At 43.0% G+C, this 72,089-nt stretch overlaps 1 protein-coding gene and 1 long non-coding RNA gene across 2 annotated transcripts; both read left to right on the top strand.

Annotated features, from left to right (window-relative positions):
• The first annotated feature begins 23,260 nt into the window (after positions 1 to 23,260).
• On the top strand, positions 23,261 to 44,307 carry LOC128462419 (uncharacterized). Its single transcript, XR_008346350.1, has 3 exons — positions 23,261 to 23,361; positions 38,468 to 38,628; positions 44,188 to 44,307. It is a non-coding gene; the product is annotated as an uncharacterized LOC128462419 (long non-coding RNA).
• Positions 44,308 to 44,556: 249 nt separating this feature from the next.
• On the top strand, positions 44,557 to 62,205 carry LOC128491905 (vomeronasal type-2 receptor 26-like). The gene is made up of 5 exons (XM_053464680.1): positions 44,557 to 44,706; positions 58,459 to 58,686; positions 59,076 to 59,252; positions 59,580 to 59,703; positions 61,225 to 62,205. The coding sequence occupies exons 1-5, from the start codon at positions 44,557 to 44,559 to the stop codon at positions 62,130 to 62,132; spliced, it is 1,587 nt and encodes a 528-aa protein (XP_053320655.1). The 3' UTR covers positions 62,133 to 62,205.
• The last annotated feature ends 9,884 nt before the right edge of the window (positions 62,206 to 72,089 follow it).

The following is a 72,089-nucleotide window of genomic DNA, read 5'->3' as shown; positions in this document are numbered from 1 at the left end:
TGGTTTGGGCCCACGGGTACTTGGATTTGTTGTCACTGAGTAGAAAGTACATGATGTAAGGACATCACTCCTATATCTAGCACCTCTATAATGTAAGCTCTACCATAACTTGTAGAGAACCTTGCTCACCCATCTCTTCTTGCCTAATCCTCCACAATACTACATTGCCACACACCCCAGCAAGATCATTGCGTGGGCTATGCCCTCAACAACGAGAGGGTCCAGATGGAGGATGTTCTATTAAGTACACCCATAAGTGCACTCCCTTCGCTGATCCCATAGAGCACATTCTTTTATTTCAGCAACCACAATCTTACAACTTTTCCATCCTCAATGATCACAATCCCCTGTTCACGTGGGGCCTGCACGGCTTCTTTGGACAAATGTGAGAGGTCTTCTCCCCTGTACTCATCCCCAGAGTCCCTTTGTCCCTCATTCACTAAGCCGTACCGCTCCTTTATTTAATCCCTGCAGTTCAGTTATAGATCAAATAAACACATGTCAACAGCATGTGCATGTATAGATCAACTGAATAAGACCAACAAGCCCTGTATTTGCAGGTATACATAAATAATGTATGGAAACATAGCATAGCAGATATAGATCAACAGAATAACACAAAAAACTGCTTTGCAGGTATAGATCAATTGGAATTCACACAAAATCTCCGCATTAAAGGTATAGATAAAACTCCCTAAATTTTAGGCATAGATCACAGGTCGCACAACCCCAAAGCCAGCCCTGGTGTCTATACTGCCTACATAGAACCTGACCAGCACGTAGATAACACACATAGGATTTGCAAGCGTTGTCCCCAAACAGCCCACCCTGTGCCATCTTTTTCCCATAAACACGCTACCTCTGCCATCCCATAAATACTGTGCGATCTTAGCCTTTCCAAAAATGATTATTACATCTATAATACACACAGACGCTTTTACAGTCACTCACTAATTCACACAATCATTAATTCTTTCACTCTTTCACACAATTTAGTAACACATATTTACTAATGCATACCGCCTCTCCCTCTCCTTCTTACTATCTTCCCCCTCTCCCCCTCCTTCTTACTATCTATCCCCCATCCTTTTTACTATATACCCCCTCCTCCTTCTCTACCCTCTCCCTATCCCCACTTTGTAGTTCACTTACCTTCAGACGTCCTGTGGTGGGAGCGCGAGGCTTCTGTCTTCAGTGTCTTCGTCGCGGTGCATGCAGCTTCACTGCTCAGGTTGAAACACTGGCACCGCGATGAAGACAATGAAGACAGAAACCTTGCGGAGGAGAGTGAGAGGCGCCGAGCGGTTGCTGAAAACGTGAGCGACTTCTTGGCGCCCCTCTCTCTACCCCGCCTCTAGCGCTTCCTCGGGGCTGCAAAAAAAAAACCAACAAACCGGTGTTTCAATTGCACATGGGGGGGGCACAGCATGATGTAGGGGGGATCATGGCCCCCCTCTGGCCCCCCCACCAACGCCACTGACCAGACTCCCATGAACTAGCGGCTAGGGGGTTCTCCATGGCAGGAAATGCTTCATACGCCTGACCGGAACCTAACCGCAAATTTATGGATCTGTACGGCGGCAAGGAACCGCAGCGATACTCGTTAAGAGTGTGTCGCTACGGATATTCATTGTCTCACCACGTTGCTCTTTTGGGGTTATACTGTGCTCGTGATGGGCAACACTAGGAGGTGGTTAGGGAGGGGGAGCTTACTTGGGAACCCTGGTTTTATAACCATTATTTAGGACCAGGGTTTACCCAGCTGCGGCTATGGAACTCTGGCTCAGCTACCGCGCTGACTATTCCTGGGGAAGTTTCTGACACTGTCACTCTGGGTCCCGAAGACGGATCACATCGCTTCTTGGAACATAACATCCTCGGACCCTGAGCTTTCCATTGGTACACCGGTGTTGACGCCGCTCCATCAAGGTCACCCCAAAGTAGTGACTCTTGGTAGGGTGGGTATTGCTGGCCATAGAACTATATGAAGGTGCCGGACTGTCTGGGCAGGGTATTGTATGGTTGATGTGATTATGCTCCTTATCTGATAGAGTTTTATATAAAAGCCTGGGTGGTTTCTCAATAAAGGAGTCCTGTTTTCACCTCAACATGAGTGTTGTCTGATGCTTGGGGTGGGCTGCTATGATCCTTTATTGTGGTTTTTAGGACAATAGCCACGCTGTGTAGCTAAGCTACGACTAGCCACAGCACCAACGCTGATCCTGTGAAACAACGTCTCCTCTTCTATCTACAATGCTGGTTCTGTCTGGCACTGAAGGTTTTAATCGCTGGTCCCGGCAGGAGGACGCAACCTTTGGTGGGAGTACCCAGTCGGGGCACAGGGCGTTCCTTCATAGACTCATAATATTTTTATAGTAGTAATTGAGAAACCACTGATATCTCTACTGCAACTCAACTCAAAGACACTGAAAAGTTGGGGAATCTATGAAGAAGGGGAACCTTTAGTTCGCCAGAGAACTTTCTCTCTATTGACCAGACCCCAAAGGCAGGGGTGGATAAAGAAAAACTCTGGCATTAGCAAGCCATAATTTCCTTCTACAATCCTGGATTTTTTTTTTCACCTATAGGCAGTCAGAGCACAATTTAGCCTCGTATAATAGATAATATCAGCTGCTAGGAAATATATTTAGGGGGCACAAAGGAAATCACAGATAAAAGCTCAGGGGGCTTATGGGCAAAGTAAGTTTTACTGGCTGATACTGTCACATAACAGGAGGTAGAAAACTCACTCTTAGTAAGGGAGGGAAAGTGGTCCGGAGCTTTTTTTCAAGATTTGGACCCCTTGGATACTTCCAGGGAAGTATAATGTAAAGGCTACAGTATACAAACACATTTTAGACAGTTGTATGCTTCCAACTTTGTGGGATGAGTTTGGGGAAGACCCTTTCCTGTTCCAGCATGACTGCCCCCCAAGACATGGTTTAACAAGTCTGATGAGTCTCGATTGGCCGCAGAGAGCTCTGACCTTAACCCCATCTAACATCGTTGGGATAACCTGAGATGCAGCTTCTCATCTAACATCAGTGTCTGACCTCACGTATGCTCTTTTAGCTGAATTGGCAGAAATTCCCACAGAAACACCCCAAAATCTGGAATGGGATATCCCGCAAGCTCATATAGGTGTGATGGACAAATAGCCTTAACTCTTATAGGTATGGTTGACATATAGCCTAAACTCTTTATTTTTGCAATACAAGCATTGGAGACAATAATCATTAAACCAAAATTAAAAAAAAAAAAAACTAATTCAAAATGATTATTGTTATTCTAACTTCTCAATGCTGTATTTAAAGAACATGATGAAACTGCTATCCCAAACCACAGATGTGTCGAGCTAAATTCAGGTTCCATTGAAGTGCATTAAACTGCGATGTATAAAAGCAGGAGCGTTCGCTAAGATTCAATCCACTGATCTAAATATGCAGCAGCTGTCTGTGCCGTATGTCATACCGTATCCTTCTGGAACCCATGGAGACCATTTGATTTACTGCATAAGGACGGCACTCCATCCCATTAAAGCAATATGGTGTGTTTTAATCCTGTGTCTGACACCAGTGACGCCTCAAATCCAGACTTCTTCTCCGGCCTGTGATCTGAGAATTAGAAAATGCACTGAGGATTACGAATATTTTCAAGATGGAGATGTTATAATCGGAGGGGTGCTTTCTGTCAATCACGCTTTGAATGAGTATGTAGAAGAATATGGAATTAAGCATCTGATGATGTGTATGCAGTAAGTTTCTCTCCCGTTGTCTTATTCTTTCCCTTTAGTCCTTCATGTATTTTTTGACACTTTCTTCAGGATTCTATCCAAATCAAACCCTCTGTTGCTCTCTGGAAGCGCCAGGTAAATCATTCCTGATATATTTCTCTTATGCGTCTCTTTTTTTTACCCTCCACTTGATCCTTGCACAAAAATTGCTCAGCAATCCTTCTCGCCATCTCCTATGTCCCGAACACTTTAACGCGCTATATGACTCTGTGAATACAATCTAACATTTGGTTTTTTTATTAAATAAATTGTTCCCATTGTTGTCAAAGCAGCAAACCTGTACTTTAGTAGTTTAGTGTCAGTACTAAACCTGATACCAGAATTGGCCAGATTTCAAAAAGTAATAGACACGCAATGTTCCTGCACTGGTTTTAAGTAGACTTGGGCACCGAGTGAATGAGTGAGCGAATAAATGATGGTGTGAATGAAAGTGTGAATTAGTAAGTGACTGTAAAAGTGTGTGTATCATAGATGTATAATTCATTTGTGGAAAGGTAAAGATGGCACAAGCAGGGTGGTTATGGTTTATGTGTCAAAGATGGCACAGGCGGCATGTTTATGGGACAAAGCTGGGCTGTTTAACCCCTTCGTGACAAAAGCTGATTTTACTTTTTGTACCCTTCGTGACAATGGCCTTTTTAACATTTCTGCGCTGCTCGTGTTTAGCTGTAATTTTCTTCTTTCCCGTTTACTGTACCCATACAAGTTATATATTGGTTTTTTTTCACGACAAGAAGGGCTTTCTTTAGATGACATTGTTTTGATTGTATCATATTATTTACTATTAAAAAAAAGTATAAAATATGGTGAAAAATTTAGAAAAAAATGACTTTTTCTAACTTTTAGTTGAAAAATCTTTTACTCATCTATAAAAGGTAATGAAAAAACCTGCTACATAGATTCTACTATTCGTCCTGAGTTTGGAAATACCCAATGTTTTTATGTTTTTTTGCTTTTTTCTGCATGTTATGGGGCAATAAGTACAGGTAGCGTTTTCCTATTTCAAAACCATTTTTTCCAAATCTGGTAATTCTTCCCCCCCATGTGCCACTTCGGGTATCTTTGGAGCCGGCCAATGCAATTTACCCCATCAAATCATATATTTTTTAAAAACTAGACACCTCAAGGTATTTCAAATGCTGGTATTTTAACTCTTTGCCTGCTCTAATTCTACCACCAGTCTTTGTCAAACCTTGTGGTAGTCATTTTTTTGCATTTTTTTTCACACACATTTTACTTCAGGTATGAATTAACAGGTTCTGGTATATGTCACTATCATAAAACACCCCAGTATGTACAGCGATACCCCACATGAATTGGTTTTGCCTGGCTGTTTGGGGGATAAAGGGCCACATTTGGGGCATGCACATTTTTCAATGTTGAACTTTGGTATTTGGTACATCTTTGAGCCGGGCCATTTCAGTGTGCCCAATAAAACCATATATTTTTGAAAACTAGACAACCCAGAATATTTCAAATGCTGGTATTTTAACTCTTTGCATGCACACATTTTACCACCAGCATTTTTTCAAAGTTTACAGTAGTATTTTTTGTGTATATTTTTCCCCACACACCTGCTTTACATATGAAATTACAGCTCCTGGTATATGTCGCTGCCACGCGACACCCCAATATGTGTTCAGCAACATCTCCTGAGTACAGTGATACCCCACATGCATGGGTTTGTCAGTTTTTTGGGGAACTAAAAGGCCACATTTGGGACGTTAATCGGGACATTGTTAAACCCGGCCAATTCAATTTACCCCATCAAATCATACATTTTTTGAAAGTAGACACCCCATGGGCACTTAATATGCCAGAATTTTAACTCTTTCCATGCGAGAATTGTTTTAAGCTAATGTGCTAATTTTAGGACTTGCTCACAATTTTTTTTACTATATCCATATATATATATATATATATATATATATTTTAATATTTTTTGCCTTTTTTTAATTTTTTTTACGTTTTTTGGAACTTGAAGGCTCCCCTGATGGGGACATCAGTGGGAAATTATTGTTACATTTTACTGTTTTTTTTTAAAATGATTATTATTTATTTTTTTTTTTTATTACTAATCATACTGTGATTAGAAAGCTAGGCTCCATTGACTTGTATAGTTGAATGTAGTACCTGTATTCAACCTGCAAGTGGAGCCAGAGTTCTCTAGAGGGTCTGGAGACCCTCTAGCAAACTTTTCCAACTTCATTGTTTTTTTTTGCAGGACGGCCGCCATCTTGCGGTTGGCGAAATCACTCGCAGTGGGGTGAGTGTTTGGTGTTGCTGAATGCCTCCTGATCGAGGCATGTCAGCAACACCACTTTTAAAATGGGCGTCCGCCGCCTTACAGTGTATGGCGAACATTGACGCCCCGGGGAGGGGCCAGACATGGCCCCTGATGCCGATCACGGTGTTGCTGAATGCCTCGATGTCGAGGCATTACAGCAACACCGTTTGGGTGCAGAAAGCGAACGTAGATCGCTTTCTGCACCCGTTTAAAGTCATGACCGTCCTGGCACGTCAATTGTTGTTAACCCTTCGTTTTCAGGTGACGTGCCCGGACCGTCAATTGTCATTAAAGGGTTAAGGACAAAGATGGCAAGTTCTATGTGTCTAATTTGGGGGCTGTCAGATTCTATGTGGGCAGTGTGGACGTCAGGACTGGCCTTTGGGGTGTGCAACCTGTGATCTATGCCTGTACTTAAGGGTGTTTTATCTATACCTTTAATGGTGAGTTTTCATGTGACTTCCAGTTGATCTATACCTGCAAAGCTGGGTTTGTGTGTTATTCTCAGAGCCGGCCCTACAATGGAGCCGAGTGGGGCAATTGCTCAAGGTGGCACTTTTGAAGGGGCGGGACTTTAGGGCCCCCGGCGTTGGCAGGGGGGGGGGCATAATTTTAAACTTCGCCCCAGACGGCATTAAGTCTTGGGCCAGCCCTGGTTATTCTGTTGATCCATACCTGCTATGCTATGTTTTCATACATTATTTATGTATACCTGCAAATACAGGGTTTGTATGTCTGATTTAGTTGGTCAATACCTGCAGTGCTGTTTCCATGTGTTGTTTGTTTGCTCTATACCCTCAGTGCTGAGTTTACAGCCCATGGCCATTTCGCATGCCAATATTATAACTTCTTCCATTCTTCCATGTGAGAATTGTTTGAAGATAAAGGGCTACGATTAGGACCTGCTCATTTTCTATTATTATTTTTTTGTTTTAATTTATTTTACTAATCACGTTGTGATTAGAAAGCTGGACTCCATTGACTTGCATGGTACCTGTATTCAACCTGCAAGTGGAGCCAGAATTCTCAGGGTGGTCTGGAGAGACCCTCTTGGAAACTTTAGCAACATCTTTATTATGATGCACCGCCATCTTGCGGAAAAATCCCTCACAGTGGCCTTTGGCGTTAGGAGTCTGTAAAAGCGACTCTATTGGCTGCCACCAGGGAGCTTGTCTGACATCAACCAATGAAGAGCAGCATTGGTTGATACAAGAGGAGGTTCCTGCTGATGACCAATAGATAGAGTTGCTTTAAAATCCTGGCACCAATGCTTCTACATACCGTATTTGCTCGATTATAAGACGAGGTTTTTTTCAGAGCAAATGCTCTGAAAAATACCCCTCGTCTTCTAATCGGGGTCGTCTTCTAATCAGACCTCAAATAGAGGTCTGATTAGGAGACTAAGATCCAGATCCCCCGCATCGCTGCAGGGGACCTGGATCCTCCTGTCTCACCCCCCCCATCATACACACACTTACCGGTGCTTCCTGCTGTATTGCCGGGGCAGCGGGGTGACGTCTACGCGATCCGCGTAGACAACGTCCGCTGCAGCTGGAAGGAGGTGTGGCTAGCAGCGGGGGTTGTCTGCGTCCTTCGCGTAGACCTTCCCCGACTGTCAGAGACCAGAGTTCCCCGCACCGGTGCGGGGAACTCTGATCTCTGACCTCTGACAGCCGGGGAATATATACACGACGGACGCATACAAACCCCCGCTGCCAACTCCACCTCCTTGCGGCTGCAGCGGAAGGCGACGTCAACCCGCTGCCCCGGCTGGACGCACCGGTAAGAGAGGGCTGAGAGGGGGGAGAGGGGGGTGAGAGAGGGGTGAGAGGGGGGTGAGAGAGCGGGAAGGGGGGGAGAGAGAGAGAGAGTGTGTGTGTGTGTGTGTTAGTTAAATGGGGGTATAGTGTGTGTGTGTGTGTGTGTTAAATGGGGGCATGGGGCATTTCTGGAGTGGCGTTAAGGGGGCATTTAATAGAGCACTCTGCCTCCTGAAATGCCTTATACCTCCCTATATGCCATTCTGTCCCATAATATGCCTCTTAACCCCCTAAATGCCAGAGTGGCATATAGGGGTATAAGGCATTTCTGGAGGCAGAGTGCTCTATACAATGCCTTTTAACTCCCTTAATGCCACTCTGCCTCCTGAAATGCCTTATACCTCCCTATATGCCACTCTGCCCCATAATATGCATTTTAACCCCCTAAATGCCAGAATGGGATATAGGGGTATAAGGCATTTCTGGAGGCAGAGTGGCACATAGGGGGTCAAAAGGCATACCATGGGGCACAGTGGCATATTGGGGTGGCAAGCCTGGGGGCAGATTGCGTAACTGGGGGACAGGTTGGAAAACACAAGAAATAAAAACAAAACAAATATTTTTCTCAATCATAGCTTTTATTAAAAAAAATAGTTTACATGAATTAACATTTACTGGTAAAACTTTTTTCCTTTGGGGTCGTCTTATATTCAGGCTTTTTCTTTTTTTCCTAAGTTAATATTCAGATTTTGGGGGGTCGTCTTATAATCAGGGTCGTCTTATAATCGTGCAAATACGGTATTTTTAACACGTTAACCCCGTATTAAAAATACATACACGAATAATCGCCCGAAACGAGAAAAGGAAACGGGCATATTTAAGGGATATGAAGGGTTTTTTTTACACGAAGACAAACATGAAAACTTGGCTGGTGTCCAAGTCTAATAATAATAGTAATACATAGACTGTCCTGGCTCACGTACACTTGTATATAGACATCCAAACTCACATACACATGTACATAGACGTCCAGGCTCACATACACTTATACCTAGAAATTCATGCTCACATACATACAAACATACATACCCCAGTCATAGCGCTAAAACATACCACTAACCTTGTTTCATTGATTAGACTCCAGGTTTGACAATTGGTTGATGCCAGGGGAGGACCCTGCAGGCCACCAATAGACTCACTCGCACGGCCTTTTTAACTCCTGACGGCGAACCTACTGAATTCCCCTTCCGTAAACCCCTGCAATGCTGCGGAGATAAGGTAGGCTAGATGGGGAAGGGACCAGGGAGATTAGTAGACAAAGACTAACACGAAGATTCTTTGTGTTGTGTGTCGTCTTCGTGTACGTTTTACCGCAACTATTTTCTATCATATGTTTATTCGGAACGAAGACGAAAACGCACTCTTCGTGTTCGTTTTCATGTTCGCCCGAAGATGAATGCACAAGTTTAGTTGCCACACGGGCCGGTATTTCACCAGCACAACCGGCATTTAGAGCACCTGCCGGACATGGTATTTTAAAAATACTGGTATTTTTTGCAGGGGCAGACCGGCAGGGTTATTGGCAGGAGGGGGAGCGCCCATAGCAGTGCTATGTCTATGTGCCAGTGCCGCTTTGTGGCCGAGCCTGAGGCTGATCGTTGACATCATTTCCCCCAGTGGCGCTCTGGAGTCTGGCAGCATCCGCAGACCGGCCGGCCTGTATAAGCTCGCTGCCTGTGGAGGAAAAAGCCTTATGTCCTTACTCCTGCCTGCATACATAGGAGCTGTTTAAATGTTTGCATTTGCACGATTTGGTGAAGTTGTCAGTTGTATTTGTATTTAGTTTTTGTTCAATAAATAAGTGTTATTTGTAATTATGTGATTTTATTCTTTGAATGTTTTTGTTTGTGTGATTTAGGAACATTTCCTCTGCATATGTATCGTATCTCTTATATCACTTCCTGTGATGTCACGTATATGTAATTCATTATGCAAATTACCACATTAGCAAATTAGTATTTTTTTTATCAAGAAAGGTGGCAACCCTAGATCTACTGAACATGATCTGCCTAATGCCATCACCCAGAATAACACAGGAGAATTTGACATTTATTTTATATGAGTTTTACATGTATCTCTTTATATTACTTTTGTAGACCTCAGCCACATTATTACAAAAATCTTCTGACCTTTCTCTTTACCATTGGGGAAGTTAACAAAGAAATTGAATCTGTACGTAATTTTTCTGTGGGATATCATATATTTGATTCATGCTCTGATGAAAAAAAGGCTGTAAAAAGTGTTCTGCAGATATTATCGGGGCCGGGAAAGACCGTCCCTAATTACTCCTGTACTGAACAAGAAAAAGTGGCTGGATTTATCGGGGATCATCATTCCAGTACAACATTAGCTATAGCCCAGATACTGAAGCTTTATGGGTACGCACAGGTGAGTAAAACTATTTTGTTTTTTAAATAAATATAATTGACCTGACACAAAGTTATTGCAGTATTTGTTTAAAGAAATACTCCAGCCATTAAATGTTTGTATTAATGCATCCAGAAACACAGAATTTGACAATAGCGAAGACCCCTTTAGCCCATCCTTATTGCCATGAACACAGGTCTAAGCACCTGTCTGCAGAGTATCTCTTGTCCTGAAGCTGTAGGCGGCTCACTCCTTTTCATTACAAGCAACTTCCACTTTTACTGGATGCATCTACAAAGGAACTTGTCACAGTTAAACTGGGATTGAACTGATGATACGTGATACAGGAGCCACTGCCATATCCCTGTAGTCACCAGGAGGCTGGTGTGCTGACTTTATATAGGAGAACTTCTCTTATCTAAGAGCACTTCTGCTACGATTTAGTTGCCTGCTTCTGAACTTCAAATACCCCTGTCTTAAAGTGGCGATCGCCTGCAAATTATGGGATTCCTGAATGCTTGTAAACTCATTTTTAGTTTGAAACCATGAATACCGTATGCTACAGTGGTTGTTCAGTCCTGCATGGGGGGGACGAATGATTTGGGCCCATAGTCTTCAGGAAAATGATGATCTAGTAAAGCACCGGAAGTTAAGCACTAACTAGAAGGCCCAGATCAAGAGGGAAATCCTATTTTAGGGGATATAAGAGATGGCAGGATGGCCGGTTTGTGTTGGATTAGTGAGGATCTTCAGGGGGTGATAGCTTTGGGGAAGGCTACTTAAGGGGGTTCCCCCACATCATTATAATTTTATCTTCCCTTAGTTGTTTTCGTGTGCTGTTTCTGGCTCTCCAAGCCATGTTTAGTTCACCATGGCTTCCAGGAATTTAGATAGGATGTTGGCATCCCTCAGGTGCACTGCTATGAAGAATGGAGAGGCATGGCTGCAAAAAAATTAAGCGATCTTACTGGGGATGTTCCCTCCACAGCTACTCACAGCACAGCTGCCTCACTATCTACTCACAGGCCCTGAAGCACCAGGACTTCCAGGCCTTCTATCAAGCTTATTCCTGAACCTGCTGCATCTTCACAGATAACCATAACAGGGCCCCCAACGATGAGGAATAGGAAGCCCAAAGACCCCCCATCCGGGCCCCTGCCTTACATGCCCGCATCCCCTCGATCTGCTCAGCTTGTTGATGACCAGGAGGCTGAGAAACCTCACCCTGTCTGCCATCCAGGCCCTCCTTCCCTCTCCTCCTGCTTCAGGCCTAGTTTCCTGTTTTCTAGGCGAGTCACCCTGCTTTCCTATCCTTCCTTGGCCCCTTCTCTGGCGTTCTTGGATTAGAAGAACTAGATGCGGCTTTGCGCTTGTAGGGGATGGTTCCCCGGGTCAGCACTGTGACGGAAGGTCCTGTACCTCGACTGGGCACACCCGTCAGATCAGTGCTTCCTTCCCGAGACTTTGGCGATTAACCTTCCCAGGGCTAGACAGAACTAGTGCTAGAGACAGAGATAAAGCGGGACTTTGCCAGAATGGAGCCGTGCTGTGTAGCTGAAGCAGCGCTGATGCTGTCCTGAAAAGTATTATAGCAGCCCACCCCAAGCATCAGACAAAACCAATGTTGAGATGAAAACAAAAGAACACTTTATTGTGAAAACACGCAGCCTTACATACAAACTCTATCAGATAAGGAGATAATCCTATCACCACAAACAATACCCTGCCCCAGGACTGGCCATCGGGTACACCGGGCATTTGCCCGGTGGGCCGGGCGAACCAGGGCCGGATTGACATAGGGGCTGATGGAGCTGAAGCTCCAGGCCCTTACCTTAAAATAGGCACAGTCAGGACCGGACTGACTGGGCATTTTCGGCCTCAACGGACGCATTAACGCAGGGCATAAGGGGCACCTGTCCCTTAAGCCCGCAGCAACTGCGACCGGGCCCGCCACTCTAGGGGGCCGGGCAGCCCCCACCAGGGCCGGCCTTAGGGGTGTGTGGCCGCACAGGGCTTAAATTAAAACATCAGGGGTTTTTTTTTTTTTTCACTTTATTTCACATCCTCCATGTTAAATGAAGGGTTTTTTTTACTTTATTTAACATGAAGGATTTTAAATAAAGTAAAAAAAAACCCCAATGTTTTAATTTAAGCCCTGTGCGGCCGCACACACCTAAGGTCGGCCCTGGTGGGGGCTGCCCGGCCCCCTAGAAAGGTGGGCCCGGTCGCAGTTGCTGCTTACTCCGGCAACAAGGTAAGAAGGGTCAGGGAGGGAGGGGGGTACAGTGAGAGGGGGGAGAGGGGATAGATGGTGAGAGGGGGTACATATTGAGAAGTGGGGAAGGGAGTACATAGTGATAAGGGGGAACATAGTAAGAAGAGGAGGGGTAGATGGGGAGAGGGGGTAGTGTGAATGTGTACATAGTTAGTTACATAGTTATATAGGCTGAAAAAAGACCTGCGTCCATCAAGTTCAGCCTTTCCTATATCTGTTAATTTGTTGCTGTTGATCCAAAAGAAGGCAAAACCCCCTCACCAGTTTCGCTATTTCCAATTTTGCACTAACCAGGGAAAAAAATTCCTTCTTGACCCCAAAATGGCAGTCAGATTTCTCCTTGGATCGATAAGCTGTTTCCCCATAATTAAATATTATATCCCTGAATATTATGATTTTCCAAGTATCCATCCAGTTGCTGTTTAAAAGTCTGTACAGACTCCGATAAAACTACCTCTGCAGGCAGAGAATTCCACATCCTTATTGTCCTTACTGTAAAAAACCCTTTCCTCTGCCTTAGACTAAATCTCCTTTCTTCCAGTCTAAACGCGTGACCACGTGTCCTATGCATAGTCCTGTTTATGAACAGATTTCCACACAATGGTTTGTATTGGCCCCCAATATATTTATATAATGAATGAATGAATGAGTGTACGAGAATGAAAGAATGAATAAATGTGTGGATGAATTGTGTGAATGTGTATGAGAATTAATGAATTCATGTGTGGATGAATTGCTTGAATGATTTGTGAGACTGCATTAATGAATGTGTTAATGATTTGTGTGAATGAGTGAGTAAGTGTTCGTGTCTATCATGAATGTTTAAGTGATTTGGGGAAATGCAAAGATGGTAAATGAAGGGTGGGCTTTAACAATAAATAAATAAATAAAAATAAATGGGCTGCTTAGTCTTAAATGCCCTGGCCTATTTTTTGTCCCAGTCCGGGCCTGCCCTGCCCAGACAGCCCGGTGCCACAATCAGGCCACAAAGCACAGCAATGCCCATATAACCGTAAGCCTTTGTTTTCAGGGTGATACCAAGGGAGTGGCAGCGGGACAGTCCTGAAATCAACCCGAGCGGAAGCTCCATAGCCGCGGCTGTTAAACCCAGTCAACAAAAGATGCTTAAAAACGGCGTTCCCAGCAACATGTGTTGGGGCTCCCTCTCCAAACCACCCCTTATCTGAGCCCCAACACATGTTGTGTATTTGTGCAAAAGAGCCCTCTTGTGGGGCGAGGGGCATCCGAGATACTTAGGGTTGAAAAGTCCAGCAGGCACTCCTGCCAATCCCAACAAACAGTTCCAGAGAATTACGGCTAAGTGCCGGTCAGGTACAGTGCAAGGGGAATAAAGATCCAGTGGATCCAGGTGACACAAGGGTGAGATTATACTCTTGGGCACAGCCAAAATAGGCAAACACAACTGTAGATAGGGGTTAAAAGTCCTCTGCAGCCCTGGTTCCGTGACAAGCACCCTACCCAGTGACTTTCTAGATGGTCTTCTCTCTTCCTTGCTGAAGAAATTGTAGTCAAGATGGCCGCCGTTCAATTTGCAGGTATCGAGTCACGTGTTGTGCAGGACAGTCATTATTCCAATGCTCCTTCAGTTGTCTATTTATCCTTCTTCTCCTTTTCTTTAGCCACCTCACTCTAATTCCACTATAATGCTAGGGATAGCAGGGGGGTTCCGGGTATTTTGGAGTCAGTACCTTCTCAGGGTAATTTTAATTGATTTTGGTCAGGCTTTAAACACTTTATGGAGCAATGTCAGGGAGTTGGGAATTCTGTAGTTCTCAGTGGGAGGGCTGGACTTGGCTATTGTGGTGCCTCCTGCTTAATTAGTCCAACCCCTACTCCCCTACTGCTAAGCCCCCACCCGTGTCAGCAACTGTAAAGCCTGTACCTTCTTTTACCTCGGGTGTGAAGGCAACCGACAAGGATACAGTCTCACTTGCCGACTTGGGCGACGCTGATTGATTTGTCAAAAAACCTCCTGCATCCTTTTAAAGCTTGCCGTACCAAAAAATCTTGGTAGTCAGAAGAATCCCTTTCAAGCTGGGGCCAGCACATCCACTACCAGGAGGGCATTGGCTGTGGGAAAACAAGGAGATTGTTGCCAATTTAACCAGAGCCAGTGTATGTGGGGAAACCTGTGCAATTTCCAGCACAAGTGTTGCTACGGTTCCCACCCTCTTAACAAATCCTTAAAAAAATGAAAAAGGGAAAAGCCTAGTGTCGCTGGATAATAAAGGAGAAGATAAAAAAAGAAGAAGATGGTGCCCTGGCTGAGGTGGTGTAAGGATGGGGCTTCTGGTGATCTACTGAAGTCTGGTTTTGAAGTACGGCGTTGCCTGGTTCCGCATCTTCACCTAACAACGTTTTCTATTAGTTCGTTCTGATTATTAATGCATATGGACAACACATCCTTATCCCATTTTCAGTTTATTAGACCTTTCCAACCCTAACTTGCACACTTTCTGATTTTGGCAACTGAGGCTTCAAGATGGGGGCTACCCGACGAGTTGGTTCGGAGGATTGGTCGTTGGGATTCTGTCAGGATCTGCTCTAATGTATCCCGTAACCTGGTGTAATGTGTGCATTATTAAAAAAAAAACCCAAAAACATGTGCATTGAAAATATCTAAAAAAATAAAAAATATATCAATCAAAAAAAATAAAGAAGAAACATGGAGCGATGCTTAAACAGTGTACCTGGCTTATGACGTAATGGGTTTTCGAGTTTTTTTTCTTGACTGTAAAGTGCAACATTGCTTTATGACATTTTCTTGCGATATATACACATCAAAGTTTTCTTTTTATTGTCCCGGTGGTCAATTGGTATTCAGGGTTCTTTCGTATATTGTATCCCAGGCTTCTCTCCTAGATCTTTCTGTGATGTTCTTGGCTTGGATCCTGGGGCACTCGTACGTGTACTGGGCAGCGAGACGAAAGGCTGTTTTGACTCCAATTTGTGGGCACCGTCACAATCTATCACGCAGGATCTATCACGCAGGAGGCGGTATTCACAATCCTATTTCGTGTGCGGGGGATGGGTATACATACGAGTTGGCCCCCCCTCAACTGAAATTTGGGATTTTTTTCATGGATTTTGGTAGATATTTGTTAGATCCGGTTAGATCAACTGTTTTTTTCGTTAGATCTATGACGCAGGAGGCAGTATTCACAATCCTATTTTGTGTGCGGGGGATGGGTATACATACGAGTTGGCCCCCCTCAACTGAAATTTGGATATTTTTTTTATGGATTTTGGAAGATATTCGTTAGATCAGGTTAGATCAACTGTTTTTTTCGTTAGATCTATCACGCAGGAGGCGGTATTCACAATCCTATTTTGTGTACGGGGGGGGGTAGGTTTTATTTCCTAAATGCTTTATTTCCTATCTTTTAGCTTTGTATAGTGCTTCCAGGGCCAGCCTTAGGTGTTCAGGTGCCCTGTGCGGACCACCCCGGAACTCCACGTAACAGAGGTAGAGCTCAGCGGGACATAAATTCCAAATTTCAGTTGGAGGGGCAACCCATATGTATTGCTATCCCCCGTACACAAAATAGGATTGTGAATACCGCCTCCTGCGTGATAGATCTAACGAAAAAAACAGTTCATCTAACCGGATCTAACGAATATCTACCAAAATCCCCCCCCAAAAAATCAAAATTTCAGTTGAGGGGGGCCAGCCCATATGTATACCCACCCCCGGCACACAAAATAGGATTGTGAATACCGCCTCCTGCGTGGTAGATCTAACGAAAAAAACTGTTGATCTAACCGGATCTAACGAATATCTACCAAAATCCATAAAAAAATTCCAAATTTCAGTTGAGGGGGGGCCAGCTCATATGTATACCCACCCCCGGCACACAAAAAAGGATTGTGAATACCGCCTCCTGCGTGATAGATCTAACGGAAAAAAACAGTTGATCTAACCGGATCTAACGAATATCTACCAAAATCCATAAAAAAAAATCAAAATTTCAGTTGAGGGGGGCCAGCCCCCCCTCATTAAATATGCAATATCTCAGTAATTAGACTAGATCTAACAAAAAATTTGTCTGATCAAACCTGATCTAACGCAGAGCTATCATAATCAGTAACATTTTGTTGAAATTTTTGTTGAGGGGGGGCTGGCTACGGGTTAGCCCCCCCTGAAAAACGATTGTTAATATTGCCTATTTTAGAGTAGATCTAACGAAAAAAACTGTTGATCAAACCTGATCTAACAAAGATCTAACAAATGCCATGATCTTTTGTAAAAATTCTTAATATGGGGGGCTAACCCGGGGGAGGTAAGCTGGGTGATAGACAGTAGGGGAAGTACCAAGGGAGAGCAGTTAACGCCAGAGCAGCAACAGGACATATTAAATTTGTTTTGCCTTTTTTTGTTAGCTTTATGATGACACAGGACTACCGGTTTAGTTTCACATAAAATCAGAAACTGAACCAGGGGTAAAGGTCTCTCCCAGGCTACAGTAGAAAATGAATTGTCCTAATGGAGCTTTGGGAGATGTTGAAACCAGCTGTAATGACTAGTGTAGTCCCTTAGTTCTTGTATCTAACCCATATGGGAAGGTGCGATTTCTCAAGTGGAGTTACTCATATTAACCCTTTAAGGACAATGGGCGGTCCCTAAACCCATTGAAAACAATGCATTTTGTGCCCGTACATGTACGGGCTTTGTCATTAAGGGTTAAGACCGGGTGAAGCTTGTATTAACAGTGGAAATAAATAAAGGATATTGGCAAATTCCATTGGACAAACAGTCCAAATATAAGCCTTTGTGGCATCTATGGGGCTCTACCAATTTGTCAAGATGCCGTTTGGGATACATTGGGTATCGGCAATTTTCCACAGATGAATGGATAGGGTATTGAGGCCACACATTAGATATGCAGTTGCAAATACAGATTATACACTTATTTTTGGTAAGCACTGGATATTCCATATAATCAGTTAAAAGCAGAACTTATGAGTGCATTTTAGGAATGGCTGAAATAAAATACCTTGGGTATGCTGTTGGACGAAGCCAAATAAAACCTCGTATGCTGCTAAAATGACTGGCCACAACAAAGGACACTAATCCTAGAATAACACAATAATACAAAGCCTGCCAACCTTTCTCCGTTGACATTCTGCATAGCTCCAGCAAAGACCAAGCCAATGCAGGCTTTCTGTCACGAATCATAGGTGACTGTCGGGCTTCAGCAGCATTTTGCTTTGAGCCACTTGCTAACCCGGGAAGGAATTTAACAGGGTCTGTTCCCGTGGCTGGGACATATCGGCCAACAAACAAGTTAATCTGTTTGTAAAACAACTGGTGCCTTATTAACATACCTGGGAACTGCCAGGCCCTGGCTCCCCATCGCTCTCCCTCTTCGACAAGTCAGATAAAAGTGGGCTGATTTCATCAGACAGGACCAATAACACCAGTGGGTTGGGCCCATGGCGTTTCAGGCAGGCTAGCCCCAACTATTTCTATGGGCAAATAGTGAGCATGTCTAAATGCCGCTCCTGAGACCTTTAGATATGAGGCCATGGGCCAAAGAAGCAGTGCTTCACCTGAAGTCTCTGAGTTCCCAGGTATGCTTATTAAGGGCTTTTAAAAACCAATACAGCTAGAGTAGGTGGTTTTCTTTTTTTTGACAGAACAAGAGTGTGCTGCTGTTACAAGAATGCTTAATGTAAGCTCTTAATTTCTTTATGTTAGGCAACTAGCTTATCAGTCTCCACCACTGGGCACCATCACCTACATATATATTTATACTTCTTGTTTGTTTCAGATCAGCTATGGTGCCACTGATCCAATACTTGCCGATAGACATGATTATCCACATTTCTTTCGAACAGTTAAAAATGATCATGTTAATTATTTTATTATTTCCAAGTTAATGAAATATTTTGGCTGGACCTGGGTTGGAATTTTAGCCTCTGATGATGACAATGGAGAGAAAGAAACTCAAGTGTTAACAAAATATTTAAAAGATGATGGCATTTGTGTGGCCTTTGTACTAAAAATGATTAAAAGCTTTGACTATATTGTTAAGACATCTAAAAATATGATTCATGCTTTAAAACAATCAACAGCTCGAGTCATAACATTTTGTGGAACGTATTCTCTATTTGTTTCAATAACTCTAGAACGCATAGAAGAAGGTCTCATTGATAAAACTCATATCCTTGGCCCTAATTTGGCCTTAAAAACTTTCCTTCTAAGAATTATGCCATACGTTTTTAATGGAAGTTTAACAGTTGAACCATTATCCCGAAATATTCTAGGCCTGAGAGAATTCACAAATAATTTTCATCCTCTGAGATTCCCTGAAGACAAGTTACTTGAAGAAATTTGGATGTTGCATTTTCATTGTTTCTCAGGTGACCCTGAAAAGAAGAAATATTATGAGTCTACTCTGAATATCTCTCTTTCACGCTGCACTTGGAAGCGACATATCTCAGAAATACGTGACATTTTGTCAGACGGAGAAAGCAGCCAAGTGGATCATGCTGTGAATGCCATGGGAAGTGTCATATTCTATATGTACAACACCCAATTGAGAAAATATCCAATAGATAAAATTCGCATGTCTAATTATAAACACCAGGTAACTTAATGCATGCACAATTTCTAGAGCGTATTACATTTTCAAGGATAGTTTTTAGTTTAGATTAAATATTAGATAATTTATTGAAAAAAAACTTTCAAACTACATTGGGTATGTTACAATACCTCATTACCTCCTCTTGATTGCCTTCTTCTGTTGGCTTAGAAGAAGGGTTTCCTGGTAGGGGGCTCCTTCACAGAGCTGCAGACACAAGGTAATTTTTTTTAAAGATGTATTGGAGCTAGGATTGGTAAATACCCCGACTGTGGTTAACTGAGGCATGTCTAGGCATTCAGCAACACCGAGATCAGCATCAGGGGCCATGTCTGGCCCCTCCCCTGGGCATAAATGTCCACCATACCCACCCTGGGGGCAGAGTGGCATATCGGGGAGGCAGAGTGGCATATAGGGGTATAAGGCATTTCTGGGGGGGCAGATGTGCATAACTGGGGACAGGTTGGCAAATAAAAGGAAATAAAAACAAAAAATGCATTTTTCTCAACCATAGTTTTTATTAAATATGAAAAAATAGTTTACATGTGAATTAATATTTACTAGTAAAACTTTTTTTTCCTATAGGGTAGTCTTATATTCAGGCTTTCTTTTTTTTCCTAAATTAATATTCAAATGTATTGCCATAAAAGTTTTGAATTTTCATGAGGTAAATAGTTCCAGCAACCTATGTGTAGCAAACAGACTCCTACCACTACACGCTGAGTCAGACATTGATGGTAGTGCAGCATAACCCGTGTTAATATGCACTAAGCCAGACATTTGACTCTGACCCTAAAACAGCCTGAGTTATCTTTGCTGGAGGCAGATTCTATGTCTTTTGAATGTAAATATGCAGCCTCTTATACGAGCGCTTCCTCTTGTACAACTTCTGTCTTGCAAGAAGTCTTCTATACAGTGTTTCATCTTGCACTCCGCACTCAAGCCTGTCCCTTAGCAAGGATTCTAGACTTTTGCCAAATTTGCAATTTTCAGTATCAAAACTCTGAGATCCAATAACACTCAGTAACACAGCTCTTGTCTGAATAGCGTCGACCACCTTATTAGCCTCCAGGAAAAACATTAATCGCTCAGCATATGAGTCCCATGAGTATTGGTTAGCCAGGTCAAATCCCTCCATGTGTCCCGGAGAAACCATGCTGTGTCCCGGTAAACCTCTCAAAAATCGGTCCATCACTAGTTGCTCCACTATGTAGCTTGATGAATTGACCTCCGGCTGTAACCACTTCCTGGCGAGATGTATCAAATCAAACATCTTTGACCATACGGCTTTTCCTGGGCTGTACATCCAGGCGTGGAATCCCTGTGCGCGGATAGCTTCTGTAATTCCCATACGTGCCAGGATCTCCAATTTTAGCTTGTTGTAATCCCTTGCTTGGTCTGGTTCCAGATCGTAGTATGCCTTTTGGGGTTCTCCACTTAGAAACGGTGCTATTAAGCTTGCCCATTCAGCCACAGGCCAGCCTTTTGCAGATAGTTACTTGCTCTGATTACCTTGGGACCTTGCAGTCCTTCTGCAGTCTCCCTGGTAAGCCTCTCAGATAGGACCTGGATCTCTTGCTGCATGGCACGAGTGGCATTTTGCTGCTCCTCTCTGAGCATTTGATGAGCTTCAGCTTGAGCTAATGCGGCTTGCCTGATCATAGCCTCTGTGTTTTCTTTTTGGGCTAGCACCAGTTGCTGTAGTGCAGCGATATTCTCCTGCTGTATGGTATTCGTCTCAGCTGCCCTTTTGTTTGTTTCTTGCTGCACTGTGGTGCACTGGATAAGTGCTTTAATGACATCCTCCATTTTCTTTAGTCTCTTTTGCACCTTACCGACTTGTTCGTGTGTTACCCGCAATCTCCACCATATGTGACACAATACCCCTTCACTTTGGGACTCTGTCCGGGAATCTTTACTCACACACAGTCTACCTGGCTGCAGAGACGGCTCAGACACGAGGAGGGTAAAATAAAAGGCTGGGCCTGTTTTATTTCGTCACCACAGGCATTACAGAAAATAAATAAATCAAAACAAAAAGCCTTGCTCTCGTGAGCACTAACTAATACAGGGTTCTCCAACCTAACTGCAGTTGGGCGGCTTATCCGTTCCAACAAACAAAATAACAAAATTGCATGTAATATTGGCAGCACCGGGGCATTTTTTGGAGCTAAATGATCAGAGCAGTTTTAGTGTTTTTGCTATGTCTTTATTCAACAGTGTTTGCTCATTAACTCATGTAATGCACCCCTTGAAATATATATATATTGGGGGGTTTTTCAGAACAAGTAGGGCTTTCTTTTAAAATAATAATAATATATATAAAACCATCATCTAGTATGAAAAATATCTTAAAATGTGTATGGGGGGGTTAGGGAAAAAAGGAAAGACGTTCACCTATAAAATCTATATATAACTAATGCAAATAGGGAAAAAAACCTTCAGGATTTATTTATGATTGAAAAAAAAAAACACTTTTACACTTCATTTGGGTAAATTACATTAAAAATTCATAAAATGTGTTTTTAGTGTAGTAATAATAATAGTTATAATTAGACAGTAGTAGCAGAAAGAGTAGGGTGGTTCTGCCACTTTGCAGATATCTGGCAGACCTCGCCTTGATTATTATGTACAGTTTTGGAGACCCCAATCTCCTGAACTATGTTGATATTCTGGAGGGAATTCAGAAAAGGGCGACGAAAATGGAGAATGGTATGGAGGATAAACAATATCAGCAAAGATAATATATATACACATTAGTAGGTATAACTTGGGTGGTTTATTTCCAAAATAATCTTTAAGAATATTTGCTGCTGTCAGTTTAATAACTATGATAATTACATTTATCCTGCTTATTAATTGTGTCCTGTTCTCAATTACTGGCTTATTCTGATTTGGAAAAAAGTAAAACTTATTTTTTATTTGTAAGCAGGTATTGTACCTTTTATAATGCATGATATCTGTATTTTTTTTAAGATACCTCAGCATTTGAGACAACTTAAAATAGAGAGAGATAATTTTGTATTTGAATTTTTTAACGAGGATGGAGAAATGAACTTATTCTATATGTCTAAGAACTGGCTGGCATGGATGGAAAAAAGAAGCTTGGAGGCCCCTACGATTTTAACATTTAATCCACAAAATGTCATATACGAGATACTTAACATTGACAAGAATAGAATTATCTGGAAGAATCATCCAAAGGTTTGAAATAATTCTGTTAATAATGACTTAGATCTCTCTGATTTGCCAAATCATCCATTTCATAGTTACATGCACTAAAAAACCCTTTTTATTGTGTTTACTAGACTTGTGCACATGGACCTAAAACGATTTGGACTCATTTTTGTTTGGTTTTTGGTCCATTCATTTTCAAACAACAGATTTTGTTTCGTGCCTTTTCGGTTCAGGGGAAATTTCATGTCATACACCCTCATTCACACACACGCACATTGCAGATCCGCAGATCTTTCTGCAATTTTCTGGCCTCTTGGAGAACTTCCACAAAAGGGTGGAGCTACAGGGACGGCCTCTCCCCAATCCTCCAATTGGGTGAGGGGGTGTGCGCGAAGGCTCTGCTCTTTTGTGGAAAAGCTCTGGGATGCCTGGATAATGCAGCGGATAGCTGGGGAGAAGAAAGAAGACAGAATACAAAAGACAGAGGAGGAGAAGTACAAGAAGAGGCAAGAGCTACAGAAAAGGAGACAAGGACAAGGAAGCGGTTGGCGTAGAAGGTTGGAAGGTTGGGAGTGAGTGCGATAAGGCATGAGAGTATGTTAGACCATGAGAGAGTGAACAAAAACAATTAAATGTTTTTGTTTGTTTTGTTGGGTTCCCTTTATTTTCTGACATTCGTACAAATTAGTGAAATTTACCAATGTTGTTAAAATTTACATGTATACAAACCAGAATGCAAAAATCTGGTATTTATAGCTTAAAATAAGCAACATGTACAGAATGTGAATCTTTTAATATATATATATGGAAAGAGAAAGTGTGCATTCTGTAGTTGTGTATATATGTGCATATCATTTAAGAGGTTTCACTTTATCTACAAAAGTTAAATGGTTTTCTTTTTTTTTTTTTGTAGCCTCCAAAATCTCAATGCTCAGAAAACTGTCTTCCTGGATACAGAAAAGTCATGGGGTCTAGCATCCATTCCTGCTGCTATGACTGTGTGAGATGCTCAGAGGGAGAAATCTCCAACATAACTGGTATAGTACATATATGTATAGGTAGTAGCGAGTGGTCACATTATAGAATGATATAACATTTTGTCATCTAGTCCCTATCACTGCTATTACCTCTCTGGAAATCCCAATAACCACAAAGCAGATGATATAGGGGTTTCCTTTGTCCTGGTATTTAAAATATAGTTTGGGAGAATGTAGCAGGAGAAAAAGGAAGTGTTTTTGGAGGGACTGAAATCTTTACTCCAATAGGTGGCCAGTAGTTCACCCTTGCAGCTCGAGCTTAATTTGAGTCCAGGGCCATAGGAATGGTGAGGTGAGAGAGGCACTCACTTCGGGCGCCGCTGCGAGGGGCGCACAGCCACCACATCAGCAGCTGCAGCTTGCAGGACTGGTTGGGGAGATCATGGATCTCCCTACCCAGCCCAACATTAAGGTAGAACGTGTGAGTGAGCTACCCGTCGGTATGTATGTCGCTACAGGGAGGCAAGGAGAAATCTGATTGCCATTTGGAATCAAGAAGGAATCTTTTCCCATTGTAAGCACAATTCAAAATTGCTGACATAAAGGTTTTTTTTGCCATCTTTTGGATCAGCAGTGGTTAACAAGGAATAGGAAAAACTTTGAGCTTGATGGAAGTCTTCTCCACCTAAACTTCTATAAACTACTATAAACTTCTATAAGGGGGACAATTGCTCCCCTAGATTATTCCTTGCCCCCCTTTTGCCCCTCCCACCAAATTTGGAGGACCCCTGCTGCAGGACCAATTGGCACACATGGGCACACTGGACAGTTGCTCAAGGACCTCGCGTTCTAGGGGCCCCGTGGTAAATCACATTGCTGCCAGCAATGTGGTTCTCCATGAAGCCCCTATAAAGACAGTAGCATATCTATAGGGGAGGAGGCAAGCTCTTATCCAGCTGGTGGAAGCATACCTAGCTTGAAGCTGGAACAACAGATCGCGGTAAGGTGTGACACTGTTAGCCAGCAGCCATTTGGGCATTTGTCCAGTGTGCCACGTGGCCAGCCTGGGCCTGGTAGGAAGTGTGTGTTTGTGGGGGGGAGGTGCTATTTATCGATAGGTAGGAAAAGAAACTGTAAAGACTTACCTTCCACGCCAGTCCCACTCTTTGGCTGCTCCCACAACGCATCATCCTCAGGCGGCTTCCCGGACTGCTGCTAGATCTTCCCAGGTAGTGAATACACAGTCTGCTCCCGCTACCCTTCGGCCTTGCGGCAAATCAGTACCACAGCGCCACCGTATGGTCAAAACCTGATATCTTATAAACTCGGGTGACCCCTACCCTCAGGAAACACCTAAATCTCTCCCCATTTAAGCCTAGGTTACCCTTGGTTGGTGTATCTATGATTTGCTTGTACGTGCTTACTGAGACTGATTTCTTCGCTCTGACCCGGCTTGTTGACCTTGCTCCTGTTCCTCTGATTTGGCTCCTGGTTTCTGAACGTCTGGTATTGACTCGGCTAGTTGACTTTGCTTCTGGATTTTGCTTTGGCTTATTTCCCTTTCCTGGTTTGACCCGACTATTCTCTAGTAACCAAACAATTCCTAGTTTTACCAACAACTGCATCCCAGCTGCCATAAGTAGCTTCAGGGATGAAATCCAGCATACTTTTGGCCATACAAGAGTGTGGGGACCAGGTCTTCCTCCCCATGCTGCACAATATTTCCAGAGCATGTTACTGAAGATAATTTCCTTGCATATAGGCCAAATAGTTATTTTTTAGCATTTTTACAGAGCAACCATTGTTATGATCCTATTCATTTACTTTAAAGGTTGTCATACCCTTCTGAACATTAATATTTAATCTTTATATATATATATATTAAGTTGACCTGTGGTATTCATGAAAACATTTTATTTTACAGATAGTGAAAACTGCATACAATGCTCCAAGAGTGAATGGCCAAATAGGAATCAAGATCAGTGTATTCCCAAACAATTTGAGTTTCTTTCTTACACTGAAGATGTGATTGCTCTAGTACTGATGTCACTCTCAGCTTTCTTCACCCTGGTCACAGCTTTAATACTGGGAATATTTACTTGCTATCGTTATACCCCAATTGTAAAAGCCAATAATCGGAACCTCAGTTTCGTTCTCTTGGTATCCATCATGTTGAGCTTCCTCTGCGTGTTTCTGTTCCTCGGCCGTCCTGTGGATATAACCTGCATGCTGCGTCAAACTGGTTTTGGAGTCATCTTCTCAGTAGCTGTGTCTTCTGTGTTGGCCAAGACTATCATGGTTTGCATCGCTTTCAGGGCCACAAAGCCAGGCAGTGACTGGAAAAAATGGCTTGATGCTAAACTGTCAAATTCTATAGTTGTGTTATGTTCATCTGTCCAAGTTATTATTAATATTAATTGGTTGGCTATTTCTCCCCCATTTCAGGAGCTGGACATGGACTCTTACCATAGCAAGATTGTTGTTCAGTGTAATGAAGGCTCGGTTGTTGCCTTCTACTGTGTCTTGGGTTATATGGGGCTTCTGGCAGCTCTTAGTTTTATTATAGCTTTTTTAGCCAGGACATTACCAGAAAGTTTTAATGAGGCCAAATACATCACCTTCAGCATGCTGGTGTTCTGCAGCGTTTGGATCGCAATGATCCCGGCCTATGTGAGCACCAAAGGCAAATACATGGTGGCCGTAGAGATTTTTGCCATATTGACCTCCAGCGCTGGACTGTTAGGCTGTATATTTTTGCCAAAATGTTACATTATTTTATTTAGACGAGAAATGAATACAAAAACATACTTGCTTGGAACTAGTAACAGATAATTTATATCTGTATCTGCAGGTGAGGGCTGACACCTTCTGCTTCAGGGTAAAGCCAAGTGACCCCATAGTCCCATTGTGCTGCACCCCCACTAACTCACATATGGAGTTGCACACATACTTATACACACTCACACTAACACACATACACACTTGCATACTTATCTGCCCTTTTTGAAGACTTTTGCACTGGTCCGGAAGCCATTCACCCCTGCCTCCTCAGGCCACCCAACCCCCAATTATGGATCTGATTACTATAACATGCAGTAATAGCCAATAAATTAATAAAAAAGAGTAGACCATTTCAACTCATCCAACTGACCCAAAGAGATGAACCCCCTTATCATTTAAATATTACTAATAAACCAGATTCAGAAACCGAGGAAAATCCTGTCAAAAAACACCGGGGGGATTTTCAAAACTTTATCCTGAGTCCCCAGGACTTTTTCCATTCCCAGGCATTTATTCATATTGTCTCTCAGATCCTTTGGGCTGCTTTTTGACCTCACTATGTCCTCTATTTGACAGTGTCATTCCTTCCCTGGTTATTGCATTTCCCCAAGACCTGTCTCCTCTCTCACAAGATTTCATCCACTTTAACACTTTCATTCCTTTTATGACACTTAACCCTGTTACTCCTTGTGTGTTCTAATTAGTACTTTCTGCTTTTCTCTTTTATTTTAACCTCTTCTACCCCTCTGTGACCACCATTCCCCAATCCCTCTGGCCTTAACTTTCTCCTGAACTCTCTCCTCCATTAAATATTTTCTTTACGTGCTCCTCAGACATTCGGTTTCTTCCAACTGCTTGTCTGCACGTTACCTTTTTCCCTTGCCATTCCAGGTGGCACATGAGAAGAAGGCTCCGCCTACCAGGTAGGGCAGGAAACACTACAAAAAAAGGAGACCTCCCCCTTCCTCCCCAGTGTTGTTTCCTGCCCTACTCAGGTAGCGGTTAGGCTTTAGCTTACCTTCCCTCTTCTTTTTTGTTTTCTTGGAGCCCCGGGGGGGCGTCCTTTCTCTCCGATCCCCGATAGTGATCCCGGTGGATCCAGGGTGATGCGGCAGCCTCGGAGGCTGTAACTCTGCGGTCCTCGCGGTTACTCGAGGCTCAGTCCTCGGTATATGCTGCCCACAGCCCAGGGGGCTCACTGGGAGGTGCATCCCCGGGCTCCGGTTCTCTCCGTCCCGGGGAGGAGGAATCCTCAGCGTGAGGCACGGCAGGAGAGCGCTCCGGAGGCGCTGCGAGCGGGACTCTATAGCCGGCTGTGCCGGTTTCACGGCACCCGTTTTTCATTATTCTCCTCTCTGCATTACTCCCGGCACTGCGTCCGGGGTCACGAGAGGTCAATTGACGGGGAATTTCCGGATGTGACGTTTTCCGGGCCTGGGCGCCTAAATGCCTCTATAAAAACGCCAGAATGGGTAAGATCTTTCCTTGCTCTCGTTCCTGTGTTGTATTATTGCATTTTCTACTCCTTTTTTGTGCCTGCCTGTGCCTGAGGATTGTATATTGCCTTTTTCAAGTAGGTGTTTCCCTCCTGGGTTGAAAGGAGATTTCCATGGCCTATTTCCATTGCTTTCTGTGGTCTCATTTTTGTGTTTTTTCTCCTCAGTTATGTCAGACAAAAATCCAGACATCCCTCCTGAGGCCTCCCCACATAGGAAGTCTGTGGGAAAAACGAAACACAAAGCCTGCTCTTCCTGTAAAAAGACCCTACACGACCCTACGGCCAAAACGTGCAGCTCCTGCTCTCGGCCTAAAGAAGTTTCCGCAACAGAATTTACCTCCTGGTTGAAAGGGGAACTTCAGTCTACCTTTGACTGTTTTCGGGCCATGGCAAGTTCCACTCAGGCGCCGGTGCCTCAGCATCAACTTTACCAGCAGGGTCCACCAAATGTTCTTCCAGATACCCTGGAAGATTATTCGGCTCCTTTTTCGGAATATGACTACCAGTCGAATGACCCCCAGTCTTCGGATAAGGAGGGGGAAATTAAAGAGGAAACCTTTTTCTTCCCAGTCGAAGAAACAGGGAAGATCATCTCTGCAGTCAGGTCTACTTTGAATCTACAGGATGACATACCAGTCTCAAAACCGGATCCTTTTCAGGGTCATTCTAGGAAACCGCAGACCTTTCCAGTTCACGATTCACTTTCAGCAATAATCACGGAGCAGTGGAGATATCCTGACCGGAGATTCTTCACGTCTTCCAGAATCAAAAAGCTGTTCCCTTTTGATGGTAAGAACTCTGATGCCTGGGAAGTTCCGAAAGTGGACACCGCAGTAGCCAAGGCTACGAAGAAAACAGCCATTCCGATGGAGGACGCGTCTCATTTCAAAGACCCCATGGACCGGCGGGCCGAGAATGCCGCCAAGAGGGCTTTTGAAGCAGCAGCGGCGAACTTTCGTCCAACCATTGCAATAGCGTCAACTTCTAGAGCCATTAAGATCTGGCTTCAACAAGCGGTGGAAGACCTGGCAGCTATTCCATGGACTGAGCAGGTCGCAAGAAACCTGTCCGACACCTGCTTAGCAATTGACTTCATCTCCGATGCCTCCATTGAATATGTCCGTGCATCTGCTAAAGCTACGGCACTTTCAGCGGTTTCTAGACGAGCGCTCTGGCTTAAGTCGTGGTCTGCAGATAATGCCTCAAAACACAAGCTGTGCGGCATTCCGTTCCAGGGGAATCACCTCTTCGGCAGCGACCTCGACACGATTCTAGAATCCACCACGGGCGACAAGCACTGGTTACCTCAGAGGAAAGGACCACCTCGTTTCAGGTCTAATTATTATAGAGCTCCAAGAGACAGGGAGTTCTACAGGCCCTCTACCTCCAATCAAGACTACCAGTCCTTTCGGGGTAAACCCTACGCAAGAGGTAGATTCCAGAGAGGAAGAGGCAGAGGCAGGGACGGTAAATCAGGAAGGTTCTGACGCCAGCAGGCTTCAAGTAGGGGGCAGGTTAACCGGTTTCTTTCATGCCTGGGAAGAGATCACCTCAGACCCCTGGGTCCTTCGCATCATCAATCAAGGCTATGCACTGGAGTTTACTCACCTACCTGCCCAGAAATTCCTGCTGTCCATGCCTCCCGCAGATCCTTGGAAAAGAGCGGGATTTTTCTCCACACTCAACAACTTAATTCACGAGAGGGCTCTAGTCCCGGTGCCTCATCTAGAAATAGGAGAGGGAACCTATTCCCACGTCTTTGTCTTACCAAAACCATCCGGGAAATTCAGGTTAATAATCAACCTACAGTTGGTAAATGCCTGTATAAAATACAACAGGTTTCGGATGGAATCCCTGAAGTCCGCCACGGAGATTATTTCATCGGGGGACTTCATGGTCACTATAGACCTACGGGATGCCTATCTACATGTCCTCATCAGGGAAGACCACCAAAGATTCCTCCGTCTGGCCGTTACACTGCCTCAAGGTGTTCGTCATCTTCAGTTTCGGGCCCTTCCGTTTGGAATTGCTTCAGCACCACGGATCTTCACGAAACTCATGTCAGTGGTCGTGGCCTTCCTGAGGCAAAGAGGCATCAAAGTGGTCCCATACCTGGACGATTGGCTCCTAATTGCAGCCTCGGCATCATTGCTCCAATCACATCTAGAGTTTTCCCTCAGGACTCTCCACAACCTGGGATGGTTGGTGAACTCTCTAAAGTCAAAGTTACTTCCAAACAGACGTCGGACCTTTCTGGGAATGATCCTCGATTCAGAAGTACAGAAGACGTTTCTCCCGCAGGACAAAATCCTAAGATTACGGGAATTCACACATGCGGTCCTACAGAGCAAATCAGTGTCCCTCAGATCCGTCATGTCTTTGCTCGGTCTAATGACCTCCTCCATCTCGGCGGTTCCCTGGGCACTGGCTCACGCAAGACCTCTTCAACACTTTTTACTGGATCACTGGGATCGCTCCAGGACGTCCCTATGCAAGAAGGTCCGGCTTTCTCCCTTCGTTCGGGAGTCACTCCGTTGGTGGCTGTCAGCCAAGAAGCTTTCACAGGGACTCCCTTGGCAGACGAGAGATTGGGTGGTAATCTCCACCGACGCCAGTTTGACAGGCTGGGGTGCTGTCATGGGAAGCCATATTACCCAGGGAACCTGGTCTCCTCAAGAATCAAGCCTGCACATCAATCTTCTAGAACTGCTGGCGGTCTGGAGGGCTCTAAGGTTCTGGTCTCCAATCCTGCGGCACAAGTCCATCAGGATCCTTTCGGACAACGTCACCGTGGTGGCCTACCTTTCCAAGCAGGGTGGCACCAGAAGCAGACGCCTGCAGACCCTGACGGCTCAGATCTGCCGATGGGCGGAGTTCAGTCTCTGTACTCTCTCCGCGGTCCATATCAAGGGTTCACTGAATCAGGAGGCGGATTACCTCAGCAGGAACTCAGTACCTCCGGGAGAATGGTCCTTAAGCAAAAGGGTCTTCGCCTTCATCACAAGGAAATGGGGTACTCCCCAGATAGACCTGATGGCCACGCATCTGAACACTCAGGTAAAGGAGTTTTTCTCTCTTTCACCAGTCGGCCGTCCCCGAGGCCTGGAAGCACTCTCGCAGACCTGGGATTTCGATCTCGCATACGTTTTTCCTCCGCTTCCCCTTATCTCCAGAGTGCTCCGGAAAATTCGGGAAAACCCTCAAAAAGTCATCCTGGTTGTTCCTTTCTGGCCTCGAAGAATTTGGTTTTCGGACCTTGTCCATAGACAAACCCATGCTTCTTCCTCAGGTCAAGGATCTTCTCGTTCAAGGTCCTGTTCTCCACCCAGATCCCTCCCGATTCAACCTCTCCGCATGGCTTCTGAAAGGGAGATCCTGACTTCTAAAGGATTAGCTGCACCAGTGGTGAGCACCATTCTCTCCAGCCGCAAAAAATTCTACGACCGCCAAGTACCAGAAGGTTTGGGAAACATTCATCGCCTGGTGCAATGTGCACGAAGTATCCTCTCCATCTATCTGTGAGGTGCTGTGCTTTTTTCAAGATGGCTTTGATAAAGGATTCCAACCTGCTACTATCAAGGTCCAGATCTCAGCTCTCAGCAACTTCTTGGACTTCAATCTGGCTTCCCATCCTTGGATCTCCAGATTTTCTAAGGGAATGTGTAGACTTCGCCCTAGGCTCTGTCCGTCGGTCCCGCCTTGGGACCTTAACCTGGTGTTGCACCAACTCACCACGTCTCCCTTCGAGCCTCTAGAGGATGCCTCTCTAAAGCTGCTCACCTACAAGGTTGTCCTCCTAGTAGCCCTCACTTCTGCTAGGAGGGTGAGCGAGCTCCAGGCTCTCTCCAGAGTAGAACCTTTTCTCAGGATTCTGCCAGACTGCATTATCCTTCGTTTGCCACCGGAGTTTCTCCCTAAAGTAGTCTCTCCTTTCCATTCGGATCAGGAGATCGTCCTGCCTACTCTCTGTCCGGATCCCAAGAATCCCAAAGAACTGGAACTCCACTCGCTAGACCTGCGGAGATGTCTCCTGTCCTATCTCTCACGTACGTCTGCCTGGAAGAAATCCGATTCTCTCTTTCTGTCCTTTGCGGGGACCCGCAAGGGCAGGTCAGTATCCAGGGCTTCCATGAGCCGCTGGCTCAAAGACGCAATCACTTTATGTTACGTCTCCGCGGGAAGAGTACCTCCCTCCGGCCTGAAGGCTCACTCGACCAGATCCGTCTCGAATTCCTGGGCTGAACTCTCCGGGGTGTCTCCGTCTCTCATTTGTAAGGCAGCGACCTGGAGGTCGATTCATACGTTCGTAAGGCACTACAGGCTGAATCTTCACCTCTCAGACGAGTCTCAATTTGGTCGTCGTGTCCTACAGACTGGAATCCTTCCCCCCTTATCTTGCTAATTCTTCTCATGTGCCACCTGGAATGGCAAGGGAAAGAAAGAATTCTTACCTGGGAATTCCTTTTCCTTGTCCATTTCCAAGGTGGCACACTTTTTCTCCCACCCATTAAATTTTCTTTGGTTTTTATTTGTCTGAGTCTTTCTTTTTAACCACACTGGGGAGGAAGGGGGAGGTCTCCTTTTTTTGTAGTGTTTCCTGCCCTACCTGGTAGGCGGAGCCTTCTTCTCATGTGCCACCTTGGAAATGGACAAGGAAAAGGAATTCCCAGGTAAGAATTCTTTCTTTCTTCCACTCAACCATAATTGCTTTTTAAAACATTCCTTTCCAGTCCACGTGTTCTTATGTATGCTTATTGAATCCCATATCCTCAGTCCTCTCCTAATCAGCTTATATTTTCACAAAACCAACAACGATTGATTAAATTGATAGACATGTATAGATATCAATCTCATATCTATAAAATGTTAATGGTATCCATTAATTATGGATTACTACTATGTTGCTCAATTTCAGATAAGACCCGAGTCAAGTTGTTAACAAGTTGGCAGTGGTCCTTTTTCTGGAAAAACTAGAACCCCTGTTTGTAACATTGCAGCTGAGTTGTCCTTCATTGAGTTGGCCTCTTCAGTGGGGTACAGTTGGTATCCCTCTAGGTACAAGAGAGCAAGGAGGTTCATGTCTAGAATCACCTTTACACTTAGAGTGAACCCCAAGAGATCCCCCGAAGGGTAAAATGCCATAACAAAAAGAATCTGACCAAGAACAGACAGCCATTTCATAGTCTGCCTTACTGTGCACCCTCACTTTAGAGCAGTGGTTCTCAACCCGTGTATCCTCAGGACCCACATTTCTCTTTGGTCATTAAGTCGGGACCCAAAAATAATTTCATTTCCGAAACATTATATTTTATTCCATAAAACAACTTGTTCAGTATTCCATATATATATATATATATATATATATATATATATATATATATATATATATATATATATATATGCATTTTTTAAACAGTAAACAAACCGTAAACAGCGCTAGTGAAAATTAATGGGTGTGGGGGGGGCAGGGGTTGTGGTGTCTGGGTAACTGGGGCTGTGGTTGGGGGACAGGTGTTGTGGTGTGGGGATAACTGGGGCTGTGTGGGGGTAACTGGGGCTGAGATGGTGCATAGGGGCTGTGGTGGGGAGTAGGGGACAGGGAGTGTGTTGGGAGGCAGGGACTGTGATGGTGGTAACTGGGGCCATAGTGGGGGTAATAGGGGATTTGATGGGGTAACAGGGGGTGTCTCCTAGTGGGGGACAGAGGCAATAAGGACAGCAGAGCAGAATATATATATATATATATATATATATACATAATTAGTACACTAAAAAAATTATGAAATTATGTACTTACCTCAGAAAAGATGAGGGAGTGGAAAGGCTGTCCGCGGGCTGCACCTGGAAGAGGGGAGGAGCAATCAGAGAAAAACTTTATTCAGCACCACTAGGAGCAGACAGCGACCGCAAAGCAATCAAGCAACTGTAGAATTTTCCTGGTATGCCTACAGTCCGGCCACCCTTGAGTTGAGAACCACTGCTTTAGAGTATTTCAAATTTATGCTCTCTAGTGCCATTACAGAGAAATTAAATCTCCATCTATATATCAGTCTGGTCCCACTCAAAAGGGCAGTCTCATGAAAATTTCCTCTGCACGAGAGAACCAACAACCCCAAACATACATTTCAGCCCTCATTAGTTCCATCAGTGGGGTATCCCTCTACGCACAATAGAGCAAGCCGGTCCACATCTGGACTCAACTTCACACTTGGGGTAAAATCCAAGAGATCCCAGAAGGGTGAATGCCACATAAAAAAGATGCTTCCCAAGAACAGACAGCCACTTCATAGTCTGCCTTACTGTGCGTGAGAGCTTCTCAAATTTTTGCTATTTTGTGCAATTACAGAAAAAAAATCTGCATCTACATATCAGTCTGGTCCCACCCAAAATAGCAGTCCAGATGCTAAATAAAAGGCAAATTTCCTCTGCATAAGGAAGGCAACAACCCCAGTTGGTTTAGCACACAGCAATATTGTGATTATATTTATATATAATCACAATATATATAACTTCTTTCCATTCCACTTTTCATGTGCAAAGCAGAGGTTTAATGTAACAGAGTTTAACCAAGTTCCATTATTAAATTAATAAAGGAGCATGACTTGTACAAGCCCATCAAAACCACACCATTACATCTATTCAGTTAACTGTGAGTCCATGCATATTTGTTAAAAAGGAGGTAGACAAATGTGCGATTTGCAAATTCTCTAAAACCACCTCACAGGTTAAGGTTAATGCAAGTTGAAAAAATAAAGCAACTCACATTTATCAACCTGAGTAGCTTCCGAGTTGCAAATGTTAGTTCGAACCACATATGTTTGAAATTTACTACGTATAGACTACGTTGCTACACGTTGCTGGATAATAGACACAAAAATCCTATATATGTGTATTTTGGATGCAATCAAAATGATGTTGAAGACTCCTGGGAGAAAATGAATTACCATTTTATATATTATGGTCCGGAGCTGGAGCTTTTCCTGAAGGAAAGAGACTTTTCTCTACATATATTACTTTAATTTGCATTTTTTGTTGCACATTGTCACGGAGCTGGCTAGTCCTACCGACTACCTCCGCTGACTTGTGCTCCCTTAGCCTGGGACAACACACTTTCCCCGGTTCCTCAGTCACTAGCCGAGACTCAGTGTGGGGTAAAACCAAACGAAGACTGATTTATTTTAGACACACAAGACTGGATATATCCAGCAAAACACACATTAACATAAAACAAGATATTGGGACACAAACCGCCCCCTTAATTTGCCTCCCAGAGACAACAGGGGCAGTAATGGGATTAACAATACAATGGGGTCCCAACCGCCACTATCTATTACTTGCTGAAATCAGTTCCAGCAGTTGGCAGGGGTAAATGTCTGTAGTGGTGGACTTAAACAACACATTAGTACACCATGGGGTGGGGGGTCTGATATTAAACTAAAACTCCCTGGTTGCAGATCCTGGCTGTCTGCCGGAGATAATCCCCTCAGCCAGTGATGAGATGATACTGCTGCGGGTGGCCACAGAAGGGCCCATAGTCAATAGGGAGGAGGCTGGCAGTCAGGCCTCTCCAGTGGTCCCAGTGATGTAGGCTTCCGTCACACGCATATTACTAGATTTTTTGATCACACAAAAAACAGGAAGAAAAGCTGTCAGAAACAGTGGCATTATATCGCATTGAGCTTTAAAATGCATGCCAATGCTCTGAGTATTCTAGGGTGTAATCATTTTAAATTAGTTTTATTCATTGCACCAGAGAATTTTGTAGAATGTAGATTATTATTGGGCAAATTGATTGGGCAAATATATAATACCCTGACTAAAACACTGAGACACTGAGATGATTGAGCTGAGTGCTATGTATGTGTACTACACATTCTTACAAAGTATGATACTCTCTTCTAATGGATGGCCTCTGGAGGGATAGCATTTCCTTCAAGCTCATCATTTTTCTTGTTGAGAGTCAAATGACTTGTATTCCACTACAAGTAGAAACATCAGATGGTATGAATGCCCACACACACATAATGCAAACCAAAAATTCTCAAAACCTGTTGGTGGACACAATGGCATCCCTGGTTTGGGCCCACGGGTACTTGGATTTGTTGTTACTGAGTAGAAAGTACATGATGTAAGGACATCACTCCTATATCTAGCACCTCTATAATGTAAGCTCTGCCATAACTTGTAGAGAAACAGGAACCTCTCCCCTTGCTCACCCATCTCTTCTTGCCTAATCCTCCACAATACTACATTGCCACACACCCCAGCAAGATCATTGTGTGGGCTATGCCCTCAACAACGAGAGGGTCCAGATGGAGGATGTTCTATTAAGTACACCCATAAGCGCACTCCCTTCGCTGATCCCATGGAGCACATTCTTTTATCTTAGCAAACACAAACAGGTGATATAGACCTGGTGCCAAATTTAATCTTACAACTTTTCCATCCTCAATGAGCACAATCCCCTGTACACGTGGGGCCTGCACGGCTTCTTTGGACAAATGTGAGAGGTCCTCTCCCCTGTACTCATCCCCAGAGTCCCTTTGTCCCTCATTCACTAAGCCATACCTCTCCTTTATTTAATCCCTGCAGTTCAGTTATAGATCAAATAAACACATGTCAACAGCACGTGCATGTATAGATCAACTGAATAAGACATAAAAACTCTGTATTTGCAGGTATACACAAATAATGTATGGAAACATAGCATAGCAGGCATAGATCAACAGAACACACAAACCCAGAATTGCAGTTATAGATTAACTGGAAATCACATGTAAACCCAGCATTGAGGGTATAGATCAAATGAACAATACATGAAAACAGCTTTGCAGATATCCATCAACTAAATAAGACAAACAAGCCCCGTATTTGCAGGTATACATAAATAATGAATGGAAACATAGCATAGCAGATATAGATCAACAGAATAACACAAAAAACAGCTTTACAGGTATAGATCAATTGGAATTCACACAAAATCTCCGCATTAAAGGTATATATAAAACTCCCTAAATTTCAGGCATAGATCACAGGTCGCACAACCCCAAGGTCAGCCCTGGTGTCCATACAGGCCACATAGAACCTGACCAGCACGTAGATAACACACATAGGATTTGCAAGCGTTGTCCCCAAACAGCCCACCCTGTGCCATCTTTGTCCCATAAACACGCTACCTGTGCCACCTTTTATCCCATAAATACTGTGCGATCTTTGCCTTTCCAAAAATTATTATTACATCTATAATACACACAGAGGCTTTTACAGTCACTCACTAATTCACACAATCATTAATTCTTTCACTCTTTCACACAATTTAGTAACACATATTTACTAATGCATAGCCCCTCTCCCCCTCCTTCTTACTATCTACCCCCTCTCCCCCTCCTTCTTACTATCTACCCCCCATCCTTTTTACTATATACCCCCTCCTCCTTCTCTACCCTCTCCCTCTCCCAACTTTGTAGTTCATTTACCTTCAGACGTCCTGTGGTGGGAGCGCGAGGCTTCTGTCTTCAGTGTCTTTGTCGCGGTGCATGCAGCTTCACTGCTCAGGATGAAACACTGGCACGGCGATGAAGACAATGAGCGACTTCTTGGCGCCCCTCTCTCTATCCCGCCTCTAGCGCTTCCTCCAGGCTGCAAAAAACCCCCCAACAAACCGGTGTTTCAATTGGGGGGCACATGGGGGGCACAACATGGCCCCCTCTGGCCCCCTCTGGCCCCCCCGCCGACGCCACTGACCAGACTCCCATGAACTAGCAGCTAGGGGGTTCTCCATGGCAGGAAACACTTCATATGCCTGTCCGGGACCTAACCGCAAATTCATGGAACTGTACGGTGACAAGGAACCGCAGCGATACTCGTTAAGAGTGTGTCGCTACGGATATTCATTGTCTCACCACGTTGCTCTTTTGGGGTTATACTGTGCTCGTAGTGGGCAACACTCGGAGGTTGTTAGGAGGTGGTTAGGGAGGGGTAACTTACTGTCACATAACAGGAGGTAGAAAACTCACTCTTAGTATGGGAGGGAAAATGGTCCGGAGCTTTTTTTCAGGATATGGACCCCTTATTTCCAGGGAAGTATACTCTAAAAGCTACAGTATACAAACACATTTTAGACAGTTGTATGCTTCCAGCTTTGTGGGACGAGTTTGGGGAAGACCCTTTACTGTTCCAGCACAACTGCCCCCCAAGACATGGTTTAACAAGTCTGACGAGTCTCGAGTGGCCGCAGAGAGCTCTGACCTTAACCCCATCTAACATCGTTGGGATAACCTGAGATGCAGCTTCTCATCTAACATCAGTGTCTGACCTCACGTATGCCCTTTTAGCTGAATTGGCAGAAATTCCCACAGAAACACCCCAAAATCTGGAATGGGATATCCAACAAGCTCATATAGGTGTGATGGACATACAGCCTAAACTCTTTATTTTTGCAATACAAGCGTTGGAGAGAATAATCATTAAACCAAAGTTAAAAAAAAAAAAATAATTCAAAATGATTATTGTTATTCTAACTTCTGACATTATTATTACTCTCCAATACTCCACAATAAATTCTCAATGCTGTATTTAAAGAACATGATGAAACCGCTCTCCCAAACCACAGATGTGTCGAGCTAAATTCAGGTTCCATTGAAGTGCATTAAACTGCGATGTATAAAAGCAGGAGCATTCGCTAAGATTCAATCCACTGATCTAAATATGCAGCAGCTGTCTGTGCCGGATGTCATACCGTATCCTTCTGGAACCCATGGAGACCATTTGATTTACTGCATAACATTGATATGTATTATTTTATGTAGAAGGACGGCACTCCATCCCATTAAAGCAATATGGTGTGTTTTACTCCTGTTTCTGACACCAGTGACGTCTCAGATCCAGACTTCTTCTCCGGCCTGTGATCTGAGAATTAGAAAATGCATTGAGGATTACGAATATTTTCAAGATGGAGATGTTATAATCGGAGGGGTGCTTTCTGTCAATCACGCTTTGAATGAGTATGTAGAAGAATATGGAATTAAGCATCTGATGATGTGTATGCGGTAAGTTTCTCTCCTGTTGTCTTATTCTTTCCCTTTAGTCCTTCATGTATTTTTTGACACTTTCTTCAGGATTCTATCTGCTCTCTGGAAGCCCCAGGTAAATCATTCCTGATATATTTCTCTTATGCGTCTCTTTATCTTACCCTCCACTTGATCCTTGCACAAAAATTGCTCAGCAATCCTTCTCGCCATCTCCTATGTCCCGAACACTTTAACGCGCTATATGACTCTGTGAATACAATCTAACATTTGGTTTTTTTATTAAATACATTGTTCCCATTGTTGTCAAAGCAGCAAACCTGTACTTTAGTACTTTAGTATCAGTACTAAACCTGATACCAGAATTGGCCAGATTTCAAGAAGTAATAGACAGGCAATGTTCCTGCACTGGTTTTAAGTAGACTTGGGCACCGAGTGAATGAGTGAGCGAATAAATGATGGTGTGAATGAAAGTGTGAATTAGTGAGTGACTGTAAAAGTGTGTGTATCATAGATGTATAATTCATTTGTGGAAAGGTAAAGATGGCACAGGCAGGGTGTTTATGGGTTATGGGTCAAAGATGGCACAGGCGGCATGTTTATGGGACAAAGCTGGGCTGTTTAACCCCTTCATGACAATGGCTGATTTTACTTTTTGTACCCTTCATGACAATGGCCGTTTTAACATTTCTGCGCTGCTTGTGTTTAGCTGTAATTTTCTTCTTTCCCGTTAAAGGTACCCACACAAGTTATATATTGGTTTTTTTCAGGATTTAGATGACATTGTTTTGATTGTATCATATTATTTACTATTAAAAAAGTATAAAATATGGTGAAAAATTTAGAAACTAACTTTTAACTTTTAGTTGAAAAATCTTTTACTCATCTATAAAAGGTAATGAAAAAACCTGCTAAATAGATTCTACTATTCGTCCTGAGTTTAGAAATACCCAATGTTTTTATGTTTTTTTGCTTTTTTCTGCATGTTATGGGGCAATAAGTACAGGTCGTGTTTTGCTATTTCAAAACCATTTTTTCCAAATCTGGTAATTCTTCCCCCCCATGTGCCACTTCGGGTATCTTTGGAGCCGGCCAATGCAATTTACTCCATCAAATCAAATATTTTTAAAAACTAGACACCTCAAGGTATTTCAAATGCTGGTATTTTAACTCTTTGCCTGCTCTAATTCTACCACCAGTCTTTGTCAAACCTTGTGGTAGTAATTTTTTTGCATTTTTTTTCACACACATTTTACTTCAGGTATGAATTAACAGGTTCTGGTATATGTCACTATCATAAAACACCCCAGTATGTACAGCGATACCCCACATGAATGGTTTTCCCTGGCTGTTTGGGGGAAAAAGGGCCACATTTGAGGCATGCGCATTTTTCAATGTTGAACTATTCGGGGATATAATCTTTAATTATGGGGAAACAGCTTATTGATCCAAGGAGAAATCTGACTGCCATTTTGGGGTCAAGAAGGAATTTTTTTCCCTGGTTAGTGCAAAATTGGAAAGAGCGAAGCCGGGGTTTTTTGCCTTCTTTTGGATCAAACAGCAACAAATTAACAGATATAGGAAAGGCTGAACTTGATGGACGCATGTCTTTTTTCAGCCTATGTAACTATGTAACTTTGGTATTTGGTACATCTTTGAGCCGGGCCATATCAGTATGCCCTATAAAACCATATATTTTTGAAAACTAGACAACCCAGAATATTTCAAATGCTGGTATTTTAACTCTTTGCATGCACACATTTTACCACCAGTATTTTTTCAAAGTTTACAGTAGTATTTTTTGTGTATATTTTTCCCCACACACCTGCTTTACGTATTAAATTACAGCTCCTGGTATATGTCGCTGCCACGCGACACCCCAATATGTGTTCAGCAACGTCTCCTGATACCCCACATGCATGGGTTTGTCAGTTTTTTGGGAACTAAAAGGCCACATTTGGGACGTTAATTGGGACATTGTTAAACCCGGCCAATTTAAATTACCCCATCAAATCATACATTTTTTGAAAGTAGACACCCCATGGGCACTTAATATGCCAGAATTTTAACTCTTTCCATGCGAGAATTGTTTTAAGCTAATGTGCTAATTTTAGCACTTGCTCACAAATTTTTTTAATAAATATATATTAATATTTTTTGCCTTTTTTATTTTTCTTACATTTTTTGGAACTTGAAGGTTCCCCTGATGGGGACACCAGTGGGAAATTATTGCTACATTTTACAGTTTTTTTTTTTAAATCACACTGTGATTAGAAAGCTGGACTCCATTGACTTGTTTAGTTGAATGTAGCACCAGGGAGCTTGTCTGACATCAACCAATGAGGAGCAGCATTTGTTGATACAAGAGGAGGTTCCTGCTGATGACCAATAGATAGAGTTGCTCTTACGGACCTTTAAACTCCTGGCACCAATGCTTCTCCGTATTTTTAACACGTTAACCCCATATTAACCCCTGCTAAAAACATACACGAATAATCGCCCGAAAGGAGCAAGGAAGCGGGCGTATATTCAGGGCCGGCCCTACAATGGAGCCGACTGGGGCAATTGCCCCAGGCGGCACTTTAGAAGGGGCGGCACTTTGCCGCCCCAAGCGTTTTTTTTTTGTTTTTTTTTGAAGTGGAGGAGAGAGAGAGAGGGGCGCCGAGTGGTTTTCGCTTACCCGCTCGGCGCCCCTCTCTCTCTCTCCTCTGCGGCGAGTCTCCCTATTCGGTCCCGGTGCCGGCTTGTAATGCAGAGCGCCGGAAGTGACGTGAATTTCCGGCGCTCAGCATTACAAGCCGGCACCGTGGCAGAGCAGGGAGACTCGCCGCAGGACTGTTTAAAGGTAAGTACCAGGGGGGGGTATAGATAATGGCGTCGGCGAAGTTTAAAATGCCGCCCCCCCCGGCGTCGGCGGGGGGGGGCGGCATTTTAAACTTCGCCCCAGGCGGCGTTAAGTCTTCGGCCGGCCCTGCGTATATTCATGGAATATGACGGGTTTTTTACATGAAGACAAACATGAAGACTTGGCTCGTGTCCAAGTCTAATAATAATAGTAATACATAGACTGTCCTGGCTCACATACACTTGTACATAGCCATCCAAACTCACATACACATGTACATAGACGTCCAGGCTCACATACACATACATACAAACATACATATCCCATTCATAGCGCTAAAACACACCACTAACCCTGCTTCATTGATTAGACTCCAGGTTTGACAATTGGTTGATTCCAGGGGAGGACCCTGCAGGCGACCAATAGACTCACTCGCGCAGCCTTTTTAACTCCTGACGGCGAACCTACGAAATTCCGCAATGCTGCGAACAGGGCCGGCCGAAGACTTAACGCCACCTGGGGCGAAGTTTAAAATGCTGCCCCCCCCCGCCGACGCGGGGGGGGTATTAATTTTAAACTTCGCTGACGCCATTATTCTCCACCCCCCGCCGGTACTTACCTTTAAAGAGTCCTGCCGGCAAGTTTCCCTGCTCTGCCACGGTGCCGGTTTGTAATGCTGAGCGCCGGAAATTGACGCCACTTCCGGCGCTCATCATTACAAGCCGGCACCGAGACTGAACAGGGAGACTCGCCGCAGAGGAGAGAGAGAGGGGCGCCGAGCGGGTAAGCGAAAACTACTCGGCGCCCCTCTCTCTCTCCTCCGCTTCAAAACAAACAACCAAAAAAAACGCTTCTAAAGTGCCGCCTGGGGCAATTGCCCCAGTCGGCTCCATTGTAGGGCCGGCCCTGGCTGCGAAGATAAGGTAGGCTAGATGGGGAAGGGACCAGGGAGATTAGTAGCCGAAGACTAACACGAAGATTCTTTGTGTTGTGTGTCTTCGTCTTCGTGTACGTTTTACCGCCACTATATTCTATCATACGTTTATTCGGAACGAACACGAAAACGCACTCTTCGTGTTCGTTTTCATGTTCGCCCGAAGATGAATGCACAAGTCTAGTTGCCACACGGGACGGTATTTCACCAGCACAGCCGGCATTTAGAGCATCCTGCCGGACTTGGTATTTTAAAAATACTGGTATTTTTTGCAGGGGCAGACCGGCAGGGTGATTGGCAGGAGGGGGAGCGCCCATAGCAGCGCTATGTCTATGTGCCAGTGCCGCTTTGTGGCTGAGGCTGATCGTTGAGGCTGATCATGACATCACTTCCCCCAGTGGCGCTCTGGAGTCTGGCAGCATCCGCAGACCGGCCGGCCTGTATAAGCTCGCTGCCCGTGGAGGAAAAAGCCTTATGTCCTTACTCCTGCCTGCATACATAGGAGCTGTTTAAATGTTTGCATTTGCACTATTTGTTGTCAGATGTATTTGTATTTAGTTTTTGTTCAATAAATAAGTGTTACTTATAATTGTGATTTTATTCTTTGAATGTTTTTGTTTGTGTGATTTAGGAAAATTTCCTCTGCATCCTCTGTATCTCTTATATCACTTCCTGTGATGTCACGCATATGTAATACATTTTTTTATTAAGAAAGGTGGCAACCCTAGATCTACTGAAGATGTTCTGCCTAATGCCATCACCCAGAATAACACAGGAGAATTTGACATTTATTTTATATGAGTTTTTACATGTTGTGACAGAAAGGCCGGTACAGTAGGGGATGGGGCTAATTTTGTGTGCCCTTACGTATAAAATGAAAGCCCCAGGCAAAGAGAAGCACACTAAAAAAAACACTATAGGAATGTGATTTATAAATTGTGTAAGGGGTCCCTGGGGTGGAGTATCCAGAAGAGCAGGGTGGGCTGGTACTCCAGCAGTTTTTAAAATCCAGACCAGGATTTACAAGTGACCAAGTACAGCTCACCTGGTCTAATCAGGAGGGTTTAAAAAGCCCAGCTTGGTGCAATTCAGTCTCTCTTCTTATTTCCAGCCAAGAGAGCTGCTGGACAAAAAGCCTTGCTGGATTTATTTTGTTTGTTTGGAGTGTTTTGAGAGGAAACAGAATCCTATAATTAGTTAGTGCTCAGATAAGCAAGGGTTTATTTTTGTTTATATTGTATTTTTGTTTAACCCCTTCAAGACCGGGACGTACCAGGTACTTCCGGGTTAAAGGTCACCGGCAGACCGGGACGTACCAGGTACGTCATCGATGATACGCGATCCAGCGTCGCTTTGAACGCTGGGATCGCGAGGGGTGGCTGCTACTGACCGCTGGGTGTACCCAGCGATCCGTAGCAGCCACTCCCCCTCAATTCCGTGCACGTGATCGCTTTGCAGCGAATCACCAGCACGGAATTTAAATATTTAAAAAAAAACTGCGGTCTTCAAGGGAAGACACAGTTTGCCAACGCCGGTCCGGAAGGGGTGGGGGGGGTTAAGACAAGTGATTCTGAAAGATCTCTGACTGATTCCTTGTACTTTAAAGGACAGTCAGTTACAATGTATCTCTTTATATTACTTTTGTAGACCTCAGCCAAATTATTACAAAAATCTTCTGACCTTTCTCTTTACCATTGGGGAAGTTAACAAAGAAATTGAATCTGTACTTAATTTTTCTGTGGGATATCATATATTTGATTCATGCTCTGATGAAAAAAAGGCTCTAAAAAGCGTTCTGCAGATATTATCGGGGCCGGGAAAGACCGTCCCTAATTACTCCTGTACTGAACAAGGAAAAGTGGCTGGATTTATCGGGGATCATCATTCCAGTCCAACATTGGCCATAGCCCAGATACTGAAGCTTTATGGGTACGCACAGGTGAGCAAAACTATTTTGTTTTTTAAATAAATATAAATGACCTGACACAAAGTTATTGCAGTATTTGTTTAAAGAAATACTCCAGCCATTGTTTGTATTAATGCATCCAGAAACACAGAATTTGACAATAGATAAGACCCCTTTAGCCCATCCTTATTGCCAGGGCCGGCCTTTGGGGTGTGCGACCTGTGCGACCGCACAGGGCGCCACACCTCAGGGGGCGCCGCCACGATGTCCGCCGCCGCCGCAGTGTACGCCGCCGCCGCGGTGATCCGCTGCCGCCTCGGTGTACACCGCAGCCCCCGCGCCGATCCGCCGCCGCGGTGTACGCCGCAGGCCCCGCGCCGATCCACCGCCGCCGCGGCAATCCACCGCCCCCGTGTACGCCGCCACCGGGTCCACCGCAACCGCCGCGGTGTCAGACGCCGCCCCCTCTGCAGCTCACTCTGACAATCGAGCGCGCTTGGCAGAGAAATTGACAGGCAGCGTGGAGGGTCATGTGACCTTCCGCCACTTAGCATTGGGCGGTGTCAGGAGCATCAGACAGCCAGACTAAGAGGATCCCTGGTGCCCTGCTTGGTAAATAACTACAGGAAAACAGGAAAACTAAACTAAAAATTAAAGAAAACATTAAGTAAGTGCAAGTTTGATGTATAGTGTATGTCATCTAATGAAAGGTGAAAAAAGATTCACCCCTTGTCTATTAAACACATTTTACATACGGGAAAAATAGTGCTCAGTTTAACTGTAACTGTTACATAAAACACGTTTTTATTCAAGGATACGCCATTTAAAAAGAAGCTACAGGTTTTATGCCAGTACAAATACCAAATATAAATACAAAAAAATACCGTAATTAGTGCTGCTGCATATTAAAAAAAAACCTGAACAGTCATTAAAAAAAGACAATGGACATGGGTCTCCTTTTGGGAGTACTGACTTTTGCCTGATTTAATCAAGTTCACAGTATCTTAGATAAAAAAAGAGCATTAGCTGCTATGCATGCTCAGTATTGTGGAATGTTTGATTATAATGTGCTGATTATTGCTCCTGTTTCTAAACTGGCTTATGGTTGTCAAATTCACATTTTTAAGTCAATACACAAATGTGATTTTGACTACCAAATGCCAGTTTATGTATGCCTGCCATTATCTCGTCAATTAGAGTATGGAGCTTACTTGTTATTGCCAGTGTTCAGTTGGTTTTTGCAAAGATACCTATTTATAGATTTTGTTTTTATATTAAAGGTTATTTACCTCATAAAAGTGCAGTAACTGGTTTCAATATATATTTTAAGAAGTGATAGGGGTTGTTTGTTGCGGCTGTTCAAACATACATGCGACCTGTGATCTATGCCTGTTATTTAAGGTTTCCATGCATTATTTATTTGATCTGTAACGTCACTGCTGAGTTGGCATGTGATTTGTATGTTATTCAGTTGCTCTATACCTGAAGTGCAATGTGTTGTTTATTTTATTTTTACCTGAACTAGAGGGTTTCTGTGGATTATGCAGTTGATCTACATTGCTATACTGGTTTTCTTTATTTAATGTATACCTGCAAATAAAAGTCTTGTATGTCTTATTCAGTTGATCACTGTGTTATCATGTGGCATTTAGCTAAGCTCTATATTATTTGGTATTTTGTTGATCTTTACTAGGGCTGCAACTAATGATTATTTCCATAATCGATTAGTTGGCCAATTATTTATAAAAATAAATGTAAGTTTTTTCATTTTTTTAAAATAATTTAATAAACAAACAGGATGTTAAAAAGAAACAGCAGAGTAATAAATGATAAAAATGCATTTCTTGTTTTTATTTCCCAACCTGCCCCCCCAGTTATGCTCATGTGAGCCCAGGCTTGCCACATACGCCCAGATATGCCACTTGCCCCCTCCAAATATGCTGCTCCCCCTCCCCAGGTATGCCTTATACCCCTTATGAGCCGCCGTGCCCTTGATATACTTAAACATAGTTTTTTTAATCTTGCAGCAGCATTATGTGTCCCAAAAAACTGTCAGGTGCCCAAAATCGAAAACGAAAGGCCCTGAAAGGATTAGAGGACCAGAAGAGTGCTGGAGCATTAAAAAAATATTTTGGAAGACCAGCACCTAGTGGTTTACAAACCACAGAAGAAAAAGAAGATGAAGAAGAAAGCTGCAGTACCCAAAGTGATCTACATCTCCAGAGCAGTGAGCCTTCAGTATCAAGATCATCTTTGGAAGATGAGGATTCTAATACACCGTCTGCACCTCTGGCTTTTGATGACACAATGAATACGTGTGAAAAATCAAGCTTAACAGATCCGGCTTTGTGGCCAAAATTGATTTCAAAGAATATTGATCGTATTTTAGATGTTGGTCCTGTACAGGTAACAGATGTTGATTTTAAAAAAGATGTCCATAATCGGCATTTTTCTTCAGCATTCTACAAAAGAAAATTAGACAGTGGTGAAGAACAAACACAGCGATGGTTGATATACTCCTCATCTGCTAATAAAGTATTCTGTTTCTCCTGTAAATTATTTGACAAGAAACCTAAAACATCACTTGCACTAGGAGGATCAGATGACTGGACACATATGTCAAATATTTTGAGATCGCATGAAACCTCCAGCAGTCATTTTACAGCCCAGCAGATGTGGATTGAAGCACAACTGAGACTGAAATCAATACATGCAATTGATCAAGACTTACAAAACCTCATGAGTCGTGAAAGACAACACTGGAGATCAGTGATGGAGAGACTATTAAACATTGTCCAGTTTTTAGCAGAGCGTAATCTGGCCTTCAGAGGATCTTCAGATCGACTTTTTACATCCAATAATGGAAATTTTTTAGGTCTTGTAGAACTTTTAGGAAAATATGACAACGTGATGGCAAAACATTTGCGCAGGGTGGTATCAAAAGAAACTGCAGACCACTACTGCGGAAAAACAATTCAAAATGAAATAATAAATCTTATGTCAAAACAGGTAATTGATGACATTTTACAACGCTGCAGAAATGCAAACTATTACTCAATTATCCTTGATTGCACTCCAGATATTAGCCACAAGGAGCAGATGTCATTTACTATTCGATTTGTGGAAGACATTTCTGGAAATTGTCAAGTAAAGGAACATTTCCTTGGTTTCAATAAAGTAGAGGATACAACTGGAAAAGGATTAAGTGATTTCCTCCTTGAATTTCTTTGCGCAAAAAATTTGGATATTGATAATTGTCGTGGACAAGGTTATGACAATGGAGCCAATATGGCAGGAAAAAACAACGGCGTTCAGTCCAAATTTTTAAAGCAGTCTTTGTACCATGTGGATGTCATTGTCTAAATCTTGTAATTGGAGATGCAGTACGCTCATGCAAGCAATCAGTGCAACTATTTGGACTCATTCAACGCATTTATGTTCTATTCTCAGGATCAGTAAAGCGGTGGAAAATTTTGTCTGACCATGTATCTGGCCTCACTTTAAAGCCTTTGTGCACGACTCGGTGGGAATGCCGGATAAATTGTCTTAAACCACTAAGACATAATCTAGGCAAAATGCAGGAAGCATTGGTTGCTTTGTGTGAGGAAAACCACACTGAACCCAACATCAGTCATGAGGCTAACACAATTTCTCAGCAGATTGTGGAGTTCAAATTCATCATGTCACTGTGTGTTTGGTATGACCTGTTGTACCAAATCAATATCGTGAGCAAAGCAATGCAAAATGAGGCTGCTGATATAATTTTGGTCTCAGACCTAATCCAGAAATGTCACAGTTTTTTAATACATTTCAGAGAGTCTGGATTTGAAAGTTCCTTTCAAATTGCAAAGGAACTAGCAGAAAAAGTGGACGTGGAGCCTGTTTTTAAAAAGCCTTCCCGTATCCGCAGAAAAAAGACATTGTTTGACTACGAAAGCCAAGATGAACCATTAACAGATCCCACCGAGAAATTTAAAATAGAATTTTTTTATGTTTTGGTTGATACTGCTGCTAAATCTTTGGAGGAACGTTTTACACAGATGGAAAACCACAACAAAGTATGGAGATTCATATACAGTATGAAAAGTCTTCCAGCAAGAGAAAACTTAAGGGACTGTTGCTTGCAGTTACAGAAGGCATTAGAGAAGGACAGCCAATCAGACATTAATGGTCTAGAGCTTTCAGAGGAGCTTTGGCATATTCAAACCCTACTACCTCAAGATGTCACAACACCCCGCCACACACTCAATTTCATAGTGAGAAATGGCCTGGCTGACACATTTCCGAACATGTGGATAGCATTGCGGATTCTTTTAACCATTCCTGTTTCTGTGAAATCAGGAGAACGCAGCTTTTCCAAGTTAAAGCTCATTAAAACATATCTAAGATCATCGATGAGTGACGACAGACTAACAGCTTTATCAGTATTATCCATTGAAAGCGATGCATTGAAGACATTGGATATGAACAACATCATTGATAAATTTGCAAAAGCAAAAGCGTGTGAAGTTGTATTTTGAGTTTCTAATCAATGCCAGGAGGTGTACAATTCTATTACCAGTCTTCCCAGTTATTATTGCACTTGCACATAAATTATCTTTAATTAAAAATTATTTGTTACAAAGATCTTTTTTCCTCTCTTCTTGTGCCAATGTTTATGGGGGGGGGCGCCATGACAGTTGCCCGCACAGGGTGCCTGAACACCTAAGGCCGGCTCTGCTTATTGCCATGAACACAGGTCTACGCACCTGTCTGCAGAGAATATCTTGTCCTGAAGCTGTAGGCGGCTCACTCCTTTTCATTACAAGCAGCTTCCGCTTTTTACTGGATGCATCTACAAAGGAACTTGTCACAGTTAAACTGGGATTGAACTGATCATACGTGATACGGGAGCCACTGCCATATCCCTGTAGTCACCAGGAGGCTGGTGTGCTGACTTTATATAGGAGCACTTCTCTTATCTAAGAGCACTTCTGCTACGAATTAGTTGCCTGCTTCTGAACTTAAAGTACCCCTGTCTTAAAGTGGTGATCGCCTGCAAATTATGAGATTCCTGAACGCTTGTAAACTCATTTTTAGTTTGAAACCATGAATGCCGTATGCTACAGTGGTTGTTCAGTCCTGCATGGGGGGGACTAATGATTTGGGCCCATAGTCTTCAGGAAAATGATGATCCAGTAAAGCACTGGAAGTTAAGCACTAACTAAAAGGGCTCCTTTTAGTTAGTGCTTAGGGGGGAATCCTATTTTAGGGGATATAAGGGGTTTATTAAGAGATGGCAGGATGGCCGGTTGGTGTTGGATTAGTGAGGCTCTTTAGAGGGTGATAGCTTTGAGGAAGGCTACTTAAGGGGGGTCCCCCACATGTATTCCATCATTATAATTTTATCTTTCCTTGGTTGTTTTCATGTGCTGTTTCTGGCTCTACAAGCCTTGTTTGGTTCACCATGCCTTCGAGGAATTTAGATAGGATGTTGGCATCCATCAGGTGCACTGCTATGAAGAATGGAGAGGCATGGCTGCAAAAAAATGAGGCGATCTTACTGAGGATGTTCCCTCCACAGCTGCTTCACTATCTACTCACAGGCCCTGAAGCACCAGGACTTCCAGGCCTCCTGTCAAGCTTATTCCTGAACCTGCTGCATCTTCACAGATAACTATAACAGGCACCCCGCGGATGAGGAATAGGAAGGCCAAAGACCCAGCATCCGGCCCCCTGCCTTACATGCCCGCACCCCCTCGATCTGCTCAGCTTGTTGATGACCAGGAGGCTGAGAAACCTCACCCTGTCTGCCATCCAGGCCCTCCTTCCCTCTCCTCCTCAGGCCACCAAGCAGAGCAATGCCCATATAACCGTAAGCCTTTGTTTTCAGGGTGATACCAAGGGAGTGGCAGCGGGACAGTCCTGAAAGCAACCGAGCGGAAGCTCCATAGCCGTGGCTGCTAAACCCGGTCAACAAAATATGCTTAAAAACGGCGTTCCCAGCAACATGTGTTGGGGCTCCCTCTCCAAACCACCCCTTATTTGAGCCAAAACACATGTTGTGTATTTGTGCCCTCTGGTGGGGCGAGGGGCATCCGAGATACTTAGGGTTAAAAAATCCTAGCCAACAAACAGTTCCAGAGAATTATGGCTAAGTGCCGGTCAGGTACAGTGCAAGGGGAATAAAGATCCAGTGGGTCCGGGTGACACAAGGGTGAGATTATACTCTTGGGCACAACCAAAACAGGCAAACATAACTGTAGATGGGGTTAAAAGTCCTCTGCAGCCCTGGTTCCGTGACAAGTACCCTACCCAGTGACCCCTACCCTTGTAGATGTCTTCTCTCCTCATTGCTGAATAAATTGTAGTCAAGATGACCTCCGTTCAACTTGCAGGTATCGAGTCACGTGTTGCGCAGGACAGTCATTATTCCAATGCTCCTCCAGTTGTCAGCATGTGGGTGAGTCTATTTCTCCTTCTTCTCCTTTTCTTTAGCGACCTCTAATTCCACTATAATGCAAGGGATAGCAGGGTAATTTTAATTGATTTTGGTCAGGCTTTAAACACTTTATGGAGGAATGTCAGGGAGTTGGGAATTTTGTAGATCTGTATTAGAGCTGTATAGACCGACTGGTGGCACCACAGAGCACCCCTGAAGTTGTGCCTGTACCACTTCAGTCCCCAGGCCTCTCAGTGGGAGGGCTGGACTTGGCTCCTGTGGTGCCTCCTGCTTGATTAGTCCAACCCCTACTCCCCTACTGCTAAGCACCCACCCGTGTCAGCAACTGTAAAGCCTGTTCCTTCTTTTACCTCGGGTGTGAAGGCAACCGACAAGGATACAGTCTCCCTTGCCGACTTGGGCGACGCTGATTTGCCAAAAAAACTCCTTTATCATTTTAAAGCTTGCCGTATCAAAAAATCATGGTAGTCAGCAGACTCCCTTTCAAGCTGGGGCCGGCACATCCACCACCAGGAGGGCACTGGCTGTGGGAAAACAAGGAGATTGTTGCCAATTTAACCAGAGCCAGTGTATGTGGGGAAACCTGTGCAATTTCCAGCACAAGTGTTGCTACGGTTCCCACCCTCTTAACAAATCCTTAAAAAAATCAAAAAGGGAAAAGCCTAGTGTCACTGGATAAAAAGGAGAAGATAAAAAAAGAAGAAGATGGTGCCCTGGCTGAGGTGGTGTAAGGATGGGGCTCCTGCTGATCTACTGAAGTCTGGTTTTGAAGTACGGCGTTGCCTGGTAACGCATCTTCACCTAACAACGTTTTCTATTAGTTCGTTCTGATTATTAATGCATATGGACAACACATCCTTATCCCATTTTCAGTTTATTAGACTTTTCCAACCCTACCTTGCACACTTTCTGATTTTGGCAACTGAGGCTTCAAGATGGGGGCTACCCGACGAGTTGGTTCGGAGGATTGGTTGTTGGGATTCTGTCAGGATCTGCTCTAATGTATCCCGTAACCTGGTGTAATGTGTGCATTATTTAAAAAAAAAACCCCAAAAACATGTGCATTGAAAATATCTAAAAAAATAAAAAATATATCAATCAAAAAAAATAAAGAAGAAACATGGAGCGATGCTTAAACAGTGTACCTGGCTTATGACGTAATGGGTTTTCGAGTTTTTTTCTTGACTGTAAGGCTACAGTAGAAAATGAATTGTCCTAATGGAGCTTTGGGAGATGTTGAAACCAGCTGTAATGACTAGTGTAGTCCCTTAGTTCTTGTATCTAACCCATATGGGAAGGTGCGATTTCTCAAGTGGATGAGATACTCATATTAACCCTTTAAGGACAATGGGCGGTCCCTAAACCCATTGAAAACAATGCATTTTGTGCCCGTACATGTACGGGCTTTGTCATTAAGGGTTAAGACCGGGTGAAGCTTGTATTAACAGTGGAAATAAATAAAGGATATTGGCAAATTCCATTGGACAAACAGTCCAAATATAAGCCTTTGTGGCATCTATGGGGCTCTACCAATTTGTCAAGATGCCGTTTGGGATACATTGGGTATCGGCAATTTTCCACAGATGAATGGATAGGGTATTGAGGCCACACATTAGATATGCAGTTGCAAATACAGATTATACACTTATTTTTGGTAAGCACTGGATATCCCATATAATCAGTTAAAATCAGAACTTACGAGTGCATTTTAGGAATGGCTGAAATAAAATACCTTGGGTATGCTGTTGGACGAAGCCAAATAAAACCTTTTATGCTGCTAAAATGACTGGCCACAACAAAGGACACTAATCCTAGAATAACACAATAATAAAAAGCCTGCCAACCTTTCTCCGTTGACATTCTGCATAGCTCCGGCAAAGACCAAGCCAATGCAGGCTTTCTGTCACGAATCATAGGTGACTGTCGGGCTTCAGCAGCATTTTGCTTTGAGCCACTTGCTAACCCGGGAAGGAATTTAACAGGGTCTGTTCCCGTGGCTGGGACCTATAGGCCAACAAACAAGTTAATCTGTTTGTGAAACAACTGGTGCCTTATTAACATACCTGGGAACTGCCAGGCCCTGGCTCCCCATCGCTCTCCCTCTTCGACAAGAGTGTGCTGTTGTTACAAGAATGCTTAATGTAAGCTCTTAATTTCTTTATGTTAGGCAACTAATTTATCAGTCTCCACCACTGGGCACAATCACCTACATATATATTTATACCTCTTGTTTGTTTCAGATCAGCTATGGTGCCACTGATCCAATACTCGCCGATAGACATGATTATCCACATTTCTTTCGAACAGTTAAAAATGATCATGTTAATTATTTTATTATTTCCAAGTTAATGAAATATTTTGGCTGGACCTGGGTTGGAATTTTAGCCTCTGATGATGACAATGGAGAGAAAGAAACTCAAGTGTTAACAAAATATTTAAAAGATGACGGCATTTGTGTGGCCTTTGTACTAAAAATGATTAAAAGCGTTGACTATATTGTTAAGACATCTAAAAATATGATGCGTGCTTTAAAACAATCCACAGCTCGAGTCATAACATTTTGTGGAACGTATTCTTCATTTGTTGCATTTACTCTAGAACGCATAAAAGAAGGTCTCGTCGATAAAACTCATATCCTTGGCCCTAATTTGGCCTTAAAAACTTTCCTTCTAAGACTTATGCCATACGTTTTAAATGGAAGTTTAACAGTTCAACCATTATCCCGAAATATTCCAGGCCTGAGAGAATTCACAGATAATTTTCATCCTCTGAGATTCCCTGAAGACAAGTTACTTGAAGATATTTGGATATTGTGTTTTCATTGTTTCTCAGGTGACCCTGAAAAGAAGAAATATTATGAGTCTACTCTGAATATCTCTCTTTCACGCTGCACTTGGAAGCGACATATCTCAGAAATACGTGACATTTTGTCAGACGGAGAAAGCAGCCAAGTGGATCATGCTGTGAATGCCATGGGAAGTGCCATATTCTATATGTACAACACCCAATTGAGAAAATATCCAATAGATAAAATTCGCATGTCTAATTATAAACACCAGGTAACTTAATGCATGCACAATTTCTAGAGATTATTACATTTTCAAGGATAGTTTTTAATTCAGATTAAATATTAGATAATTTATTGAAAAAAACTTTCAAACTACATTTGGGTATGTTACAATACCTCATTACCGACTCTTTATTGCCTTCTTCTGTTGGCTCAGAAGAAGGGTTTCCTGGTAGGGGGCTCCTTCACAGAGCTGCAAACACAATTTGCAGGCTGCAGACACAAGGTAATTTTTTTAAATGTATTGGAGCTAGGATTGGTAAATACCCCGACTGTGGTTAACTGAGGCATGTCTAGGCATTCAGCAACACCTAGAGTTATCTTTGCTGGAGGCAGATTCTATGTCTTTTGAATGTAAATATGCAGCCTCTTATACGAGCGCTTCCTCTTGTACAACTTCTGTCTTGCAAGAAGTCTTCTATACAGTGTTTCATCTTGCACTCCGCACTCAAGCCTGTCCCTTAGCAAGGATTCTAGACTTTTGCCAAATTGGCAATTTTCAGTATCAAAACTCTGAGATCCAATAACACTCAGTAACACAGCTCTTGTCTGAATAGCGTCGACCACCTTATTAGCCTCCAGGAAGAACACCAATCGCTCAGCATATGAGTCCCATGAGTATTGGTTAGCCAGGTCAAATCCCTCCATGTGTCCCGGAGAAACCATGCTGGGTATATTTGAATCTATATTTACATATATACCCCCAAAAAGTTTAACTTCCTCGCTCATTTATTTTTTATACATTTTCTACGGTGTCCATTTACTGAAATCCCATCCTCGTCGCCAATTTGAATGTTATAAATATGTTTTCTCACAGGCACAGACAAGCTGTGAAAAGAGGACTACTTTTTTGTTTACTTCAGTGACACATACATGATTAACCGCCTCAGGACCGGGGCATTTTTTGGAGCTAAATGATCAGAGCAGTTTTAGTGTTTTTGCTATGTCTTTATTCAACAGAGTTTGCTCATTAACTCATGTAATGCACCCCTTGAAATATATATATATTGGTTTTTTTTTCAGAACAAGTAGGGCTTTCTTTTAAAATAATAATAATATATATAAAACCATCATCTAGTATGAAAAATATCTTAAAATGTGTATGTGGGGGGTTAGGGAAAAAAGGAAAGACGTTCACCTATAAAAACTATATATAACTAATGCAAATAGGGAAAAAAACCTTCAGGATTTATTTAGGTATTTGTCCTGATTTTGGATACACTTCATACGACTGGTAAAAGGGGTGGGATGAAGTGCTGAGGCACGGCCATTGGGCTGTGCGGTGCGTGCACACAGGCCCCTTTAACATCATGAATGCCGGCATCCACCCGCTGCCCCCACCAGACACCAGAGGCAGTGGTAAGTCGGGGGAGGGGTTATATGGGGGCTAAAGGCTTTTCTGGAGGCAGAGTGCCCCATGATATGCCTTTTAACCCCCTTTATGCCACTCTGCCTCTAGAAATGCCTTTTAACCCCCTATATGCCACTCTGCCTCCAGAAATGCCTTTTAACCCCCTGTATCCACTATGTCCCATGATATGCCCCTGGCATATAAGGGTATAAGGCATTTCTGGAGGCTTCGTCCCACCCCTTTTACCAGGGGCATATCATGGGACATAGTGGCATACAGGGAGTTAAAAGGCATTTCTGGAGGCAGAGTGGCATATAGAGGGATAAAAGGCATTTCTGGAGGCAGAGTGGCATAAAGGGGTTAAAAGGCATATCATGGGGCAGAGTGGCATATAGGGGGTTAAAATGCATAGCATGGGGCAGAGTGGCATATAGGAGGGTATAAGGCATTTCTGGGGACAGAGTGGCAAGCCTGGGGGCAGATGTGCACAACTGGAGGGGGCAGGTTGGCAAATAAAAAGAAATAAAAACTGAAAAAAAAATTCTCAATTATAGCTTTTCTTAAATATGAAAAAATAGTTTACATGAATTAATAAAGAAATAAAAGTTTCTTACCAGAATATCGTTTTTCACTGATCACTGTTTTTTTCCACTGAATAAAATGGAACTTTTTCATCTAAAAATGTTTGCAGTAGCAAATGTTTTGATTTCATTATGTGTAATGTATTTAATTTATTGGGGCCTTTTAACACTTTTGCTTTCTGGCATTTTAATACAAATAATGAGATAAAAAGAATGTTTTTGTCACGTTCTGCCCAGGCTGCATATCTGTCTTGCTTTAGTTTCCCTGTTTTGCTTCGATCCATTCCTGGATTTCCTTTTGCTTTGTTCTGATCTTCCATTCCTTGCTTCTGCTTCAGCTCTTTGCTTCAGCTCTGTTTCCTTTATTAGGTGCGCCCCACCTGTGTGTTCTGTTTGTCTCAGTCTGCAGTCTAAGGTATGTCTCAGTGCTGTGTGTTTGGTTTTTATGTGTGGTTTGTTTTGTATCTTTGTCTGCAGGGATTAGCGTTAGGACCCACTGTCATTGGAGTACTTTGGCGTAGTGGTGGGCTAAGCATACTATGGCCATATCATGTGACGGAATCTCCAATTGTTATCAATCAGTCTTAGGCTAGTTCCTGTATTCACGTTTGTCTGTCTCTTATGTACCTTTGCCCTTCTTCCTTGAATCATCTGAGGATTCCGGTTCCTCTCTCCTCTCCCCATGTCCCAGTTAATATGTCCTATCCTTGCTTGAAGGAGAAGCGTCCGAGGGTTCCGGCTCCTCACTCCTTCCCCTGTGTTCCTTGCCTTCTTCCCTGTCGTTTGTTGTGCCCTGTATCATGTATATCTTGTCTAGTAACGTTTATTCCTTGTCTGGTTCGCTGTAGTGCCATGTAACATGTATATCTTGTCTGGTTATGTTTCGTGCCTGGTCTCCCTGTCCCTTGCTTGTTATGTTTCTGCGATACCCTTTGCTTAGCTTTCATACTCCCTGCCTGCAGCATCCTGCACATATTCTAGTGATATGTTTCGTGCCTGCTCCAGGGTCCCTACAGGATTTTGCTTTGTTCTGGACTACATCCGCTGCCATATCAGGGCACTGGTGTTTGGCTGCACAACCCTAGGTGCTCATCACCTGGGTGAGTGTGGTCACCCTGCAACCAGGCCCTGTCCAACTCCACTACTGCATTGTGACTCCTGCGCACAATCTTTGGGCGCGCTGGGCCCTTTCAGTCATTTGCTTGGACCCAGTCCGTGACAGTTTTATAGTTATTTGTATGGCAAATAGTGTGACTCGGGTATGTATAACGGGTGCGTGTGGGTACAAGAGCTCGACCACGAGATAAACTATATGGGGCTGCTCTCCAAATGTTTCCAGGGCTGCTTTTCATTCCCAGTCCGGCCCTGTTCACTAACGCCTTCCGATTACAGCAATACCCCGCATGCATGAATAAGTCATGTTTCTTACACATTGTGGAGTCAAAACTGGAACATGCAAACTTGGAATTTTGACAGGCACAGTAAAGGTCAATATCAATTTAACCCCATAAAACTATATATTCCCTGAAAGTACAAAGCCCAAGGACCTCAAAGTCACCTCCTTATCTTTCAGTTTAGTGAAAGTACCTAGGGGTTAGCTGATAGCATAAGGGGTAACTGTAGGATGCTGTTGGTGGGTAAATATAGGTATGGTTATATGTTAGGTTACAGTACTGTATAGTGTTAGTGATGATGATGATGATGATCAGATTAGGTCCCTGGCTATTGATGTAAGACTGATCAGAGGGTGGAATCGGGTGATTGTGCTGGGCATTTTTTGGTATGACACACAAAGTATGTCATGGAACCAATGAGCCTAATGGGAATTAGGGAAAAAAGGAAAGACATTCACCTATAAAAACTATATATAACTAATGCAAATGGAAAAAAAACCTTTAATTTAATTTATTAAGGTATTTGTCTTGATTTTGGAAACACTTGGTATTTTCTTTTTTTTGGCATTTACAGTGTTAAATATGAATGACGCGCATCACTGTTTCTAAACAAGATTTCTTTAAAATGTGGTATGTTGGGAGTTGCGCCCCAATAGAGGCCAGAAAAAAGAAAAACTGCTGACCAAAAGTATATATTTTTTGAAAGCTGACATCCCAAAGTATTTTATTAGGGGCATGTTAATACCTTTTTTAACCATTTTACCGCCAATCTGTTTCTTATGCCTCCTATGTCTTGTTAACCTAAAACAGTGGGCCCTTTTGAATTTTACACTTCATTTGGGTAAATTACATAAAAAATTCACAAAATGTGTTTGTTTTTAGTGTAGTAATAATAATGGTTATAATTAGACGTTAGTTGCAGAATGAGTGGGGTGGTTCTGCCACTTTGCAGATATCTGGCAGACCTCGCCTTGATTATTATGTACAGTTTTGGAGACCCCAATCTCCTGAACTATGTTGATATTCTGGAGGGAATTCAGAAAAAGGGGCGATGAAAATGGAGAATGGTATGGAGGATAAACAATATCAGCAAAGATAATTTATATACACATCAGTAGGTATAACTTGGGTTGTTTATTTCCAAAATAATCTTCAAGAATATTTGCTGCTGTCAGTTTAATAACTATGATAATTACATTTATCCTGCTTATTAATTGTGTCCTGTTCTCAATTACTAGCTTATTCTGATTTGGAAAAAAAGTAAAACTTATTTTTTATTTGTAAGCAGGTATTGTACCTTTTATAATGCATGATATCTGTATTCTTTTAAGATATCTCAGTATTTGAGAAAACTTAAAATGGAGAAAGATAATTTTGTATTTGAATTTTTTAACGAGGATGGAGAAATGAACTTATTCTATATGTCTAAGAACTGGGTCGTATGGATGGAAAACAGAAGCTTCGAGGCCCCTACGATTTTAACATTTAATCCACAAAATGTCATATACGAGATCATTAACACTGACAAGAATAGAATTATCTGGAAGAATCATCCAAAGGTTTGAAATAATTCTGTTAATAATGACTTAGATCTCTCTCATTTGCCAAATCATCCATTTCATAGTTACATGCACTAAAAACCCTTTTTATTGTGTTTACTAGACTTGTGCACATGGACCTAAAACGATTTGGACTCATTTTTGTTTGGTTTTTGGTTCATTCATTTTCAAACAACAGATTTTGTTTCCTGCCTTTTCGGTTCGGGGGAAATTTCATGTCATACACCCTCATTCACACACACGTACATTGCAGATCCGCAGATCTTTCTGCATTTTTCTGGCCTCTTGGAGAACTTGCACAAAAGGGTGGAGCTACAGGGACGGCCTCTCCCCAATCCTCCAATTGGGTGAGGGGGTGTGCGCAAAGGCTCTGCTCTTTTGTGGAAAAGCTCTGGGATGCCTGGATGATGCAGCGGATAGCTGGGGAGAAGAAAGAAGACAGAATACAAAAGACAGAGGAGGAGAAGTACAAGAAGAGGCAAGAGCTACAGAAAAGGAGACAAGGACAAGGAAGCGGTTGGCGTAGAAGGTTGGGAGAGGGAGACGTTGGGAGTGAGTGCGATAAGGCATGAGAGTATGTTAGACCATGAGAGAGTGAACAAAAACAAATGTTTTTGTTTGATTTGTTGGGTTCCCTTTCTTTTCTGACATTCGTACAAATTAGTGAAATTTACCAATGTTGTTAAAATTTACATGTATACAAACCAGAATGCAAAAATCTGGTATTTATAGCTTAAAATATGCAACATATATAGAATGTGAATCTTTTAATATATATATATGGAAAGAGAAAGTGTGCATTCTGTAGTTGTGTATGTTAGATAGACATATCATTTAAGAGGTTTCAACTTTATCTAGAAAAGCTAAATGGTTTTCTTTTTTTTTTTTTGTAGCCTCCAAAATCTCAATGCTCAGAAAACTGTCTTCCTGGATACAGAAAAGTCATGGGGTCTAGCATCCATTCCTGCTGCTATGACTGTGTGAGATGCTCAGAGGGAGAAATCTCCAATATAACTGGTATAGTACATATATGTATAGGTAGTAGCGAATGGTCACATTATAGAATAATATAACATTTTGTCATCTAGTCCCTACCACTGCTATTACCTCTCTGGAAATCCCAATAACCACAAAGCAGATGATATAGGGGTTTCCTTTGTCCTGGTATTTAAAATATAGTTTGGGAGAATGTAGCAGGAGAAAAAGGAAGTGTTTTTGGAGGGACTGAAATATTTACTCCAATAGGTGGCCAGTAGTTCACCCTTGCAGCTCAAGCTTAATTTAATTCCAGGCCCATAGGAAGGGTGAGGTGAGAGAGGCACTCACTTCGGGCGCAGCTGCGAGGGGCGCACAGCCTCCTCATCAGCAGCTGCAGCTTGCAGGACTGGTTGGGGAGATCATGGATGGCACATTGCCATCTAAACGCATGGGCACACTGGACAGTTGCCCAAGGACCTTGCGTTCTAGGGGCCCCATGGTAAATCACATTGCTGCCAGCAATGTGGTTCTCCATGAAGCCCCTATAAAGACAGTAGCATATCTATAGGAGAGGAGGCAAGCTCTTATCCAGCTGGTGGAAGCACACCTAGCTTGAAGCTGGAGCAACAGATCGCGGTAAGGTGTGACACTGTTAGCCAGCAGCCATTTGGGCATTTGTCCAGTGTGCCACGTGGCCATCCTGGGCCTGGTATGAAGTGTGTGTTTGTGGAGGGAGGTGTTATTTATTGATAGGTAGGAAAAGAAACTTACCTTCCACACCAGTCCCACTCTTTGGATGCTCCCACGACGCATCATCCGCAGGCGGCTTCCCGGACTACTGCTAGATCTTCCCAGGTAGTGAATACACAGTCTGCTCCCGCTAACCTTCACCGCTTGGTCAGCCTTGCAGCAAATCAGTACCACAGCACCACCGTGTGGTCAAAACCTGATATCTTATAACCTCGGGTGACCCCTACCCTCAGGAAACTCCTAAATCTCTCCCCATTTAAGCCTAGGTTACCCTTGGTTGGTGTATCTATGATTTGCTTGTACGTGCTTACTGAGACTGATTTCTTCGCTCTGACCCGGCTTGTTGACCTTGCTCCTGTTCCTCTGATTTGGCTCCTGGTTTCTGAACGTCTGGTATTGACTCGGCTAGTTGACTTTGCTTCTGGATTTTGATTTGGCTTATTTCCTTTTCCTGGTTTGACCCGACTATTCTCTAGTAACCAAACAATTCCTAGTTTTACCAACAACTGCATCCCAGCTGCCGTATGTAGCTTCAGGGATGAAATTCAGCATACTTTTGGCCATACAAGAGTTCGGGGACCAGGTCTGACCTCCCTATGCCGCACAATATTTTCAGAGCATGCTACTGAAGATAATTTCCTTGCAAATAGGCTAAAAAATAACTATTTGGCATTTATATAGAGCAACCATTGTTATGATCCTATTTATTTACTTAAAAGGCTGTCATGCCCTTCTGAATATTAATATTTAATCTTTATATTTATATATTTAGTTGACCTGTGGTATTCATGAAAAATTTTTATTTTACAGACAGTGAAAACTGCATACAATGCTCCAAGAGTGAATGGCCAAATAGGAATCAAGATCAGTGTATTCCCAAACAATTTGAGTTTCTTTCTTACACTGAAGATGTGATTGCTCTAGTACTGATGTCACTCTCAGCTTTCTTCACCCTGGTCACAGCTTTAATACTGGGAATATTTACTTGCTATCGTTATACCCCAATTGTAAAAGCCAATAATCGGAACCTCAGTTTCGTTCTCTTGGTCTCCATCATGTTGAGCTTCCTCTGCGTGTTTCTGTTCCTCGGCCGTCCTGTGGATATAACCTGCATGCTGCGTCAAACTGGTTTTGGAGTCATCTTCTCAGTAGCTGTGTCTTCTGTGTTGGCCAAGACTATCATGGTTTGCATCGCTTTCAGGGCCACAAAGCCAGGCAGTGACTGGAAAAAATGGCTTAATGTGAAACTGTCAAATTCTATAGTTGTGTTATGTTCATCTGTCCAAGTTATTATTAATATTAATTGGTTGGCTATTTCTCCCCCATTTCAGGAGCTGGACATGGACTCTTACCATAGCAAGATTGTCGTTCAGTGTAATGAAGGCTCGGTTGTTGCCTTCTACTGTGTCTTGGGTTATATGGGGCTTCTGGCAGCTCTTAGTTTTATTATAGCTTTTTTAGCCAGGACATTACCAGAAAGTTTTAATGAGGCCAAATACATCACCTTCAGCATGCTGGTGTTCTGCAGCGTTTGGATCGCAATGATCCCGGCCTATGTGAGCACCAAAGGCAAATACATGGTGGCCGTAGAGATTTTTGCCATATTGACCTCCAGCGCTGGACTGTTAGGCTGTATATTTTTGCCAAAATGTTACATTATTTTATTTAGACCAGAAATGAATACAAAAACATACTTGCTTGGAACTAGTAACAGATAATTTATATCCGTATCTGCAGGTGAGGGCTGACACCTTCTGCTTCAGGGTAAAGCCAAGTGACCCCATAGTCCCATTGTGCCGCACCCCCACTAACTCACATATGGAGTTGCACACATACTTATACACACTCACACTAACACACATACACACTTGCATACTTATCTGCCCTTTTTGAAGACTTTTGCACTGGTCCGGAAGCCATTCACCCCTGCCTCCTCAGGCCACCCAACCCCCAATTATTGATCTGATTACTATACCATGCAGTAATAGCCAATAAATTAATAAAAAAGAGTAGACCATTTCAACTCATCCAACTGACCCAAAGAGATGAACCCCCTTATCATTTAAATATTACTAATAAACCAGATTCAGAAACCGAGGAAAATCCTGTCAGAAAACACCGGGGGGATTTTCAAAACTTTATCCTGAGTCCCCAGGACTTTTTCCATTCCCAGGCATTTATTCATATTGTCTCTCAGATCCTTTGGGCTGCTTTTTGACCTCACTATGTCCTCTATTTGACAGTGTCATTCCTTCCCTAGTTATTGCATTTCCCCAAGACCTGTCTCCTCTCTCACAAGATTTCATCCACTTTAACACTTTCATTCCTTTTATGACACTTAACCCTGTTACTCCTTGTGTGTTCTAATTAGTACTTTCTGCTTTTCTCTTTTATTTTAACCTCTTCTACTCCTTTGTGACCACCATTCCCCAATCCCTCTGGCCTTAACTTTCTCCTTAACTCCTATCCCTTTGCTTCTCCTGAACTCTCTCCTCCATTAAATATTTTCTTTACGTGCTCCTCAGACATTCGGTTTCTTCCAACTGCTTGTCTGCACGTTACCTCTTTCTTCCACTCAACCATAATTGCTTTTTAAAACATTCCTTTCCAGTCCACGTGTTCTTATGTATGCTTATTGAATCCCATATCCTCAGTCCTCCCCTAATCAGCTTATATTTTCACAAAACCAACAACGATTGATTAAATTGATAGACATGTATAGATATCAATCTCATATCTATAAAATGTTAATGGTATCCATTAATTATGGATTACTACTATGTTGCTCAATTTCAGATAAGACCCGAGTCAAGTTGTTAACAAGTTGGCAGTTGTCCTTTTTCTGGAAAAACTAGAACCCCTGTTTGTAACATTGCAGCTGAGTTGTCCCTCATTGAGTTGGCCTCTTCAGTGGGGTACAGTTGGTATCCCTCTAGGTACAAGAGAGCAAGGAGGTCCATGTCTAGAATCACCTTTACACTTAGAGTGAACCCCAAGAGATCCCCCGAAGGGTAAAATGCCATAACAAAAAGAATCTGACCAAGAACAGACAGCCATTTCATAGTCTGCCTTACTGTGCACCCTCACTTTAGAGCAGTGGTTCTCAACCCGTGTATCCTCAGGACCCACATTTCTCTTTGGTCATTAAGTCGGGACCCAAAAATAATTTCATTTCCGAAACATTATATTTTATTCCATAAAACAACTTGTTCAGTATTCCATATATATATATATATATATATATATATATATATATGTACTTTTTAAAAAGTAAACAAACCGTAAACAGCGCTAGTGAAAATTAATGGGTGTGGGGGGGCAGGGGTTGTGGTGTCTGGGTAACTGGGGCTGTGGTTGGGGGACAGGTGTTGTGGTGTGGGCATAACTGGGGCTGTGTGGGGGTAACTGGGGCTGAGATGGTGCATAGGGGCTGTGGTGGGGAGTAGGGGACAAGGAGTGTGTTGGGAGGCAGGGACTGTGATGGTGGTAACTGGGGCCATAGTGGGGGTAATAGGGGATTTGATGGGGTAACAGGGGGTGTCTCCTAGTGGGGGACAGAGGCAATAAGGACAGCAGAGCAGAATATATATATATATATATATATATATATATATATATATATACATAATTAGTACACTAAAAAAATTATGTACTTACCTCAGAAAAGATGAGGGAGTGGAAAGGCTGTCCGCGGGCTGCACCTGGAAGAGGGGAGGAGCAATCAGAGAAAAACTTTATTCAGCACCACTAGGAGCAGACAGCGACCGCAAAGCAATCAAGCAACTGTAGAATTTTCCTGGTATGCCTACAGTCCGGCCCTGACCCTCCGCGACCCACTGAAGTCAGGGTCGCGACCCACCCTTGAGTTGAGAACCACTGCTTTAGAGTATTTCAAATTTATGCTCTCTAGTGCCATTACAGAGAAATTAAATCTCCATCTATATATCAGTCTGGTCCCACTCAAAAGGGCAGTCTCATGAAAATTTCCTCTGCACGAGAGAACCAACAACCCCAAACATACATTTCAGTCCTCATTAGTTCCATCAGTGGGGTATCCCTCTACGCACAATAGAGCAAGCCGGTCCACATCTGGACTCAACTTCACACTTGGGGTAAAATCCAAGAGATCCCAGAAGGGTGAATGCCACATAAAAAAGATGCTTCCCAAGACTTCATAGTCTGCCTTACTGTGTGTGAGAGCTTCTCAAATTTTTGCTATTTTGTGCAATTACAGAAAAAAAATCTGCATCTACATATCAGTCTGGTCCCAGCCAAAATAGCAGTCCAGATGCTAAATAAAAGGCAAATTTCCTCTGCATAAGGAAGGCAACAACCCCAGTTGGTTTAGCACACAGCAATATTGTGATTATATTTATATATAATCACAATATATATAACTTCTTTCCATTCCACTTTTCATGTGCAAAGCAGAGGTTTAATGTAACAGAGTTTAACCAAGTTCCATTATTAAATTAATAAAGGAGCATGACTTGTACAAGCCCATCAAAACCACACCAATCCATCTATTCAGTTAACTGTGAGTCCATGCATATTTGTTAAAAAGGAGGTAGACAAATGTGCGATTTGCAAATTCTCTAAAACTACCTCACAGGTTAAGGTTAATGCAAGTTGAAAAAATAAAGCAACTCACATTTATCAACCTGAGTAACTTCCGAGTTGCAAATGTTAGTTCGAACCACATATGTTTGAAATTTACTATGTATAGACTACGTTGCTACACGTTGCTGGATAATAGACACAAAAATCCTATATATGTGTATTTTGGATGCAATCAAAATGATGTTGAAGACTCCTGGGAGAAAATGAATTACCATTTTATATATTATGGTCCGGAGCTGGAGCTTTTCCTGAAGGAAAGAGACTTTTTTCTCTACATATATTACTTTAATTTGCATTTTTTGTTGCGCATTGTCACAGAGCTGGCTAGTCCTACCGACTACCTCCTCTGACTTGTGCTCCCTTAGCCTGGGACACCACACTTTCCCCGGTTCCCCAGTCACTAGCCGAGACTCAGTGTAGGGTAAAACCAAACGAAGACTGATTTATTTTAGACACACAGGGCTGGATATATCCAGCAAAACACACATTAACATAAAACAAGATATTGGGATACAAGCCGCCCTCTTAATCTGCCTCCCAGAGACAACAGGGGCAGTAATGGGATTAACCATACAATGGGGTCCCAACCGCCACTATCTATTACTGGCTGAAATCAGTTCCAGCAGTTGGCCGGGGTAAATGTCTGTAGTGGTGGACTTAAACAACACATTAGTACACCATGGGGTGGGGGGTCTGATATTAAACTAAAACAATGGTGGTCACTCCCTGGTTGCAGATCCTGGCTGTCTGCCGGAGATAATCCCCTCAGCCAGTGATGAGATAATATCCTGCTGCAGGTGGCCACAGAAGTCTTTAAAAAGTCAAGGCCCATAGTCAATAGGGAGGAGGCTGGCAGTCAGGCCTCTCCAGTGGTCCCAGCGATGGAGGGTTCCGTCACACACATATTACTAGATTTTTTGATCACACAAAAAACAGGAAGAAAAGCTGTCAGAAACAGTGGCATTATATCGCATTGAGCTTTAAAATGCATGCCAATGCTCTGAGTATTCTAGGGTGTAATCATTTTAAATTAGTTTTATTCATTGCACCAGAGAATTTTGACATGTAGATTATAATTGGGCAAATTAATTAGGCAAATATATAATACTCTGACTAAAACACTGAGACACTGAGATGATTGAGCTGAGTGCTATTTATGTGTACTACACATTCTTACAAAGTATGATACTCTCTTCTAATGGATGGCCTCTGGAGGGATAGCATTTCCTTCAAGCTCATCATTTTTCTTGTTGAGAGTCAAATGACTTGTATTCCACTACAAGTAGAAACACCAGATGGTATGAATGCCCACACACACATAATGCAAACCAAAATTCTCAAAACCTGTTGGTGGACACAATGGCGACCCTGGTTTGGGCCCACGGGTACTTGGATTTGTTGTCACTGAGTAGAAAGTACATGATGTAAGGACATCACTCCTATATCTAGCACCTCTATAATGTAAGCTCTACCATAACTTGTAGAGAAACAGGAACCCAGTCTCCTCTCCCCTTGCTCACCCATCTCTTCTTGCCTAATCCTCCACAATACTACATTGCCACACACCCCAGCAAGATCATTGCGTGGGCTATGCCCTCAACAACGAGAGGGTCCAGATGGAGGATGTTCTATTAAGTACACCCATAAGTGCACTCCCTTCGCTGATCCCATAGAGCACATTCTTTTATCTCAGCAACCACAATCTTACAACTTTTCCATCCTCAATGATCACAATCCCCTGTTCACGTGGGGCCTGCACGGCTTCTTTGGACAAATGTGAGAGGTCTTCTCCCCTGTACTCATCCCCAGAGTCCCTTTGTCCCTCATTCACTAAGCCGTACCGCTCCTTTATTTAATCCCTGCAGTTCAGTTATAGATCAAATAAACACATGTCAACAGCATGTGCATGTATAGATCAACTGAATAAGACCAACAAGCCCTGTATTTGCAGGTATACATAAATAATGTATGGAAACATAGCATAGCAGATATAGATCAACAGAATAACACAAAAAACTGCTTTGCAGGTATAGATCAATTGGAATTCACACAAAATCTCCGCATTAAAGGTATAGATAAAACTCCCTAAATTTTAGGCATAGATCACAGGTCGCACAACCCCAAAGCCAGCCCTGGTGTCTATACTGCCTACATAGAACCTGACCAGCACGTAGATAACACACATAGGATTTGCAAGCGTTGTCCCCAAACAGCCCACCCTGTGCCATCTTTTTCCCATAAACACGCTACCTCTGCCATCCCATAAATACTGTGCGATCTTAGCCTTTCCAAAAATGATTATTACATCTATAATACACACAGACGCTTTTACAGTCACTCACTAATTCACACAATCATTAATTCTTTCACTCTTTCACACAATTTAGTAACACATATTTACTAATGCATACCGCCTCTCCCTCTCCTTCTTACTATCTTCCCCCTCTCCCCCTCCTTCTTACTATCTATCCCCCATCCTTTTTACTATATACCCCCTCCTCCTTCTCTACCCTCTCCCTATCCCCACTTTGTAGTTCACTTACCTTCAGACGTCCTGTGGTGGGAGCGCGAGGCTTCTGTCTTCAGTGTCTTCGTCGCGGTGCATGCAGCTTCACTGCTCAGGTTGAAACACTGGCACCGCGATGAAGACAATGAAGACAGAAACCTTGCGGAGGAGAGTGAGAGGCGCCGAGCGGTTGCTGAAAACGTGAGCGACTTCTTGGCGCCCCTCTCTCTACCCCGCCTCTAGCGCTTCCTCGGGGCTGCAAAAAAAAAACCAACAAACCGGCGTTTCAATTGCACATGGGGGGGGCACAGCATGATGTAGGGGGGATCATGGCCCCCCTCTGGCCCCCCCACCAACGCCACTGACCAGACTCCCATGAACTAGCGGCTAGGGGGTTCTCCATGGCAGGAAATGCTTCATACGCCTGACCGGAACCTAACCGCAAATTTATGGATCTGTACGGCGGCAAGGAACCGCAGCGATACTCGTTAAGAGTGTGTCGCTACGGATATTCATTGTCTCACCACGTTGCTCTTTTGGGGTTATACTGTGCTCGTGATGGGCAACACTAGGAGGTGGTTAGGGAGGGGGAGCTTACTTGGGAACCCTGGTTTTATAACCATTATTTAGGACCAGGGTTTACCCAGCTGCGGCTATGGAACTCTGGCTCAGCTACCGCGCTGACTATTCCTGGGGAAGTTTCTGACACTGTCACTCTGGGTCCCGAAGACGGATCACATCGCTTCTTGGAACATAACATCCTCGGACCCTGAGCTTTCCATTGGTACACCGGTGTTGACGCCGCTCCATCAAGGTCACCCCAAAGTAGTGACTCTTGGTAGGGTGGGTATTGCTGGCCATAGAACTATATGAAGGTGCCGGACTGTCTGGGCAGGGTATTGTATGGTTGATGTGATTATGCTCCTTATCTGAGTTTTATATAAAAGCCTGGGTGGTTTCTCAATAAAGGAGTCCTGTTTTCACCTCAACATGAGTGTTGTCTGATGCTTGGGGTGGGCTGCTATGATCCTTTATTGTGGTTTTTAGGACAATAGCCACGCTGTGTAGCTAAGCTACGACTAGCCACAGCATCAACGCTGATCCTGTGAAACAACGTCTCCTCTTCTATCTACAATGCTGGTTCTGTCTGGCACTGAAGGTTTTAATCGCTGGTCCCGGCAGGAGGACGTAACCTTTGGTGGGAGTACCCAGTCGGGGCACAGGGCGTTCCTTCATAGACTCATAATATTTTTATAGTAGTAATTGAGAAACCACTGATATCTCTACTGCAACTCAACTCAAAGACACTGAAAAGTTGGGGAATCTATGAAGAAGGGGAACCTTTAGTTCGCCAGAGAACTTTCTCTCTATTGACCAGACCCCAAAGGCAGGGGTGGATAAAGAAAAACTCTGGCATTAGCAAGCCATAATTTCCTTCTACAATCCTGGATTTTTTTTTTCACCTATAGGCAGTCAGAGCACAATTTAGCCTGGTATAATAGATAATATCAGCTGCTAGGAAATATATTTAGGGGGCACAAAGGAAATCACAGATAAAAGCTCAGGGGGCTTATGGGCAAAGTAAGTTTTACTGGCTGATACTGTCACATAACAGGAGGTAGAAAACTCACTCTTAGTAAGGGAGGGAAAGTGGTCCGGAGCTTTTTTTCAAGATTTGGACCCCTTGGATACTTCCAGGGAAGTATAATGTAAAGGCTACAGTATACAAACTCATTTTAGACAGTTGTATGCTTCCAACTTTGTGGGATGAGTTTGGGGAAGACCCTTTCCTGTTCCAGCATGACTGCCCCCCAAGACATGGTTTAACAAGTCTGATGAGTCTCGATTGGCCGCAGAGAGCTCTGACCTTAACCCCATCTAACATCGTTGGGATAACCTGAGATGCAGCTTCTCATCTAACATCAGTGTCTGACCTCACGTATGCTCTTTTAGCTGAATTGGCAGAAATTCCCACAGAAACACCCCAAAATCTGGAATGGGATATCCCGCAAGCTCATATAGGTGTGATGGACAAATAGCCTTAACTCTTATAGGTATGGTTGACATATAGCCTAAACTCTTTATTTTTGCAATACAAGCATTGGAGACAATAATCATTAAACCAAAATTAAAAAAAAAAAAACTAATTCAAAATGATTATTGTTATTCTAACTTCTCAATGCTGTATTTAAAGAACATGATGAAACTGCTATCCCAAACCACAGATGTGTCGAGCTAAATTCAGGTTCCATTGAAGTGCATTAAACTGCGATGTATAAAAGCAGGAGCGTTCGCTAAGATTCAATCCACTGATCTAAATATGCAGCAGCTGTCTGTGCCGTATGTCATACCGTATCCTTCTGGAACCCATGGAGACCATTTGATTTACTGCATAAGGACGGCACTCCATCCCATTAAAGCAATATGGTGTGTTTTAATCCTGTGTCTGACACCAGTGACGCCTCAAATCCAGACTTCTTCTCCGGCCTGTGATCTGAGAATTAGAAAATGCACTGAGGATTACGAATATTTTCAAGATGGAGATGTTATAATCGGAGGGGTGCTTTCTGTCAATCACGCTTTGAATGAGTATGTAGAAGAATATGGAATTAAGCATCTGATGATGTGTATGCAGTAAGTTTCTCTCCCGTTGTCTTATTCTTTCCCTTTAGTCCTTCGTGTATTTTTTGACACTTTCTTCAGGATTCTATCCAAATCAAACCCTCTGTTGCTCTCTGGAAGCGCCAGGTAAATCATTCCTGATATATTTCTCTTATGCGTCTCTTTTTTTTACCCTCCACTTGATCCTTGCACAAAAATTGCTCAGCAATCCTTCTCGCCATCTCCTATGTCCCGAACACTTTAACGCGCTATATGACTCTGTGAATACAATCTAACATTTGGTTTTTTTATTAAATAAATTGTTCCCATTGTTGTCAAAGCAGCAAACCTGTACTTTAGTAGTTTAGTGTCAGTACTAAACCTGATACCAGAATTGGCCAGATTTCAAGAAGTAATAGACACGCAATGTTCCTGCACTGGTTTTAAGTAGACTTGGGCACCGAGTGAATGAGTGAGCGAATAAATGATGGTGTGAATGAAAGTGTGAATTAGTGAGTGACTGTAAAAGTGTGTGTATCATAGATGTATAATTCATTTGTGGAAAGGTAAAGATGGCACAAGCAGGGTGGTTATGGTTTATGTGTCAAAGATGGCACAGGCGGCATGTTTATGGGACAAAGCTGGGCTGTTTAACCCCTTCGTGACAAAAGCTGATTTTACTTTTTGTACCCTTCGTGACAATGGCCTTTTTAACATTTCTGCGCTGCTCGTGTTTAGCTGTAATTTTCTTCTTTCCCGTTTACTGTACCCATACAAGTTATATATTGGTTTTTTTTCACGACAAGAAGGGCTTTCTTTAGATGACATTGTTTTGATTGTATCATATTATTTACTATTAAAAAAAAGTATAAAATATGGTGAAAAATTTAGAAAAAAATGACTTTTTCTAACTTTTAGTTGAAAAATCTTTTACTCATCTATAAAAGGTAATGAAAAAACCTGCTACATAGATTCTACTATTCGTCCTGAGTTTGGAAATACCCAATGTTTTTATGTTTTTTTGCTTTTTTCTGCATGTTATGGGGCAATAAGTACAGGTAGCGTTTTCCTATTTCAAAACCATTTTTTCCAAATCTGGTAATTCTTCCCCCCCATGTGCCACTTCGGGTATCTTTGGAGCCGGCCAATGCAATTTACCCCATCAAATCATATATTTTTTAAAAACTAGACACCTCAAGGTATTTCAAATGCTGGTATTTTAACTCTTTGCCTGCTCTAATTCTACCACCAGTCTTTGTCAAACCTTGTGGTAGTCATTTTTTTGCATTTTTTTTCACACACATTTTACTTCAGGTATGAATTAACAGGTTCTGGTATATGTCACTATCATAAAACACCCCAGTATGTACAGCGATACCCCACATGAATTGGTTTTGCCTGGCTGTTTGGGGGATAAAGGGCCACATTTGGGGCATGCACATTTTTCAATGTTGAACTTTGGTATTTGGTACATCTTTGAGCCGGGCCATTTCAGTGTGCCCAATAAAACCATATATTTTTGAAAACTAGACAACCCAGAATATTTCAAATGCTGGTATTTTAACTCTTTGCATGCACACATTTTACCACCAGCATTTTTTCAAAGTTTACAGTAGTATTTTTTGTGTATATTTTTCCCCACACACCTGCTTTACATATGAAATTACAGCTCCTGGTATATGTCGCTGCCACGCGACACCCCAATATGTGTTCAGCAACATCTCCTGAGTACAGTGATACCCCACATGCATGGGTTTGTCAGTTTTTTGGGGAACTAAAAGGCCACATTTGGGACGTTAATCGGGACATTGTTAAACCCGGCCAATTCAATTTACCCCATCAAATCATACATTTTTTGAAAGTAGACACCCCATGGGCACTTAATATGCCAGAATTTTAACTCTTTCCATGCGAGAATTGTTTTAAGCTAATGTGCTAATTTTAGGAC

Source organism: Spea bombifrons, chromosome 1, assembly GCF_027358695.1.
Source record: "Spea bombifrons isolate aSpeBom1 chromosome 1, aSpeBom1.2.pri, whole genome shotgun sequence".
Lineage (NCBI taxonomy): Eukaryota > Metazoa > Chordata > Amphibia > Anura > Pelobatidae > Spea > Spea bombifrons.
This window is presented reverse-complemented; position numbering and strand designations above follow the sequence as displayed.

Excerpts from the sequence above, each read along its gene's own strand:
- LOC128491905 (XM_053464680.1), top strand. The coding sequence starts at position 44,557 with ATGTCCGCCGCCGCCGCAGTGTACGCCGCCGCCGCGGTGATCCGCTGC. Across the intron at positions 59,253-59,579 it reads TTGGGAGTGAGTGCGATAAG|CCTCCAAAATCTCAATGCTC; the intron begins GCATGAGAGTAT and ends TTTTTTTTGTAG. Across the intron at positions 59,704-61,224 it reads AGAAATCTCCAATATAACTG|ACAGTGAAAACTGCATACAA; the intron begins GTATAGTACATA and ends TTTATTTTACAG.